The sequence below is a fragment of the Strix aluco genome, chromosome 1, assembly GCF_031877795.1.
Source record: "Strix aluco isolate bStrAlu1 chromosome 1, bStrAlu1.hap1, whole genome shotgun sequence".
Taxonomy (NCBI): domain Eukaryota; kingdom Metazoa; phylum Chordata; class Aves; order Strigiformes; family Strigidae; genus Strix; species Strix aluco.
Genome location: NC_133931.1, coordinates 139042216 through 139114304, shown reverse-complemented (window position 1 = coordinate 139114304; position 72089 = coordinate 139042216). Strand labels below are relative to the sequence as shown.

The 72089-nt window shown below is 39.1% G+C and overlaps 1 protein-coding gene across 8 annotated transcripts; it reads left to right on the top strand.

Moving 5' to 3' along the window:
• The first annotated feature begins 13435 nt into the window (after positions 1 to 13435).
• HYCC1 (hyccin PI4KA lipid kinase complex subunit 1) lies at positions 13436 to 64023 on the top strand. 8 transcript variants are annotated; one of them, XM_074837310.1, is made up of 12 exons: positions 13534 to 13614; positions 33781 to 33860; positions 34773 to 34874; positions 39388 to 39567; positions 42453 to 42533; positions 42935 to 43050; positions 43385 to 43480; positions 47964 to 48080; positions 48828 to 48915; positions 49415 to 49574; positions 58326 to 58540; positions 59489 to 59671. In XM_074837310.1, exons 2-12 carry the CDS (start codon positions 33810 to 33812, stop codon positions 59501 to 59503), a joined length of 1221 nt encoding a protein of 406 aa, XP_074693411.1. In that variant the 5' UTR covers positions 13534 to 13614; positions 33781 to 33809; the 3' UTR covers positions 59504 to 59671. The 8 variants fall into 8 exon arrangements, with proteins under 8 accessions (XP_074693357.1, XP_074693411.1, XP_074693400.1 ...); XM_074837299.1 differs by having other exon boundaries at positions 58326 to 58620; positions 59489 to 59627; XM_074837256.1 differs by lacking the exon at positions 58326 to 58540 and having other exon boundaries at positions 13436 to 13565; positions 59489 to 64023.
• Positions 64024 to 72089: the final 8066 nt, after the last annotated feature.

The window sequence follows — 72089 nt, the reverse complement described above, 5'->3', positions numbered from 1 at the left end:
AGCAGAGCTGTAACCACTTAGTAGAGCAGTGAGTCCAGCTCGTGGTGGTTTTTCAGAAGAATTTCAGTGAAGCAATTGCATTCTATCTATCCAAAATTCTCCTGAGTTTTTCTTTAGATGGACATGTTTTTTCCTGCCCTGTGTAGTGCTGAAGTGTGCTGTCAAGCAGCTACTCGTGCCATGTAAGTGATTCTTGCAGCTCTCTACCTTACAAAGCAGATTAGAGTCTGCCTGGATGAACTAGCTACATCATGGAAATGTATGAGATAGATTGTAAAAAGAGAAATAAAGCTTTGTATCTCAAGGGCCCAATAAACACGATATCCCACAATGCAGGAACTATGGAGCATACTAGAGAGGTGCAGGCACTGCATGTCCGGCAAGAAGCATGACTATAATGTTCAAAGGGCTGCTCAAAATAGGCTTAATCTTACGAGATGCAGTACACTCTGGCTTGGTCTTGAAAAGTGTCTAAAAACATTAGTCCCATTGACATAAACCTTGAGTTACACAGATCTAAGTGAAGCAGAGGACCAGCACTGTAGAACAAGCTTAAGAATGGTGGCTGTTGCAAGGACTTATTTTTTCTGTTGAGCTGAGAAAAAGGGAAACTCTAAATGGAAATGGAGGAAGTGCTGGCAGGGGATAATGATGTCTGGTGGCTTTAGCACCAGCTTCCAGACCAACAATGCTGTGCCTGAAGTACGGTGGAGCAAGTTGTTTGACCTTTGGTACAAGAAATTACTTCTGATAGACTATGTCTACATTAGGTTAGATTGTGCTGATCCTATTACCTAATCAGGGCAGCTGCATGGGAGTTGCACTCCAGTTCTTCCCACTGAAGTTGCACCTGTCTCAGGAGTTTGCATTCTCTGTGTTGAAATGGTAGATAACAGAATCTTTCAGGGGAAAAAAAAAGTATTTCTTCTTTTAATTTAGTCAAAACAGGTTTCCGTATGGACATTTGTATAAGTAAGAAATTCTGATAGTGTAAGAATGTTTACAGTTCTGATCTTCATTTAAGTTATACAATGAAGTTTTTACAGATTATTAAGGTGGACTTTCTAAGGCTGACATGAGCATAGTACAGCATCAGCAATCAGGGTCTATTGATGATGTTCTTTGTGCAGAGTCATGCTTATCTTTGATCCAAACAGTGTGAATGATGGTGGTTTTGGATGCTTACAATGGGTAACTGACAAAAATGAGATGTAATAAAATTCTTAGCACTGAGATGCAACAACTTGTTGAAAGATCACGTCTGAATCACTGAGGGAAAACGTTTATGTACAGGATGAATTCTGAGTGTCCCATCTTTGTCTTGCTTAGCCTGAGGCTGTGGGAAGAGCAAACAAAGAACATGTAATTGTTCCCACACAAGAACAGACAAGCCTACATTGAAAAGACAATGAGTGAAACTAGCAGGATTCAGGGACATTACATGCAGTCTCCAAGGAGAAACAAACTTCAGTCTGAGACCTTGAAGATCAAAAGGAGTCAAAACACTTATAAACCCTTTGAGAAGACACAGAAGGGGAAGATCACCTTTGAGAATCTCCCTGTGGAGACAAGCTGACAGAGACAGGAGAGAGATTGTGAAGAGAATTTAAATACATCCAGCGTTCCTAGACCAGGAGGATGGCAAGCCTAATAGTTGTATGTGTGGACAGTTTCACGGTTTTAGAGATATCTTTATCTTTCATATGCAAGTAACAGATAATAGGGTTTAAACTGGCCATTCATTACCTCTGTCATTGATACTAGAGAAGACAGAAGTACAGTTACATATGAAAGACTAGGGGAGTCATAATTAATAGTCTAGAAAGTGCAGACAGGGCCCCAGCAGAAAGCAAAAGCATCTCGATATTTCATCACACACACAAACAAGATGATAGCTAGAGGCTTGGGATGTGGGAATAAACCTGCTCAGACTGAGGTCAGAGGTATTTTTCAAGTATAGCAATGCTAATAAGTAGTTTTCCTCCTTTTTAGAAAAAAATGGAGTATGTTCTCCTCTTCATGTCTTCTTCCTACTTTGTATCTGTGGCTTTACCTTTTTCTGTCTCCTCCTCCTTTTTGATAAATATAATCCTCCTAAGGGTAGTATTTTATGTATGGGGATGTTAAATAGTTGCATGTACTAGTAGTTCTTGTAACTACTACTCCAGCTATGTGGGGAATGTCCTTCAATGACAAGGCACTAGTGTTACCTAAAAGTGTGATTTAACTTAATCGTTGGCCAAGTGGAATTGTTTGAAGAAGCCTTTTGTAAAATCCTTTTGAAGCGTCTTTTTAAATTTTTAATAGAGGTACGTTATTTACTGGGGGTGTGGTGGTTTTCTTTCAGCTGTGTGACTAGTACCTTTCAGCACGTTTCTAGTCTGCCAACCCTAATACCTTGGGCAGTAGATGGCTGCTTTTAGCAGCGGTCATCTACTGCCAAATTTGCCAATGCTCTTCTGATTTCTAGACAGCTTGAAATCCAGGACAGGCGTGCTCAGAAAGTTTGACAAAGGGCACATCAGGCTTCCTACCCATTTGTAGACTAAGCAACTGTTCAGCACGGGCACTTCCATGTTGGCTTCCCAGCCACAGACGTTGTTTCTGTCCAGCTTGTCCTGCATTATCTCCCATTGCTGTCAGTAGTGAGAGCTATTCTTGCAGTTTGAATCCTTCAGTGTATCTTTGCCTGTTGCCAAATTTAAGATCCAGGGCCTTGCTGTCAAAGCCCCCTGTGATACCTACACTAGTCTTATTTCCTCTCCTCTTGCTTTCCACCACATTTCTCTTACCACTGATGCCAGCTGCAATGATTCCTTCCTGTTGTTCTTCTGTCCTTACCTCTCTCCATTATTCCAGAGAATTTTCTTCATGTGGAAAAATTTCCTGACTTTGTATATTGTGATTTTTCTGAAGAATTCATTAATTTCAGACCACCTGCTTATCTGCAGGCACCTGTTAGTGTTTTGCTTCCTTCACGTGAAGGAAAGGAGGACTCCAGGAGGCAAACAACCTTCTTTTGTTAAATTAAAACCTTTTTTTTGTTAGGTTTTTCCAGTGAGTCTGGGTTTGTGCAGTGTTAGGCTGCTAGTTTATTTGACCGGGACTGGTTTTCTTTGGTTTGGTTTCATGGCAAAATCTGGCCCGGTTGTGAGAGACGACTTGTAATTTCCCGAAACAGGGCCTGAGAGAAACAGGCCTATGAGAAAAAACAGTCTGAGAAAGAGATAAGGGATGGGGGGGAGCAGAGGCCCTCTGAGCCAAGGAATGTCTCAAACACTTGCAAGTAATGGAGCTATAGTCATGGGGTGGATAGTGTGGAGGTTGAAGCTGGTAAGGCTGCCTGGGTAGCATGGGATGCAGCTGGAGGAGGGAGTCCTGTGGAGACAGGATGGTTCTGCATTGGTGCATCTTGTAAAATTTCAAGGGCCATCTGTCTGGTGAATGACCTTGCTTCGTTATCCATGAAATGCATATTAAAGTTGACACCCCTGAATATGCTAATAAAGATTAACAAGATCATGCTAATTACATCATTCCATGAAGCACCTTACCCCTTCCCATACATGGGATACATAGGTACGTGGGTCAACCTAGGGGATGGACCCAAGGAAAGTGTGTATAAATTGAGGGAGGGGCTGAGGAGTGAAATACAGAACGAAAAAAGAAGTGAAATGAAGAGAAGAAGACAAATGCATCCTTGAACCCTCGTTGGCAGGAGCAATGCAGGAACCTGAACTGGTGATTTCTATTTCTATCTCTTTCTCACTCTTCTTTTTTTTCCCCCTCTTTCATTATTTTCATTAGGTAACACAAGGCATACCATATCTCTTGCCATACATAATCCGTTATATACTTAGTCAATTATCATGTATCCAATTAGTATATTGTAGGAAATTAATAATGTCTGGACTTTGAGACTTGTCTTACTGTTGTCCAATCCGTTGGGGATTTCTGAATCTAAGCCACTTGTCACCATCGTTTGAGTGGGACATGACATCGGTGTGTGCACTTCTTTCCCGGGAAATTCTTCTATAAACTTATTCAGGAGCAACAGCCAGAATCCACATGTGCCCTCTTCCTCCCAGACACAGACTGAGCCTGCAGATATCACCTGCTAGCACACAGCATCATTATTTTCTGCTCCTTCTCTGAGTGATCAAGAGGACAATAAACTTGGCACTTGTGGACCTTCTCAGGCTGGGAGGAGGCTGCCGAGGTGCAGCCATAATCTAGCAGTGATGAATAGGCTTAAAGGAAAACACATGTACTTCCTTGCAAAATTTTATTTTAAGAAATAATTTTGAAGGGTTGGCAACTCCAGTTTCATTTGAACAAATTGCAGAAACTCATTTCCAACAAAAGAAATTAGATGTGATGCTTCAGAAAACATATTCATACTCAATTATTCTTTTCAGTTATTGGGAAAATCTATTTGCATTTGCAATACGAAGCAAAAATGTAGCAAGAATATACATTACTTCTTCATGCAAACATATGGTATTTTTATTGCGGAGAAAATTAAAAACCTTACATGTAAAGCATTGTATATATTTTCTTTCCAATTTATACTGTTTTGCATAACTGATTTCTAATATCTGTTTTAACAAACCTATGTTTCAGATTTACATATATTTGGAGGTCCACAATAATGCATATTCTTCTAAAGTTAATACCTATTTGTATCTTTCAAGAGATATTTACCAAGCTTATTTCCTTTTCATGTAATAATTTAAAATTATCTGGCTGGGCCATTTTTATTTACACATATTAGATGAGGTTTGAATAATTTCCTCTAATCCTTTTTTATCATGTATCTCTTGAGAGAGTTGCAATTTAAAATATCTAGAACATTAACATTGTCGTGTTGCTTTCCACACATTTCAATACTGTAGTAGTTCTCAGTGTGTGAATTTGCACCAACCCTGCCGATGTTTAGAAGCATTAACACTTGGACAGAGAAATCTGTGTTCAAACCTATCCCCTCCAGTAGATGTCATCGTGACAATGGAGAATACTGCTGGGGATACTGGTGATGAGACCTCCTGTGCCAAGGCAGGAAAAAAAGATTTGCTGTAATACACTTTGTTTCTGTCAAAACGAGGTAGTTCTCTCAATGCTTAGCATTTATAGAGAGCTTTTAATTTCTATAATGCTTTGAAAAACATGGTGACTATTAAAACACAGTTGCCAGTCAGGTCACACAGGGCTGTGGTCCATGGCAATGGTGTCTATGTGCTCTGAGGGTGGTCATAAATATAGATATATTTATGGGGACACATGCATGTGCAATACTCAGTTTGTCAACTGCTTTTTTTTTTTTTCCCCTCAACTATATAGTTTCATTTATATGACACCCCTTGCGCAAAGCCATCACATCCTTTCTGTTATACTTTCCCTCCACACCCCAAGCCTCTTTACAAGTAATTTCTCCAAAGGAAAACCCAAATCCTCCTACTTCATTTTTACCAAGAATTAATCTCTCCACACCCATCAGCACTTGAGCTGCTGGGCATCCAGTCACTTTTAAGGTTCATAGCTGCCTGAGTGAGCGATGGTTATTGAGTGATGAGTAAATCCACAACCTTATGTTATTACTAGGTATGCTTTTAATCTCTCAAACAGAGAACAAATCTCCAGAAAAGGCAAGAGACAAGTCAGTCACTGGCAGTTTTACATGCACAAGGGCTGCAAGGTTGTAACATACACATCTACAAAAGAATTTGGAAAACATGTTGAAAATATGTTTAGCTATTGTTAAGCAACTGAGTTTCTCAGGCAAGATCATGAAATTCTGGCTTAGAAAAAAAATATCAGACACCTTTTCCCACCTTGGAATTCCCGACAGTTTTGATTGAATATGTGATACGTATCTAGTGTGTATGTCCCTTTTTAGTTTCAGTCAATGCTACACCTGTGTTCTTCATGACAGAATGCTAGCATGTTAAGATGTCATCAAAGTAGACCACAAGTTGAGCCAAGTAAAGCAAGAAAGCTGCTGAACTGAAATGTGACTTTGTGAAAATCAACAGGGTGCAGCTATATCAAATAATAAGTCCATAATTTGAATGTTCTCTTCTGTCTAGGTAATAGCCCTATGAATAATAACGCTTTTTTTCTTTAAAATGTCAGGCTTTGGGGCAGTAGACAGCAAGAAAGCAGAGCACTAATGGCACTAAAGAGTCTGCTTCTCCTCCTTAGTCCAGTCTTTGAGACTGAAGCAAGTCTCTGCAATCAGCATTATAAATTCTACGGAAAAGGGCCAAATGATTGTACCAAATTTGTGACCTCCCACACTAAGAGGAAAGCAAGTCTTATTGGCAAGATTTTTTGTATTGTTCACATTCTTAAAAAAACCTGTTGGCTGCAATTTTGTCCTTGACCAAGTGGAAAGGCTCTCTGCTGGCAGGAAAACAAAGTATTTAATCAAAACAAAGCAGCTGTTGCTCTTGACAGAGCAAGAACAGATATCTGTCTGGCTGTTCCGAGTATGCAAAACCATCTAAGATAAAATAGCCCCATAAAATTCTATTAAAATAAATGGGGTAATGAGAGGGGTGTGAAGAATGTACTTGATTATAAGTTATCATCTCATTTGGGCACTGTCAAAGCAGTATAGACCTGGAGATAAAAAGCATGTCTATCCTCAGGAAATTTAGTGTGCTTTATTATCAAAGTTAATAATAAAAACAAGCTGTAAAAAAACCTACAGTAACATTTTAAGAACTAGGAAGAAATAGCTACCAACTATAAAAGCAAGAGACAAACTTAGCTATAATCTGTCAGAAAAGGTAACAAAGATAACTACCTACCTCATGTTTGCTTCGGATTTTGCTTCAAATACGTGAGGTTTTTGTTACACATATATTCCTATTTAAGAATATCTATGTTCCCATTAATACTGTTCCCATACTTATTCTAAAAGCATTTCATAACACTGTAATTTAGCACTCTGCATTTCACTTAAGTCTTAAAATATTCAGTCTGTAACCCGTTACTTTGAGAGGAGAGTAAGCATGGCTGGTAAAAGCCCAGAAGACCAGAAGATAATCACGAAGAGATATCACTCAGTTCTCTATACCTGTCTTAAAGCAGGGTCAAACATACCTAAACTGTTCTTAAAAACCTGAGCTGATGGTAATTCCACAATTTCTTCCAGTGATCTGCTCCAGTTGCAGTGCTATCTGTACAGTTAGAGCAAGACTTCCTAATGCCTACCTTCTGTTTCCCTTGCAGCTTAGCCCTGTAATTTGTCACTCTATCTGCTTTAAAATAAACATTATCCTCTCTCAGATTTATGAAACTTAGTAATGTAGCTGAAACCTTAACTTTCCCTGGGGGAATTGCCTGAAATGTGGAGTCTTCAGACCAGTGCTGGTTCTTGTACGCTGGAAGAACTACAGCTGGGAGTCGGACGAGGCCATGGCAGTTGAATTGGGTCAGACCAAAAAGATGTTGCTGTACAGACACACTTGATGCTGCTTTTCAGGGCTGCTTCCACTGGTTCTGTATGGAGCCAAGCACAGTATATGTGCTAAGGGCTTACTAACACAGGCCGAGGTCAGTGTGTCCAAGCAGGACATCAAGCTTCTTCTCTGGGCTAGCAGAAGACACAAGCACTTTGTAGACTTGGATCTAGACTTGGGTTTTGGGGCTAATGGGATTACATCAGAAGGGAGGGCTTCCATTATAAAAGTGTTTGCATGTTCTTCTAGCTCTTGTGACTCAAAGGAAAAGCTGACAAGCATGACCCAAGAGTAAGCAGTAATGAAATGTCAGCTGGGAGCTCTGAGCCCAACCGCACCCTCTTCATCAGCTAATCACATGCCAAGGGAGGAAGTGGTGAGCACGGTTGTGCAGCCTCATACACACTGAGCACCATTCGGGCTGCAGAGCGGCCCCTGCTGCAGGGGGACAGGGCTTCTCATGGGGGAGACAGGGGTTGGTTTGCTCACTGGGAGACAACTCATGACTGTAAGCATCTCCTGAGAAGAATACGCAGCTCTTTGGCTGGTCAGAGTGTCTGATAGCCCTTGTAAACTGAGCTCTTCATTTTCTGTAGTCCAGCAGCAAGACAATAAATACACACGCTCAAAATACTGTCAACATGCCCAGGCACATGTGGGCTGAGAGAGGAATTTTCAGTAGGAATAACAATTTGTGAGCATCTGAAGAACCATGAAAATGTAAAAATCCTTGGATTGCCTTGCATCATTTTTTCCTCATCTTTCTCCCTTTTACTTTCACAGCATCCCCCCCCAGCCCTCCCTACTCTTCCTTGTTTATACTGCAAGGAGGAAGCCCTAGTCAGGCACCACAAACAGTTGTGGTTAGGGAGAGGAAATCCAGCTCAGCTGTGATAATTAAAATAGCTCTGATACTTTAACTGAGCTGCTAATACCAATGTAGGGATGTTGCATAAAGGCCTGTTAATTAGCAGCATTTGTTTTGGTACTTCACTAAGCAGGGAGGACTGTAGAGGTGCAGGGGGAAGGTGCTGTAGGACTCCCAGGATGTGCTGTGGTGGATCTTTATCACCTTCTTCCAGCTTCCCCCTCCTAAATACAGCCTCTTCAGCTCTCATTTCTGTCACGTGGTTGTGTATTTGGTTGTACTTATTATAAGAGCAATCTCCACATAGTCCTCTGCCCTCCTTTACCTCGAGGGCTTGTTTCTCAGATTCTGGATGACATGGGCTTTGATGCAATGCTTGTGTCTGTCCACTGAAACAATTAATCTTGTGAACTGCTGCACTTACCAACCTACATACATGCTTTTAACCTCTGCTTTTAAAGTGTGAGGAGGAAGTAATGGATTTCCTATATCTTGTGTAGTAAGGATAGTTTATACATTATTTATGTTTATTATGACTTGGTTGCTGTGTTTTTTAAATTTTGCCTTACATTAGTGGTACAGTAAGAAAAAGCTTCTTCTGCTATCAAATCCTCATAGTAGCTTCACCTTAAAATTTAATCAAAATCAGGAGCTATTACCTTTTTATTTCCTAGTGTTGTAAGCATCATCCCTTAGTGCAAAAAAATGACTTTAGAGAACTGGGCTTCAACAGCAAGTCAAACTTGGTTTTAGATTTGAGTTACATGAATTTAAACTTTTGGAAAGCCTTTGACTAGTAGAATAAATCAACTATTTTGTTTTTAGTTCTAATGCAGTGTTTTTGTAATAAATATTTCTTTGCAATATTAGCAAATCAAGGCTTAGTAGTGTTATGCTAGTGTGTAAGTTTTGCAAAGAAAAACTAAGAAAGGAGACCTAAGGAGAATGCCAGGTTGCCAGGAGAACTCCAGGTCAGTAAAAAGCATAAGATAACAGCTATCTTTATTTAGAGTAAATAAAACATATCATAAATTGTGAAGTAAATGAAATGGGGTTTTTATAGTTCTATGCCAATGTATGGGTTTTTAATTTGAAGTTCTATTAAAAGGACTTTATTCAATTAATTGACCGACAAAATGTTTATAGACGCCTTCTTTCTTGAATATTTTCCTTTTAAGCATTTTGTGATAAGAAATTTGAGACTGAGATCTTCAGTGTTTCAGAGTCAAACAGATGTAAGTGATTTTTCACTTTGCTGGAAGATCTGGTAAAGAGATTTCAGCTGGAGCCATTTTTTGTCAAAACATGGATTTGATAAAATGTAACTTTCTGTAGGAAGATATCAGTTTCATTTATGTTTTCAAGAGAAAGCTATCAAAATATCTTATTCATAGTTGAAACTAGAATATTAAAAGGAAAACCATAAGTCAAAACTGAACATCTGACACTGTCAAAATATTCTATTTGTCTTTTGTTTCAGAGCTCCCAAAATAAAAATTGCAGAATTTGTGTTTTTGCACGAAGTGCAAAACTTCTTATTTCTATTTGAAAGGAAATTTCAGAATATCCTTTTTTTGTTCCTACGTCAGCATGATTTTTCCCTGACTTTTTACATGCTTTGGTTACTGAAAGGGTTTTGATGGAGGCTGTCAGACCAGGAATCTCCAGAGCCCTCTGGATTTGATACAAAGCTCTTGGAACTCTGCTGACTTGAAGGACGACTCGACGCTTCATCGTAGTTCCAATTAGTGGAGTTATCAAAGGCTCTGTGGGAGACCAATGTGAGTTCTGGGCATCTTTGAAAATGTTAGCTGAATTTCTAATCAAGACTACGGACCACTCTCAATTCTGCAGTGAGCATTACTCCATCCTAACTGAAACAGAAGGCCTGCTCCACAACAGTGCTGCCATCCATTTAGCAGCCTGTGCAGTTGTTATGGTCACAACCAGCCTGGCCTAGGCTGGCACTGGGACAGAGGACCAGCAAAATGTCACTTCTGGAATTCTGTCTCTTTCCCTAAACAGTGCCCTTCTCGGTGTAGATTTGGTATGAGATCAGATGACTAGAAATAACTGCTATTTTTTTCCCAGGCTCCAGATGTACTACTATCTTTTAAAAATGGACTGTTGAATTGAGCTTTAAGAACGTGGTCATATGACAGAGATTACAGTTGTTAAGTATTTATTTATCAAGGATTTCTATTTTTAAAGAAGCTTACGACTCCATTATAGTTCCCAATCTAAATATAACAACTTAAAATGAAAAGTCACAGACCAAAAATAATGAAGCAGGCAGAAGCTGTAGGTTCTAAATTGTGTTCCTGAGCAATGAGAACGCTTTATGAAATCCAAAGGAAACTTCTTCCTGGAATACTGTTTCTGAAACAGCACTGAGCAGCCCTGAGTGCTGGGGAAGTAGAACAAAAGTTCTGATTCTTTGTAGCCCTTCTCTTAGAGGGCAATTTGAAATGGATTGCTAATGGCAAAAAAATCCGTCATAAACACAAGACTAAAAGGCAGTAAGTGATGAGCAGATCTACGCACAGAAATATAAACACAGTCAAAAGAAAACGTATTGTGTATGGTTTAGTGCATTTAGAATATTTAAGGCTAATGTGGTGAGAATGCCCTAAACACGAAAATAATCCAGGAGTTATTAAAATTTGTGGAAGTAATATAAGGTGAACTATTTTCTTTTGATAATGTGACCTGACATTGCAGAACTATTAATGTATGTCATGTGCTTCATGGGAAGAATTTGCCTGCCTGTTGTTTGTGGATGATTCATTACTTTTACTAATTGTTAGAGTCATAACACATCAATAACAGTAAAATTAATGACAGTGTGATCTCAGGACATCTCTTTGCAATTATCAGGGTCACTTAGCATGTCATCTGTGCCACAAGCCACATCAGTACCCAGTCTCCCTCCTGACACTATGTGTACATCGGGTCTGAGGATCAGGCTAACAAACTTCTCCCGCACTGCTGTATCTTTGCTGCTGTTGCTTGTCCTTTGGTCCATGCTGCTCTCAGAACTGTAGGACTGAGCGGTAAACCAGCTCAGGGAACAGAATCCTGTTTAAAAAACTTGTTTTTTCTGCTTGGTTCTCTTCAAACTGAATTGATTTGGTGTTTTGTGTAACTGTTGGGTCACAAAAACCAGAAGGGTCTCAGGAATACATACAGACAACAGGTGGGAAAGACATTGTGATGGGAGCTGCTTATGCCTGTACTGTTGTTGGTAGGGTGGTGGAAATGCAGAGAAACTCAGATAAAGAGCTTAAAACCCAAAACCATTAAGTATTCTGGCTGTGATTCAGATGTATATTCTTTCTAAGGTAGAAATTTATTATCTCACTCATAAAGTTCCATTTGGTTGTTCCTAAGATTATGGCATTTAATTGTCTCTCTTCATCTTAGTAAAATAATGAAGCTCTTTTACACCTTTGTTGGAACTAATATCATCTTTCTTTTCAGGAAAACAGACCTCTTTTATCCAGTGTCATAGAAACTGATGCCAGAATGAATTTAGACCATGACACAGTGGGAGTATTCTAAAGACAAATGACTTAGTAAGAAAGACATTTATATTCTAAAAGCAGGTTTTATGTATTATGATTTGTATTATGAAAGATAGTTGAAGATAACACAGATATTTTATTGTCAATAAATTAAAGTGTTATACTAGATACCTATGGAAATGAATGCACAAGTCTAGATACAGCTCAGACAGAAAGATACTGACGTACATAGAGAGGATGGCCAGGAAATCTTGAAGAAATACACGGAACCTGCACTTTTCTCAGGTTCTAGGCTCCAAGGAAGTCAATAAACTTTTGTGTGAACACATTATCTACCTGTACACAGTCATTTAGAGAATTAAGACTGGTGAGGCATAGAAGAGCATGGCTTTTAAATGAATAATTGTATAGGACAACGCTTTGTGACACTAAGTGTTGGTGGAGCTAATTCGGGCTCTGTCATGACATGGTATTTGACACTGACCACCAAATCACAGTCTCTTCGCCTCGGTTTCACCACACAGCAATTAGATTACTGATTAATTTAATCTTAATCCTGAAGATTACTATAAGCATGTGCTTCTGAGTATTAAAACTTAATCCTCAAAGCATACTTGCAGAGAAACTCTGGTTGTCACAAAAAACATAAACTTTAATTAAAACAATGACCTTTAATTAAAACAAAAAGTGGCTAATAATGCAGTATTCAGTTTTATTTCAAGATCATTCTTCAGCGCAATCCAAGGATGAAGTCAGTAGAAAAAAAACCTGCAAAAAAGAGTACTTGTAATTGAAAAAGGCCTTAGATTGCTGTGGAATGAGACTTGCCCACATTTGCTCCACTTTGGGAAGGCTGATAAGAATCCAGTATCTAAAGAATAATAAAGACACGCCTGATAAAAATTAAGAGGCATTCAATTATTCTCACTCAGGTGCCTGGAAACGTCTCTTGCGGAGCTGTCGGCCAGTATAATCGTCTCTTTGTTAGGGCTGGGGAAGTTGAAGACTATTTTGCTTTACAGTCTCATTAGTGAGCGTATCGCCAGCTCTATTTTTATTTCTAAGCGACGGTAGCCGGGGGGGTGGGTGGGGTGGGAGTGCGTGTGTTTTCGGACAGCGGTGTAACACACGCATCTGGTGCCGGCTCCCTCAAAGCCAGCCCAAGCGCTGCCGCTGCGTGTTTTGTTCCGTGTGACAGCTCCCACCAGCGCTCGCAGGGCAGTTTCGAGAGCGGGCGCTTCCCGCTGCCCCGGAGGCAGCATCTCCCACCGGGGCACGACCCCCCCCGGGCCCCGCCTCAGCTTCCCCGCGGCCCGGCCGGCTGCTGCCCGGCGCTGGAGTCACGCTCCCGATTCAGCCCCGGCGGGGGAACAATGACTTCTTTTCCGCCCACCCCCGGGGCTGCCGCCGCCTCTCACGTTCCCCGGCCTGCGGCGGCGGGACGCGGCGGTGACCCCTCGCCCCCCTTCCCTCCTCCCGGGGCGCCCTCACGGACCGGTGGCCGCCGCCCGCCCTCGGAGCGGGGCAGCACCACCCATTGGGGGAGAGGAGGGCGCGGGCGCCCGCACGGTCCGCTCTGCCGTTCTATTGGCTGGCGTGACCGCGCTTCGCCTTCCCATTGGTTGCGGCCGCCGCCAGGCAGCGGCGGGGTCGGGCGGTGCCAGCCCGTCGCTGCCCGCCCTCGCCGCTGTCGCTCCCGGCGGGCGAGTAAGTCCGCGGGCGGCCGGGGCGGCGGAGGAGCCGCCGGGCGGGAGGGGTGAGTCTGAGGAGCGGCCGCTCCCCGCGGAGCTAACTTTTTCCCGCGTGGGGCTGGGGTAGCCCTCCGCGCCGGCGGGACGGTTGCGGCCGTTGGGCAACTAACGGCTGGCTGAAGAGAGCCCCTCAGGCGCCGGGTCCCGCGCGCCGACTCGGCGGCGGACTCCCCCGCCCCTCCCTGGGGCAACCGTGGGCGCCCGGCGGGAGCGGCCGTTGCCCGGCGGGCTCGCGCATGGGGAGGGGAGGGGGCGGCGGTGGCGGTGGGCGACGGGCGCGTGGCGGGGGGGGAAGGGGGCGGCGGAGTTGCCGTGGCGGGGCTGGTGCCCGGGGGCGGCGGGGGGCGGTGGAGGGGCAGGGCGGAGGGGGGCCCGTGACGGGCTCGGCCGACCCACTCCCGCCTTGCCGGGGGAGCTGGTCTCAGCCCCCGGTGCGGGGCCGGGCGGCGCTCCAGGGAGCGGCTTCAGCCTCCCCGCTTTCGGCGGGTCCCCCCTTGGGGCGCTGCCGGCATCCCGGCCGCCTCTGGCCGCCTGCCGGGGTCCTCCCGCGCCCAGCCTCTCGCTCGGCTCCCGGGCGGCGGTCGGGGCGGGCGGAGCGGCGGGAAGCGGCGGCCTGGCCGGGGCTGGCGGGGCAGCCGTTACTTGTGTCGCCTGGAGAAGGCGGCCGGGGGTGCGGGCAGCCGGCTGCGGGCGAGACAAAGGAGCTGCTCCCGCTCGTCTCCCGGAGCAGGGGCAGGCAGCGCGGTGCCTAGCAGCAGACTTCCCGTTCCTTGGGCGCGTGTGCCTGCTCGCGGGAGGATTTGGGACATAGTTTAGTGGCGTGCTGAGAAATACATTCATTCTAACCCATCTCTAGGTCTTTTTTTTTTTTCCTGCCGCGTTGACTTCGGTGTCCGCGGGTAGGGATGCGAGAGGTGGCAGCAACAGTTATAATTGCCGAGAGTTTGTGGTTGAGGTTTGCAAGTAGGAAGTGCCGCAGACTGCAGGGGGGTGTGCCGGTGTATAGGCTTCGTTATTTAACTTCACGCACGTTAAAGTGAAGGAACGTCCCATGTGCTTTGTGTTTTAAAGGTAGTGGTAACAGCAGAGGTAATGCTCGTGGACTTGTCTTGTTCCCTCTAATCCTGAAAGCCATCACGTCTGTTTCCTGTCCAATTGAATTCTAATTCCGTCCCGAAAAAGTCTTTTGTTCACAAAGAAAAGATTTGTATACTCGAAGATTATTAAGTCTTGTTAGCGTTGATCTTTCGTAATGTTTAATATACACTGCTAGTGCGTGAGAGGATCACTACAGAAGAAGAAAATATGAAAGTTTTAAAGTTTGTTTTTTTTTTTTTAAGTGATTGCTGTTAGATTTGTTAGCTGCAAATTCAGGTTTGGTGATTAGGTTTTCTTTTTAAAGGCAAATTGAATAAATGACACTGCAAAGAAGCAAAAAGCAGTTCTCTTTAGCAAAGTGTAGAGTGACGATGGTGATTGCTTTTCATTGCATCTGAAAGGCTTTTCTGCAGTTTTTCCCTCCAATAATGTAGCTAGATGCTATAGTGTCTTTTCAGAAGTTTGTGCTTTCCACAGAATGCCTTCCTCTATGACAGTGCCTTGCTTTTGTTGCCCTCTCCACCTTGCAACAAGTTCTTTTATGTTGTGAAAAGTAAGTGGTGTTGTAAAGCTTGGTCAAATTAGCTTCCAATCTATTTTACTTTCATTGGTGAAATACTTTTGGTAAGAGTAATGTACTTTGAAGTTGAGTTTTAGATCCATCTGGCACTGTTCTTGGACATATTTTTTTCTTCCAGAGTAAGAAGACAGTATGAAAATACTACTTTTGAAATGCAAAACTCGGCTGCTTCTCTTCTGTGATAATCTCTTTGTGAGATAAGGTACTTTTAACAGGCCTTTTATCAGAGGGGTGACAGTTTTGAGGAAGTTCAGTATTGCTTTGGATGATTTATTAACTGTAGCAATTCACTTTCAGTGTTGAGCTGTTCTAAAGGTACAAGTTAAATCTATTCAGAATGCTTCTTACAAGGAAAAAGGCTTTCACAGGCAGAATCGCATTGAACTTCTGCCATAGTCTCCTGAATTGGGAGGGTTTTCTTTCACTTGAGAGAGTGGTAGACATGTTCACAGGCATAGCTGGGTAGTTAAGTCACTTGGAGTCTAATTTTGCAAGGACTTGTATCACAAACAAGCATGTGCGTGAGATATTGCAAGGCTAGGCACTACAAATGGTATGTGTCATCTATATTTTACTTAGCACAATAGAGCTGGCTCGAAGCTGGGAGAAGAGCCCATTTACTGCCGCATAAGTTATGACTGAATCAAACCTAATAGTAAGTCACTGAGTTAAAGTCTAAATTCTTTGTATGTGTTAGTGTAAAACCCCACTGTCTTGAATCTTCTCTGTATGTTCACGTGAGGAAATATATTTTCGTTAAATTCTGCCTTAAGGTAAATATTAGGTTCTCTCTTAACTTGTCACTGACTTTCGCACATGCAATGTGAAAATCACCTTCTTCATTCTGGAGACTTATATTGTTAGTTATCAAATGTTAGCTAATGTCTGGCTATTTGGATTAGAAAGTAAACATACATTTTATGGCCTGATGTGAAACCATTTTGTTTCAGGTTGTGTGGAAGATGCATAGTTTGAGAAATCTGCATGATTTGTAAGAGAAAAGTTACAGTTCCCAGGCTTCCCTTTGGGACTAAGAGCCTGTGGAGTACTCTTTATGTTTGAGGCTTTCAAATGAAACTTTCATGAGGCTCAAATGTTCATGTTGATGACAATATTAAAATGCAGTAGCACTTGGATTCTAAACAAAGATCGCCTGGGCATTCCGCAAGCATACAAAGCCTATATTGGGAACAGCTTAGACTTAAATCCGTTAGGTGGATCACCAGGTCAGGTTTCATTCCCAAGCTTTCACTTAGGCAAATGCGCTCTCTGCGTAACCTGGCATGCTTCCTCCCTCGCAAACGCAAGGTTGGATATGAAGCTTACATTTAAGTCTGACATAGGGTTTGTGCTGGTAGTTTTGTTAGTGTAACTGGAGATCATGCCTATGAATCACTGCACTTGTGTGTTACTTGCAGTGTCACCAGTTACCAAGCACTCAAGTCTTCCAGGTGCAATATGCATGAAGTTTAAGCAGGATATCCTATCATGCTGTGTAAGAAATGAGAAGCCTGATGATATGACCTTCACTGTGTGTATGCTCTGTCTTCTTTGAAGTTAGGAGAACTAGAGTCTGAACCTCTTACACTTTGGAAAAACCAAAGTCTGCAAATTTCTATTTATTTTCTGAGGTGTAATAGCTCGGTGACTGGAGTGCCTCTGTGTAATCTCTAAGACTTCTTCCATGGTATTATGAAAATACAATGTGCTTAAAACCTGCATTTTGTATGCAGCGTTTTTCAGTGTGTTGGTTTTTACTTGGTAGGATGTGCTTGAAAATATTTGTTGTTTTACTGGAATCTGATAGTTTTCCTGCTCAACAAAATGACAGTTTTTGATTTGTCAATGCTGTGCTGTTTAATTATGCAAGTATAAAAAACCCCCACCTTAATTAGAGTTGCAGGCATGATATCTTTTCTTTAAATCTATATTTTCTTTCTTTTCCAGAAAAAATGTCCCCTTTGGCAGTTCACTGCCCTCAGTTGCCAGAGTTGAAATGGTGGCATATTGAATACACATTTAAGAATGGAGAACGTATTGGAATTAAAACATTTTTATGTTAGCATCAGTTAATTAGGAACTTAAACTGGATTAATTTATTTGAAATGCTTCTTGAGATAATCTTGGAAGGCAATAACAAAGTGGTGTCAGGATAAGGACTGAAATTTGTGTCAGATCAGTGACATTAAAGACAAGGAGCACTAAAGTATGAAAATGTTTTGAATGTGTAGCAATTGCTGCAAGGCTATGTAAAGTTTCCAGGCTGCTCAAGCTCTGCATGCCATTAAAATGTTTTATTAGAGCTTCTGCATTGGCCAGAATCTTCTGTATACTCTATAATGTATAAGTGTGTGCACACACTTTTAAGGTGAAGAACCTCTGTATGCTCTCAAGATTTTCTTTATAAATGACTGACATTTAAAAATATTTGAAGTTATTTGAATATGGTGGTGAAAGTTAAAAAGTTTTCCATGAGGCTAAGGGGTGAAATGCTTCTGCATTTGTTTTTAATGCAAATCATGAGATTTCTATCAGAATTTGTGCTGGAACTTTGTTAGCGTGAAAACTCAAATACTCATGGATTAGATTTAAAAAAAAAAAAAAAACACAACAACAGCATCTGAAAGATACAACAGCTGTAAATAGTTCTCAATTTATAGCACATCTAAAATAATGCAGGATATAATGTGTTTCCTTGTACTTCTGGTGAAACTGTTGTGAAGCCTTTGTCCTAATTAGGACCATGTTCAATAGCAGCAGAATAAAAATAGAATGTCGCCTTAGTCTGGGAGGGCAACTGTTATTTACAGTGATTTCTTTAGACTCATCCCCACATGAACTTACATGCTTTGGGAACAACTGGAAAGGTAGTGAATGAAAGCAGTATAACTTACAGCCCAAGTGAGTACTGAAGTTGTTTGAATGTGATCCTTTCTTGTCATTGCCGTGCCAGAAATGGGAGGATGTCGGTGTATTTGTTTGTGTGATGAATTAAGGGCTCTGTTTATAAGGCTGCAGTGTATCTTCTAAATAGTCTACAAATGTAATGCAAGTGGGTTCGATAAACAGTTGTTACTAGGAGTATTATTTACTAGAACTGGAATCAATAATGCATGTGGAATTTAGATATTTAATCATCATCACTCTTCTGTGTGGAGGACGCAATGAAAAGTGCGGGTGTGCATGAAACCATTTCTTAGTTTATTTTAAATGGCCAGCATTGCTGAAGAATCACCTGATTATTGAGAGGAAGACTGGAAACGGATTATCTCTCCAAAACAGATGTATGTGTTCTTCCATCTCTAACCTCTGATGATATGAAATGCTGTGCAGCAATCAAAGCATAACAAAGAAATTTAGGTAAAAGCAATACCAGCTGAGTAGTAAAACACACTTATTGTTGATGCAAAAGTCGCTAAGTATTTGTATTCCATCCTGATTGACATAAGAGCTCTCATTCTGACTTAGTGACAGAAACTGCATATTTTGGGCACTTTTGATAGCTATTAAAGATGGCTCTCCTGGGTAAGAGATAAGATATCCTTTACAATTTTGTTACTTTTTTCTATTTGGAGGCTAACCTTTAATTAAAAATAGCATAATATGCTCTGAAACTGCACTGGATACTAATTAACTCACTTTGGTGCTTAAAGCCATGCTGTCTCCTAAGGTTTCCTGCTGTTTGCACTGGATAAATATTTATGCTTCAGCAAGACATTAACTTCAGCCTGATGAATAGTGCATACAACTTTAGTATTTTTGTTAATACTAAACACCATGATTCAGTACTGTTACTGTATTTTATTGCAATTCTTTTTTTTAGAAAGGGGGGGGAAGAAGCCTGTTACACTTTAAATAGGTGATAGAATTAAATCTAATACTTAATAATTAAACTGTCTAGCAGTCGTGAGTATTGTACAGAAGCTAGTGCTGGATAATATAAGGTCTTCATGAGTGTCTGGTTAATGGACAAGGCTGTACTATATCATTGTGGGTTGTCTTCAGGTACTTAAATCCTGATCTCATACGTAAAGACAATTGTTTCCTATTTTTAATTCTTTTTAATCTTACAGTATTTGCAGTATTAAAAGAAATTACTCCAATATGTGTAAAAGCATTAAGTTGGACCTATTAAATCTTAAAAAAATGCATTTAACAGGTTTTTAATACCAGCCACCATCTCTGAAAATTAGGATACGGTGGATATTTTCAAACAGTCTATCATGTAAGACATGCTGGATATATTACAGTAGCATCTCTCTCTGAGGAAGCAGGTTATAGGATCTTCAGGTACAAAAATGAAAACTTTTTTCCCCAGTAACACTCCTTCTCAGTGTTTGCTGACTGAAGAAAATTGTGTTACTCTTTCAGAGTTGAAGTCGGTTGCAAAATCAGACTGCAACATCATATATTTTGTGTTAGGCTGATGAAGAGAAACGTTTTTGAAAACGTGGGGAGGAGTGATATTAGGGAATTCCTTGGCTCTTGGTACTTAGTGCTAAAGCAACAATTTTATGTTCCTTGCAGTAACTTTACACTGGATTTTGCCGTTGAAATTCTGGGTATTCTCCTATGGTTTGTAGTTAGTAGCACATATGGCTGAACCTATTACTGTCTTCTCAGTTAAAATAATATCTTACTGACTTGCTTTAGGTGCCAGAATACCTACCTGCTTCATGTCACGTGCTGTGGACATGCTACTGCTTTTCCTCGGTTAGAGCTTTTAGGCTCAGTAAGCTGTAGTCTTTCCACTCACATCTCATGCTCCTAATTATATTGACTCCATAGGTCATATCTAGAAAGACTAGCAGGCTCCTGCATTTTTTTTTCCTGCTTTGAACTAAATTCCCAGTGCAGCAGCGAGAGGAGCAGGCGAGAGGCTTTTGACAGTAATTCTGCACACCCGCTTACACATGCATTCTGTAGCTTTGCCAGTGCTGGTATAATACTTACCGATTCCTGCCTGTCTTGAATGAATGTGATTTACATTTAATTGTAAAGCTGAGGAAAAAAAATTCAAGTTTTTTTCCCCCCCTCCCTGTTTTCTCAGCAGCATTTTGTGTCAGTGCTGTAAATGATGGGTATTTTCACCACAGCGGTGTGATGAGACACTATACTTCAGACAATCAAATTTGTCATGTTACTTAGTGAAACACAACAAAGGAAACATCTGTTTTGCGGAGTACTTGATGATACTGCTTGATGGATCAGGATTCTGTTGTTTCAGCTAGAAGTGGTTGAAGTTATGTTGAATTTTCAGCAATGTGTGCAAATATAGTAGAACTACTCTTCCAGCACTTTTGCGTCACGTTAGAGATTGGCTGAGTAGATTTGCAATCTCAGCTACTTTTAATTTTTTTGCTGCCTTAGTAACTTTTGTTTGGCATACATATTTTCAATATCATTCCTTTTGTCTTATGCTAAAATTTAAGTGTCTGAAGCATATACACTTGCACTGGTTACCAAGAGTTCTTACTAGAATGTAATGGTTATTTGTGCAGTGATGTTTTATGCCAAACTGTTGTTGTTGGCAAGCTGTAGCTGTACAGGGAAAACTGGTAAGGATTTTTCCACCTGAAACTTAACACAAGCAGAAAAGATCTCTAAACTGTGCAGTTCCTTTGCATACATTCATTCATTCTTTAAGGGAGTAATGAAAATCTTTGATTTGTTCCCATTTTACTGGTATTTAAAAGAATCTTAGATGTTTAGTCCTATTCTGGCAAAAAAGTGGATGATAGTTCACCTGTGTTCACAAAGTTGCAGCGATCCAGTGAAACAGTGACAAGAACTAACTTAACTATTGACAACTGCTTTTTGGTGTGGTAAAATAAAAGTCCTGTATAAATTCGGTAGCAGCAGTTGGATGTGGGTATATTGAAGTCAAGGGAAGAAGGATCACCTGGAAGGTCTCTGCTTGTACAGTAAAACATAGGAACTGACAAAAGTGTGAATAGGAAGATAACTGAGTGATGAAACAGGAACCGAATGATGCCACATTGACCCTTCAACAGGTTTGTTACATGTGTCTACTGATTTTAAATGACAGCTGTATGATCTTTTTGTGTTGTGGAATTAATCCTCACCCCTCCCCCAAATGTCATACTGTTTGTAAAGTGGCTGTTCAATGAGATTGTATTTTTTTTCCTCTCATGTGATACAGCTTGCTTTGTTCTTGGTTCATTGCAACTCTGCTTTCCTATGGATATGACAGTTTTTACAAACATAACATGTTGCTTCCTGGGCTTGTTAAGCTGTATTGATTTCATTCAGCTCTGGTTCATTTGAGTCCACTGTGTCCCAAATACATGTATAGTCAGGGACCAATTTCCGTGTATTGTTATAACTGCATCTGCCATTCAAGTGACTTTTCAGTTGTCACTTGTAAGCAGAATACACTAAATCAAGTTCTAAGTTCATAGACTTCAGCTTATTATAGAAACAAACTTTGACTATTTTGTTGTTAGGCTACAGAAATACTTGTCAGGCTTTAAATAGTGAAGTCTGTGCTCCAAACCAGGGCTCTAAATTTGTAACTGAGTATTGAAGTACCCCTTGCTTGGTCTGGAAATGCTAGATATCTAGGTCTTGAAGAATGCACTTAGAAATCAGGCCTGTCTTGAGCAGAAGACATCTTGGGGTTTAATGAGAATGCAAATAAACAGGAAAAGAAAATGAATGCATGCTCTGCTATTTTTAATCTTAAACTGTTTTGTGCTACCTAAGTGATATTGATATAAATTCTTTAGAAACTTTCTGTTGTTATGGCTTTGGAACAACAGCAGATTACTTGGTGATACCATTTACCCTGAAAATCTGTATGTGAGTTCCTCAAACAAGAGTCCCTCTAGAACCTGTGTAACTTGAGTTTTATTAGATTTATATTTCTTTCTTGGAATAATTAATATTCTGAGCTTTAGATGCTTTCATGAAGTAGGAACTTTGTACTTGAGGTTTTTCATCGAATATGAATTCAACCTAAATTAATATACCCTACGATGTAAGACAATTAACACCTTTTTTCTGCTTTGTCACTATTATGCTTTTGGGATTGGACTTTTTTTAAAATTACAATACAGAGCAAGACATAAAGAGTAGTAAATTGTCTGAGACTTCAAGTTGCACACATTTTATACTACAGCATTGAAATTATATGTGGCAAGAGAGTATTTTATGTGTTGTTTTTATCTTTTCTGAATGAGACAGAAGTGTGGGTCCTGCAGTTACTTTTTTAAAGTTTCAGTTAAAGAAGTCATGTTTTTCTGTTGCTTATAAAGTATGTAAAATACACAAAGTTGTTCTTAGGTGCTCTGAAATGTTTTTCAAATTAATATGTCCAGTCTTGTATAACAGGCTTGGGGGAGCGACAGGCAGGGATGAGGAAGAATGAGAAAACTGCTATGGAGAGATAGGATGGAGCATATTTTTCCTGAAGCTGTTTAACACAGCATTATGTGCATGTATTGATGAGTCATTTCAATTCTGTAACTTAACAGGGAGCAATTGCCAACCACTCAAAGCAAACTAAATCCTGAGATTTTCAGTATTGATGTACCCCTCCTCTGAAAAATGCACCTTCATTTATCTTTTTTCTGTTAAAATGAGCTACTAAAACATATATTGATAGACCACCATAAACCTCTCTTTGCTATAAAATCTGTGGTGTATTCCTAATAACAAGGTTCCTGCTTTTCTCTCATGATCTTTGGGGAAATGATAGAATGGTGTGCTGGAGACAATATATAGCAAATACTAAGTTATGCTAATGGTCCTGCATTGGTAGAATTAGGGTGATGGGATGTATCATAGCACTCATTTAAAATAAATGCTCTGGAGTAAAAGTAAAATCAGACCCTTCCGTTGCCGTCGTATTTGATCACATCTGATGTTATTACACTATATTGTATATCTAACCTGGGTAAACACACCATAATGGTTATTCTTGAAGTGTACTAAGTTCTTTAGAGTCTGTTTCTGGGACATCCAAATCATTGACCTGTCGTAGGATTTATGCCAAAAGCATGATTTCATGCTTGTTTCAAGTATAATGTGTTGGACTTCCTTAGCTACAAGCGAAAATGCTTTGAAAGGATTGTTCATATTTGTGGGTACATGAAAACATGAATGCTTGCAGAGTAGGAGTCTGGGTTGTAGAGGGAAGTTTTAATTGGACATATGTGACTGCCTGGTGAAGGAGGGTATGATTTCAAAGCAGACAATTATCTTTAAATGGCTTTCATGCTAGTAATACTATTTTTAAAAAGTTTTTAGAACTTTTAACTTCACTATTTTTTGGCAAATAAGTCACTTCTGAAGCACCTGCAACTTCTGCAATCTAATTCTCAGTCTGTGGAGCTCAGAGCATTTTGTGGAGGCAAGAAGGAAGATTAGGTTGAAATGAAGTCCCAAGAGCTGCTACAAAGTTTCTTCTTCATTGGGCTTGTGTTAGTATCTTCTAAAGTCAGTTTCTGGCACGCAGGTAGGCATCTCTGCCTTTCAGATTATATGAGGTGCAGATACTTCGAATGGGGTTAGAAATAGGCAGAATCTCCCGAAATCTCATTCTCAGCCAGTGGAGTTGGGAAATTTTGTCCAAAAGTGTTACATTCTTAATGTTGCTACTAGAAAGTAGAAGGTGAAGAGTACTAAAAATGGAAGGTGAAGAGCCTGCTCAGACTCCTGTCCCTACTTTGTGAGCTGAGTCTTTTTCATACTAAGTCACTGCTAAACTACTTGTCAGATGAATGCTTCTCCGCTTGCTCTAGCTGAAACTACATGCTGTAATGGTAGAAGGTGTTGGAATTGGGCCTTTAACAGTTGATGCTCAGAGGTGAAGTACAGCCTCTGCTCAATTCTCCACATGCTTTTTAGGTCATACTCAAGCTATTGTGCAGCATCTGCTTATGCATGCTTTACACTGAGAGTCTTTCCAACAGCTGAATTACCTGACACCTTTCTTTTTGATATGTGGCTGAAAATTCTGAACAACCTCTTAACTTGACTTGAATTTTCACTTAGAAAGGAAAACTCGTTTTTAAAATAAGCTCGCAGCAAACAGACTTCACAAACAGCTAGATTAAATGAATAACTGCTAGTACAGGTATACTATAGTAGCACTGAAGTTTGAGGAGGCAAGGAACTAGATGTTGCGGTGCTGCTAGCAAAATAATGCTCTGTGCTCTTGAAGAGACCATTGGCTGGTTCAGGACTTGCGTGCAACACTGAAATGAGAACTACAACATAATTATTCTCTCTGCATAGTTTATTCTATTTCACCATTTCAAATTTGTCTTTGGGTTTCAGGGAAACTGCCTGACTTCATAGGGGTGTAGCGCACTTTGGGCTTAGGGAAACTAGGGTGCATGAGAACGATAGGTTTGCCTTGTTTAGAGTTCTGTAGAGAATATTTCTTGTAGGTGGATAACTTCTGCAGCACTTCTGCCTTACAGAAGTGGTAAGAGCACTGTCATGTACTGCAGTATTGCCTGCTTGTAGATGCTCTTGACAGAAGTTACAGGAGTGCTGATGCATAGAAAACACAAAATTTCTAAAGCTTTCTAGTTTGTTCTTATCAGAGCATAAAGAAGATACCTTTATTTTAATACTATGGTATTTTGTGGCTAAAGAAAAACTGGAAAACCTGTGTGAATTAGGTCGCTTTTGTAGTATTAGCACGCTGTTCCCTTTTACACATTTCTTTTTGTCATTTCAGTTATGTCTGTTCAAGCTTGTGGTTGTACTCACTTTAATGTTACTTTAATTTAAATTCTATTTCCTTATGATGCATATAGTTATTACCTTGATTTTTCTTTGTGTATGTTAAACTGTTAGCTATATTAATCCAGAGTAACTAAGAACATACTTTAAGACAAGATTTTTCAACTACATTTATTTTATCTAAGGCTAGGCTGTTTATATCTGTTCGCTCTTAAAAATTTAATAAGATGCTTGCGTGGAGTAAAACAAAAGCGGAAGCGAGTATATTTCACCTGCTAAGAAAAACTGTTTTGAAAGTAATAGTTCTTTTTTTTTTTTCCTATAATGAATGTAACTATTGGTGTAGAAAAGCTAACACTTGAGGTTATACTGCAAATGAAATATCTTGAAAGAGAGTAGGGCTTCTGCAAGCTGGATTATGGGATGTAGCCAGAGTAAGTTGGCTTACAAGTGGTCAGTTTTGACTGACTGTGGTTACCAGCATGGCAGTTGTGCTATCAGTGTGCTTTTGTGCAGAAGGCAGCAAGAAAGAAATAGTAAAGTAGGATTAAAAAAAAAAAAAATCAAGCTGTGGAAGTTACTTCATCTTACTTCAGTTTTGCACTGTACTGCTAGGGCTGCTTTTGTACTACTTTAACAGTATAAATCTGACGTACTATGGCTCGTACAAATTCAAGTGGATATAGCAACGTGTAATCTCCTATTTCTATCTTGGTGAGTTGTTTACCTGGCATGAGTCAATTCATTGTCTTGAAAGAGTTATCCCCTTGCTAGTAAAGGGCAAGTACAAGGTTAGTTGCGTACAAAGGTGGTTTGTAATTGTTGTTTGCCAATCTTAAGTTGAGCAAATTAATTGCCAGGAGTCAAAGATCAGGATTAAAATATTCAAAAGCCTATGCTTATAGGGATCCTACTTTCCACTCAAGACTTTTTAGAAAACTTTTATCATGAATATTCTGGGTTGTGTATACACATGACTATTTGCCAGCATTGTAAATGGCATTATGATCTCAACTGTAGGTGTGTGTGGGTTTTGTTTTGTTTTTCCCTATTGACAGAATTTAAAGGTTGTAGAATGCTGAGTTATAGTTCAATATATGTCAAGTATTTATGTGTAGGTTTCTGGGCTGCAAAGCTTCAGTGTTCTGTGGCGCTGGATCCTTTGCACAAGAAACAACTGCATATAAGACAGTCATTTATAGTTTCTTTACAGTCTAGTTAATGTACTCTTTTGTTCTTTAGAGTAACTATAATTTTTTTTCCTTATTTGGTGTCATCAAAACTGAATTGAGGACTGTTGCCTGTGGCTGAATATCATTAAACCTATGATTTAAAATATTTGTAATGGATAGCGTTCAGGAGGACTTTTCCATTTGATGGGCAAATATCTATCACCTTGTCATATCCCAGGTGTAAACTGTTCAATAAGCATACGTGCACATGATCAGGAAATCTTATTTAAATCTATATTATGGAAGAGTCCATTGACCCCTGACTCTTCAAGACTGACATTCCACATTGTGATTTAAAGTGTAAGCTGTAAATAAGGTGGTTTCTTCTAGCACTCATGGGGGGTGGGGGGGAAGAGGGAGCGAGGGAAGCAGCAAAACTGAAAAACGCCCTTGGCAATATGAATTTAGAATTGACTGCAGTTTCAGTTCCCAAGGTTTAGTAACCTTTACAAACCGCTGGGAACAAACATGTTCAAAACAGTTATCTTTGTGTGGGTACACTAGGTATTGTGAAGAAGACTGCAGTAATGACCGTACTGAATCAGACCAGAATTTCTGAAACCTCATTGTCTAACAGTGGCTGTTAATAGAGGCCTAAAAAGGAACTGATAGGGGAAGCTGGAGGTGTGTTCTGGAGGAGCAACATCTGACTTGAACTGTCTGAACTGGAAGAAGTGCCTTATATATTTAGTGGCTGTGGATGGATTCTTCCAGGAATGTGTCCAGGCTTCTTCTTTTTCTGTGTGTTTATGTAAAGTTCTTGTACTTGGACTTGGGACTCAATGCATACTTTCTTTGCATTGTTTTTGGTAACTCTTCCTGTTTGTTTTAACCTGGCCCCTATAGTTTCACTTAATGCTTGTTAGTTCTCTTGTTAGAAGACTCTAAACAGCCATCTCTTGTCACTTTAGGAATTTACTTGTGCCCTAGTCGGTGATGCTTGGTGCACTGTAGCTATCTTGTTGACACTGCTGGATTTTACACTGAAGATAGCAATTATCAGAGAATATTTGATGTTGCGTCTTTGAGCACTGCTTGCATTGTGTATTTGAATAGAGCATGTGACTGTTTCAGGCTTAGCACACTGGGGTTTTTGTTTCTTTGTGCAAGTTTGAAAAATGTCAAGAAATCAGACCTGGCTTTTGTGGTTTCTGAAACTTGCCAGAGTGTTTTTTGGAGTCCGCAGTAGCATGGGTTTCTTTTCACAAGGGACTTCAAATGATTTGCTATCCATTACTGCACCTACAACTATCCGTTTGTACAAGATATTTGACCGTATTAAAAATTGTGTAGTAAATGAACAGATCACTGTATCACTCAAATGAATTTTGCATTTGCATCAGGAGAACACATTCTCTTATTTGGCAATTCATTCAAGAATACACTTGCCTGAATGCTGTTTCCTGTTCTGAGGCTTACCAAGGATTGTGCCTTTCTCTGAAACAAGTGGGGAGATAAAAGGGTTCAGCAATGTGAATTTTAAGTATAGATTAGTCCTTAAGTGAACTTGATGTATGATGTAGAGCTGACTAAAAAGTTTTTAATACCACTTCTACCACTTCAAATGGTAAGAAAAGTTCAGTCCTAACTGGCACTTCCCTACTTTTGTATACAAACTACTACAGAATACAAGATCAACATGTACCAGGAACTTGATCTCTTGTGGGTCTGGTACATCTGAACAGAATGCTTACAAGTTTACTTTGTTCCTCTTCTGGGATGATTTGACAGATTTGGCTGATGGTTCATAAAAATCTTAACTTCCTGGTCCATGTCTCCCATAGACAAAAAAAAAATAATAATCTTACCAAATAGTACAAACTTCCAAGCGGATACTTTTCAGATTAGGTAAGGACACAGTATATGCTTTCCCTCTTCTTGCAGCAGTTCCCAGAGGATGGGACTTCAGCAGTTTTTGGCTCCTGGTTTTGTTTTTTCCAGCTCTGACTTCCGCTAGCAAATGCCTGATACTGTGGTTCCAGAAGGTCAGTTCTGCAGAACTCAAGAGTTCATTCTTCATCCAAGTCCAGCCTCCTTGTACTTAATCCAGATTTCATTTACACACATGCATTCTGTGGATGACTTCTACAAAGGCTGGGTAGCTGTAAAGAATAGGAAAGCCACCTATCATGAGAATTTCTTTTTAAAGAACAACCTGCGCATGTGTTGTCTGTGATTTCATTCAAGACCATGATTTAATATTATTGTATTAAAGTCTTGAGTGACAGGTATGAAAAACTGAAGGCATTAAAGTAGATGGATCCATTACTAAGTTTGCCAGAGAATACATCTTAATTCATCTTGTCTTGCTCATCACCAGCTCAGTGCATAGCAACTTTCTTCCCCCTCTATTAAAAACAGCAAGTTTGGTAAGTTCCTGTTATATTTGTGCTGTAATGGAAACAGGAATAGTCTTCATAGAGACTTTGTAGAAGTCTCTTCTGAGCAAGACTTGCTTTTGTCAGATAAACTTGCTTCATATCTTATTCCAGTTGTACTACTCATCTTGAAACAAAGCAAAAATTGGTATTTCCTATGTAAGGAGAGTTTTATTATAGTGTTAGAATAGAGCAAGATCAATTTACAGCTCTCGGAGGCTGCTTATTACTTGGGAACAAATCCAGAGAACAGTCTTACCACAAGCTGTATCAAAACGGATTGCAGACTTGGAGTGGAATGTAAGTTAGACTTTTTCTCCTCTTGTTGATACTAGAGTACAAGTTGCATATGTCCTAGGGTTCCAGTGTTAGAGATTAGTAAGGGCTGTATGGCTTGAGGTACGCTTACTTTAAATAGATGTTCTATTAAGAAAGCTAGTTTGTTAATTATTGTTTAGTATAAATTGTATTTTTTGCTGCTAATCCAAGTTGAGATTCTTGTGGAAAATACTCCAAAGTGCTTTAAACTCCCAAAGCATAAACACACAGATAAATTTGCCATGTGTTAGTTGGGCTGCAGTATCTATGCATGCTTGTATCATGTGGCAAATGTGAACTAATGTGATAAGACCTGCAATGAGGGAGTGTCACCTGAAGTTCCTTTACTTCATCTATGATATAAGCTCAGAAGATATCTGTGTCTAATAAAAGTACAACGGAGATCCAACAACCTGACTGTTACTGAGATGCGTCACACAGAATTTCATGCTATCATTTGAATCTTTGAGACTTCTTTACTGCAACTGTTTTCTACCAGGACATCCAAATGACTCTGCCTCTTAATCTCTTGCAATGAGAGGAGCATGGGGATGTTCAAAGCTGCTCTTCAGTTTTAGTCAAAGTATTGTTTGATTTTTGGGGACAAAAGCAATTTGTTTTTAAAGAAATTCTCAAACTCCACTCATCTGAACTCTTTGCAGGGACTTAAGAGGAAGACACCAAGGAAAAAAGTCTATTCAAAGGAAATTACATGCTGATGTACCTTAAAAGAAGACTTTTTTTGGGAAGTGTGTAGTGCTAGCTGTATTGTTTGAATTTTCATTATTGTTTTTATTGTATTTATAAAGTACATTCTCAATATAATTTTACAGCTTTTTTTCAAAGTAGCATGTATTTATCCATTTAATGTTGCTTTAACTCCGTAGCGACTGGGGCATCTAATGCTTACAGTGGCCTATATTTTGCAGTTGAATCCAAACAGAGCTGTAATTAAGGCATTCTTTTTAATCCTTTTGGGATTTTTTTTCTGTAAAAGGTTAACAGATCCTATAAATTAGGCCTTATTTTGGCCTACTTTGTGTAAAAAAAAAAAAAAAAAAATCAATTTTAGAGTTACTTGTGTAAACTTTCTATGGGCTTCAGAAAAAATGGTGATATTAACTGAAATTTGTTAATCCTTCCTTTAGAACAGTTTTGGATTTGTTGATTCTGTCCATACATTGTTGCAGCCCAACTTGATCTATTATTTAACTAGCACAAAATGTGGCAATCCTCAGCAAAACAGTAGATTATCTGCCTGTTTTAGTAGACCCCACACACGTGATGTGTGGAATTGAGGCTGCTTTTTTCTTCTAGGGAGAGACCAGTCTAACAGATAATCTTTGTCTTCAAGGAAAGTATACGATTAGATTCATTTGTGACACTCAAATGTGTGTTGCTGTGGATGCATATGTGCTTGAGGTTAAACAGTGTATTCAGAAGGGTATATGCATTTTTTAATGCATGAAGGTAAAATAAGGACAGTCTATATTCTGTTCATCTCGGCTGCCTTAACTCTCAATAGAATGCCTCTGCTACTTTAAAAATCAAAGACCTGATCAGGAAAAACTTTGTCCTGTTTCTTTTAGTTCAGCTTTTTATAGATTTCATTTCAAAAGGTCATGCTTTTGCCAAAAAAAGATTTGCCTTCAAATACACAGTCATAAAAGCTTGAAGTATTGTCCTTAGTCCAATGGATAATGCCAGCCAAGGATGCTCTTACTGTTTTTACTGGTCAAACGACTCCTGTGTTCTCTGTAAGCCTTTAATCTGAAAATAATGCTCAATGGATCAGTAGAAATAAGTGGAAAAAATGCATCTCTTGGATAAATGTGGTGTCAACTGTGGACTTGGAGTGTCCAGGACTTCTCTGGACAGTTAAATCGTGTGTTCCTTGCTTTGAACAATCAATATTAGCACAGGCATTTGTGCTATTAATGGGACTCAGTAGGGAATGGTTACTATTATCAACCCTGCTGAAGCATGAGACATTGCAAAAGCCTTTGTCTGCCTTCACAGGAATGAAAGACAGACTAGTAGATGGTGTGATTCTGTAGGAACTGATGAGGTTGTTGCTTCAGTAATTGTAGTAGGACTAACCTTTGTGTGTGTTAGCACACAATATTATCTGTAAAAGCCTCACTTCACAGCAGGGTTTGACACACAATCTGTACCATTCAGAGGCCACTAATCCGTGTTGTCATCATTATACCTTTAGAGACCATCAGTGCTGGTCAGAAAGACTTGGTATTTAGCTGGATGAGTTTCCTCCATGACAATCCTTCCTATTTCTTTGTTGATACAGGATGACAGAATGGATGAGGTTTCAATGGACTTCTGGAGATCGAGTCCAACCTCACTTGCTCAAAGTAGTGAAAATTGGAACAGGTTGCTCAGGACCATCACATCACTGCCCAGTTTTTCCATGTTTGTAATAATAATGTTCAGCAGTGTGACTGCCCTTGTTAGCTCCTCAGTAACCTCTTTCAGGAAGTCATAGTGCACTCCTAAAACCTTCTGGGTTGCTTGTTCTGTGTTGAATTGCCCTTCTGGGAGATAACAGGGTAGTTCGTGTTCCACATGAGGACCAGGTGCCTGTCAATGTGAGGCTGTTTCAGTTGTGTAAACAAGGTCTCATATATTTTGTCTTGGTCAGGTGATGAGTAGCAGACACCTGCCCCAATGTCACCTGTGTTGGTCTTCCCTCTCATCCGTGACCCATAAACTCTCAGCTGTTTCATCGTCCATTGCAGGGTAGAGCTCCATGCATCCCTGATGGTCTCCCAAATAAAGGGCAGCTTTCCTTCCTCGCCATCCCAGACTGTCCTTAAAAGAGCCCATATCCAGCCATGGTCATGTGAGCTGTGCTGCTGTGTCTCAGTGATCCCACTGAGATCGTAGCCATGCAACCTCACGCAGACCACTAATTCCTCCTGCTTGATTGCCATGCTGTGTGTGTGTTGGTGTATGGGCACTCCACAGAGGCACCCAGTGATGCTGATTTGCTAGAAGAGGTATTAGAGCTTCCACAGTCATGCAAACAGCACTTTATATATGTGGTTACATTTGAAGTGGGGCCCTGGTTAGCTCTGGGGTTTTTTTTGTTTATGAGGTCTCTCTTCCCTTACATCGCTCTTTACCCTATGCTTGCCAACCCAGTCTGCCACTTCCTCACTTGGCTGTGGGTTGTCATCTACCTCCTGTGATGTTGCTGGTGTCCCTCAAGGATCTGCCCCAACCCTCTACCTTCCAGGAGAAGCCTTTTAGTGGAGCTGCTGCTGCATTGTACCTCCTAGGTGTTTACAGCTACTACTGCTGTTTTCTCCAAAAATTAAATCTAGCCCTGGGCATCTTGTAATTCCTTAGCCTTTCCTTATTCCCCTTTCATCCTCAGAAAGCACTGTTGTTGTATGCTTTGTGCAGACTTGCATATCTTTCTGGGGTTGTAAGAGGAGAATTTCCTTACCTGGTTCCCCATGGTTTCACCTGAGCAGGTCCGTTATTTAATGATAGTGCTAGTGAGGGGGGCCAGAAATCTCTAGCTGCTTACGCTATTATTGTGTTTTGAAATGATTTAAGAAGTTGCTGGACAGCCTGTTCAATTTTGTTTGTTTTGCTGTGCATGTCTGAATAGTCATTTCCTCACAACCAGTTCTATGCTTTGAAAGATTTTAGTTGCTTTCTCTTAAGTAAAGCCTTAATTTTTTTTTTTTTTTTTTTGCCTTGCTCTGGAGGGTTATAGTGAGCTCTTGCTATTATCACGTCTGGGTCTTCTCCTTTTAGGCGTCTTAAAATTCTCTGGATATATTCCACTACAGTCTGGATTTCAGAACAAATATTTGTATTGTGTTATACAAGGCAGTTCTTCCCTTCCACTCTTTTCCTTGCTTGTCATTCATGAACAAGGCCATACCTGGGTTTCAGTACTTCATAACTAATTTTAAGCAGACAAAGCAAAACTTGGGATATCTCACATGACTGTATATTTCACCAAGTAAGTGTTAATTTTTTCCTCAGATGAGTATTTAATTTTGTCGTTGTTTGAAATCCATGGTTGCGCTTTGGGTAGGCTAATGTGTATTGTTGAATAGTTTACCTACACCTAGGATATCCCACAGAGCATGTCCTTTTAACTTTCATATCTTAATGATATGTTGCTCTTTGTTTCAGAATAAGCCATTCCAAAGGACAGTTGTTTTTAAGTGTTTTCTCAAAAACAAAGAGAACTCAGAAATGAGTTCCAAAAGGCACTTTGCATCTCTTGTGTTCAAGTCTTAGTACTGATGATCTTGCTCTGTCTGAGATTGTGTGGGATGTTGGACAGAGGAGTCCATCTTAGGCTACATGCTGAGGCAGCAGGCTTGTTGTCTTGCAGTTGCCATGGGTGGGGGAGGATTGAAAGGTTTTCCATCAGTCTTTATTTCAGTGACCTTTTCCAAGTTAGGAATAGCAGTTGACTAGGAAAAACCTAAACAGTCATTTCTCTTCAGTGAGTCCATTCAGTTTTCTCTCAAGTTCTGTAAGCTGAAAAATAAATTGAAATTGAGAAGGTAATATTTTCTGTTTTCAAAATGCCATTTCTGCAAATCTCTGACTTATTGAGCTTCCCACGCAATGCATACTTGGAATTTATTAAACTGCTGCATGTGAAGACTCCCATGCTTAATGCTTCCAGCAGCTTGTGTAAGTGAGGTAGAATAAAAGTTCAAAGTAATGTCAGGATGTGAAATGTTAACAAGTAAAAGCATGATAAGATTCTTTAAATATTCACATGGACTTAATTTTCATCATCTGCTTAATGCAGTGACTACATAGTTTTCACAAACTGTGTTTTGTTTATTCTTTCAGGCTGAAGGTTTTAGAACGGATGTTGGAAGATGTTAGCTGTGGATACTGGGGTTGTGGAGGAATGGTTATCAGAGTTCAAGGTAATATACTCTCAGATATTTAGCCAGTAGTGTTTGAACTGCTGCTGGAGCGGTATGCGAGTGCTTGATTGATGCAGAAAATGAAGAAAAATAGTAACCTTGGATTTTGCTGAGATAATGATATATGCAAATGTCTGCTTGAAAGGATTTTTTTCCTTGTCCTCTTTGGGATTACATACTTCCTGATACAGAGCAGTGAAAATGTGTATCACAGAATGGTCTTGTTGGTTTGAGTATGAACTAGACTTGACTATAGGTTTTGCTCCTGATCTGCTGAGATACACTGGGAATGTGTTTTCCTATCTGTATGGTGGAGTATGATCTCCTTTGAAGGACTGCAGGTAAGAAGTACTGTAAGAGCTATGAATAGGAAGTTTAAATGTACAGCTTCTGAAGGGTTGTTAAAAAGATTAGATTTTTAACCTCTTAAGTACTGGCAGAAAATCCTGCTTAGTGTTAGAGGAGAGCTGTTCATGTCAGTTGGAATTTGTGTTCTTCTAGAGTTATACTGTGTCCTGTAATAATGTTCACTAGCTGTGTACAGTCAGTCTTGAGAAAACTCTTTAAAGTATGCATCTGAAAACTGTTAAGTTTCACAGTACTGAAATTTCACAGTGAAATTTCACTGGGATTGTGCCTGTGAAACTCTAGGGTTTTATCTATTTTCCATCCACTGTCATTATGTTCTGTATGAAACTCTGCAAAACGATAAAATGCAGTGTGTCTTCTGGCAATTTTTTTGTTCTGAAAACACGGTGATTTCCATAGTAAGGATTTCTTTGTGAAACAAATTTTAGTTTATAGTGAGCTCTGATAAGCAGTAACTTGTAATGGAAAGTTGTTGTTGAAATAGCTATTATATTTTAATGATAAAAATATTATAACTACTAGAAAAAGCAATTTCTATTTCAGACACTGCCAGAAGCATCCATATCCAGCTATGCTACAAACTTGAAGGACAAAAGTGCTTTGATTTCATCTCTTTACAAAGTGATTCAGGAGCCACAGAGTGAAGTGAGTATATTGAATCTTTCACATAAAATGTCTGCCATAACACCAGCAGAATAAAATAAGAACTTGTGTACCACTTAATTGTGCTCTAACTATGTGGACTACAGAACTACATGAAGAGTCTCTGTCACAATGTTTGTTCTTAGCAATGACATACTACCATGGAAACAATTCATAAGTTTGGTAACCTAGTGATCATAGGTAAGCTTGTAGATTATACTCATGGGCTTCAGGACTTGGGTATAGAATTGAGAAAATGTTAAGGAGTTGAAAAGATATTTGAGACTGACAGAATTCTTTCTGTAATTCAGTATCACTTGAATGTGAATCTAGCTGTCAGAAGCTTGTCTATTACAACCCAAGAGAACAATGTTAGATAGGTTTGCAATTATTTTAAGTTATTTCTTAGGTTTTAGGGGTTTTGTTGTTTTAAATACATGCAATCTAAATATATGCATTTATACAGTGGATGTACCCTTGCTGAAATGATGGCAAAAAAAGAAAAAAAACTGGGGGGAAGTGGGCAGGTTTGCTCTCTACTTGTGCCAGGTATGGTTCCATACCCCATGACTGCACTTGTTTTAGTGTCCAGGTGAGTTCAGAACATACTGACCTGGTTATAGTTGTGTCTTGTTAACTGTATTGTGTTGCTTTCTACCATCCAGCAAACCTTCGTGTGTTATTTTAAAATTGCACCAAGTCCTTAATTCTCTTCTGAAAAAACGCAGCATAAGGAACCTTTCCAAAGTTTGAGATGATGCCAGTAGTCATCACAGGATAAAATGCTTTCAGAATATGCATTTTCAGTGAGAATACTGGTAGAGAAACTCCCAGGTTGTCCAGCAAAGAAGAAATGTAATTTTACTTTGCTCAGAAAGGCATTTTGAGTCATTCCAACTACTGAGTCAAGCATGTCTGGTCTTCAGAATATGTATCAACGTGTAAATTAATCTGATGAGTCTCCCTGTTGATAGCTAAATTGATACTGTCATATGTTCTTTGATTTCTTACTACTTCTGACTGTCACTGGGTTTCTCAGGGACCTTAGTAGCAGGGTTGTCAAGGCCCTGCAAATTCTGTTCAAAAAGTTGTTGGGATAATTCAGGGGACAAGATATCAAAGATTTCCCTGTTAGTGAAACTTTGAATAGAAATGGTAAGCCAGTGGTGACCCTGAGTGGTGTGTGATGCCTTGGGAGAACAGTCCTAAAATCTATTTGGATTGTTCTCCAAGTACCTGTCACTTTGGGGAAAGGGCTACTTGGAGCTTTCTGCACTGTGAAAATACTTACAAACTAGCAGTTAAAGACAAATAATTTCTCTCAACTGTTATTTGAGATCTATTAGCTGCACTGTGTAATGACAACTTGCTTTACAGTGTAGAGCATGTGCTGTCCTTTCTTATCATGTATGTAATGCAAAGGGCAAGGATTAATGCGCAAATGCTACAAATACTGTTGAGATTAAAAACAGGCAAACAACCCCATCTGTATACATTTGAATATTTGTACTTGTAATATAATAATTATCAATACCTTAAAATTGTGCTTTTGAAAAGTAATCATGTGTATCTGCATCTCTGACTAAATTTTCCTGCTGGTTCATGTTTGCTTTTCATATTTTGTTTTTTGATTGCTTTTCTGAAAATTTAATACTCAATTTGTGAGATAAATGAACTACTTCTTTGCTATAGCAAAGAAATACCCAAAGTAAAGACTTTGTTAGTTACTTTTGACGTTCCTAGGCCACTGATAAGTGAAAAATGTAATTCAATACAAGGAGAGTCTTCAGTAGATGTGCACATTTAAAGGACTTTTAACTGAGTCGGGAGTCCAACAGTGAATAAATAAATAAATACTTTTCTGAATTTTGTATCTTCAGAGGTTGTTTGCTTTCTACCTAAAACACTGTTGCTGTCCTTTTAGACAGTTGCCATGCAGGCATTACGTTAGGAAAGTGTTTGGAGTGTCTAATACATTTGGATGCAGCTTAAAAGGAAGGGGGATGAAATTGCTTGGACATTCTTCTGTTCCAGCATTAAAAATTTTTTCAGTCTAGATATCTTTTACAACTGTTTTAGTGTAAAACAGTATCTTGAAACAGCAGCAATCATTAGTGCATTTTGATGTTAGGTTGTAGCATGTGGTGGCATTTTGAGGAAGAAAATCTGGTTTTGTACTGATTACACATTTAAATGTACTGATATAAAGCTGTCTCAACTAAGATAACGATGTAAATGTGGATACCTGTCATAGTTATTTATGTGCCTTTTAAAGTTCAAGCACATCTTTCTGAACTGATACTTCATTAAAGGAAGCATGCAAATTCTATGAAATATGTAATGTGAAGATGGAAAGCACTTGTGCTGGTAAAGTTTTCTAGAAGGAACTTTGATATTCTGCTCTTCAAACTGACTAGTTTAGCTTGGTGAGATTTTTTTTTAATTTATTTTTTATTTTTTTGCCTTTGCTGTAGATTTTTCACAAATGTTTTTTCCAAAGAGAAGCTGTATCTGTCAGAAGCTGAAAGTTTCTCTTTTATTTTTTTTTTAATGGATCAGATTGTCCCAAATTACTTTGTAAAAAGAACTAAAACTTGGTAAAATCCTTTGGGTTTGGAAGTAACTTTGGGAGGTGAGAAATGTTGACTCAGCTTCCTTTGTAGTCAGGAGGAAAAACTTAGGAAAGCAAACACATTTTTTTTTTCTAGCATGCTCATCTGGTGGTGGTGCCTCCTTTGCTGCAATAAAGGGAGGAAAATATGGAAGAATGGGTTTCTTACCTTTTTGAAAGCTTGCTTCATTGAAAAAAATGAAGATGTGACCTAGACAAATAGCAGAAGAACTGAGTGTTGTAGTTAGAACAAAATGGAAAACGTGATCTGCGTGTTACTAGCAGTAAAGTACATATTCTAGTTTTTAAGGATTTTCAGAAAGGTTTTGAGTAATATTTTGCTTTCTGAAGTGCAGTGGCAATTCTAATGATTATGGTACCTTTTCTCAGTGCAATCTCTAAAATACTCTAAAATGCATGTCTGGTTTGAATTCCATCATTTTCAGGTTGAAACTTTTGGGATTTTGTGCAGGAATACACTTCAGTGAAGGTCTGTTACTAGCCTGAACATTCCTGGTTTTGAAATGAATTTAGAGTCTATTTTTGTGAGTCATGTAGATGAACTGTTAAGACCTTAAATCTTTGTGGTAAGAAACAAGGTAGCAAAACTAGTCCTTTATGTGTGTTACATTTGAATCCTGTCTTTTGGAGATTTGCAGTCAGAGAATGTTGCATTCTATGTTATGCTTTTTTAATATATACTAGCTGGAACTGATAAAATGAGTTCTAAATAGCTGGCATCTCAGATTTCATTTTGTGAAGTTCACTAATATAAATGCTTCAACTGCCTAGATTCTTTTTCAGGGAGTAGTTTCTTAGATGTTAGGGTCCTCCTAATTGTTATTACTTGCAAATAAGCGATTTGGAAGATTTAATTGAAAATCCCCTTTTTCCCTTCCCTAACCTGCTTTTTTTTTTTTTTAGAAGAAATCAGTTTACAGTTCCAAACTCTTATTGATGGTTTGCTGTGTTTGCGGTCAAAAAGTATTTTTGAGTATGTACTTTTGAGTTTTTGCTTGAGAGTTCAGTGTCCAGTTCAGCTGGCTTTGCAAGTGTCTGCTGGTTTTGACAGTATTTTCCACTTGGGTTAGGAAATCTCCTATCTAGGTGACAAAATAAAAATATAACTTCCATACATTGACACGTGATGGTTAACACTACATTTCGACCTCTAGCAGAGGTAGGTGATAGCACAAGAATGCACATTAAATCCAGAAACACAGTGCAGCTGATTGCTTAATTGGTTTTAAGTCTTTTTTTTAACTTGTTCTAGCTCAGTGTATTACTTCCAGTCAATGTATTACTTCCACTTGTTTCAGCTTAACGAATTTGATTGTAAAATTACTCTTGAGGCTTCTTACTTCTGTCTCAAACCTGTAAATACACTGAAGTTTCTAGAAGATTTTGAGTGGAAAAGTGAACTAATTCTACTGTATACTAAGGTACTGTAATACTTTGAATTTGAGTGTTATGCAGCTCTTCTGGCTTCGTGAGTAAAAGCTTCTAGCAATTTATGTGTACACTGGTGGAATGCTGGAATAGCAAGACCTTTTGTTCAGGTAATTCCCTGCATATTAGTGATATTGGGGGCATGGTATGAGATGTGGTGATAACAAGTATCTTCTATTTATGCCTTTGAGGCTGGAGGAAGTGATCCAAAAATGAGAGAAAGAAGCCATTGGAATTCTTTCTTGACATGGGATGGAAGGTCTATTTTTATCATCTGAAAGTATGTTATAAGGGATGAAAAGTGTATAAGATGACCTGGGCAGTTATTTCATCAGTCACTCCCTAATAGCTAAAATGTAACATTTATCAGTTTACAGTTTTGTCCAAAGGACTGATCCACACAAAGTTGCATTTTTGTAATGTTTTATTCACTCACAATTGTAACTTATATTTCAGCTTCTGGAGCCAGTTTGCCATCAGCTCTTTGAGTTCTATCGCAGTGGTGAGGAACAATTGCTACGATTTACTCTGCAGTTTCTTCCAGAATTGATATGGTGCTATCTTGCTGTCTCAGCCAGCAGAGATTTGCAGAGCAGTGGATGCATAGAGGCTCTTCTCCTAGGAGTCTATAACTTGGTTTGTATTTGCATGTAATTATTCAGGGCTAAAAATGTTAGTGAGATTTTGGGGGATAATATAGAGTATTTCACTGGGGAGTAATTAACAATTTTGTTTCCGAATTAAAATGGAATGATTGAGTATCTCAGTTTTGTCTCTTCAAATTGGTGTCCTTGTCAGAAATCTGCAACGTGAACTTTTATTTTGGTCAATTTTTTCTCTGCTTTTTTTGTGGTTCCTGAAAAGTGTTAATGCACTAATAGTTGAAGGAGACAGAGGAGTCCCCTTAATTTTTTTTGTTACTTAATTACATTCTGCTCAAGAGCTTTTGGAGACACTACTTTTGAAGTGGTTGCCCATATTTTCTGGGATATTTTTACTATCTTGACCAGAAAACACAAAAATATCACTTTCAACAAATACTTAGTACTTGACTGCTGAACAGATTGCTTAGCTTTGAGAAATTAAAGGTCTCCTTTCATTTTGTAATAATGTTGACATTTTTTTCGTATTTTATATGAAAAGATACTGTTTGTTACTGAATTACTGCTTTGGAGAACAGAATTATGAAGGAACCTTGAAGAGCACTATATTTTAGTTAGCATTTAGTCTTTTTATGGCTATTGTAAAAAAACATAATGTTGTTACGGCCATTGGGATTCTCTTCAGTGTAGTTTGTATGTTCTGGATGTTTTAGGAAGGTGCTTTGGGAAGTGAAACAGTGATGAACTTCAAGTTCCCATTTTGAAAATCTGGAGAAGGCAGCTCCCATCCTTCTTCTAAAAATAATCTCACTCATGCCAAGCAAGTGAAAATATTTCTTCACCCAGGATTCTACTTAAAAAGACCTGAGGCCTTATATTCAACTCTTCTTTAGGCAGAGTACAGGCTTCACGTGCTTTCTGTGTGCTTCGTTGTATCTGAGAAGAAAAACACTCCTGGAACGCATTTGGTATATCTTATGCCGTAAATCAATTCACTCCTTTATTTTCTTGATGAATTCCCCTAAAATGGTTGCTGGATGTGGCTATAATCACTTGTCTTTCTGCTAGAAGAGATTACATTTACAGTTAAGCTTGAAAGCATTCCAGTAACATCTTATCCTAGCTATGAACATTTTCTTCCTCAATTAGTAACATAACCGTCCATCTCCAGCTTCTTGGGATCATAAGAATTTTACAGCAAGCCTCTGTAGGAAGCTCTAGATCCACCTGATTTTTGGAAACATATTCTGCTCCCCGCCCTTCTGCTTTAAGACGTAATGAATGCTTATGCTGAAGTAGCGCAGTGTTACTGATGCTGACTTCTTCCCCTGTCGATGTTGTATCAAATTTGTAACTTAATCAAAATGGTACTGTTCTTCAGTATGCAAGGTTGAAAAGGTAGTAGGTGACCTGCTTAGATCCTTATTTTTTCTTTAACCAGCTACTTTATCTTTTCAAAAGCAAGAGGAAAAATGTAGCCTAATACAAATAGTAACCCTTCTGCAAATATGCGCAGTAGTCTCCTGGAATTTGAGGGGCATAATGTGCTTAACAGTCCTGCAGTTTCTATCTGAAAGAAATTGAAAAATTAAGTATTGCTCAGAATAATTTTAAATTTGCTATGTTGTCAGAGGTATGGAATTATTGCGGCTGAACCTTGAGATCATGAACTGTTTTGTTCTACCTTCAGCTTGGAGACATTCAGTGGTAGTGCATGCAGTTGATATTTTTGGCTTTTCTGGCTGTAGGTATCATTTTTTTTTCTAATGGAGATCTTGAAATGCGGTCCTGAAACTTAATTACAAGTCTGAATAGAATGAATAGTCAAAATATTGATATTTTTAGATTTTAAAAGTTTGGATGTAACCAGTTTCTCTTCCCTTCCCCCCCAATATATCGAGGAAACTGTTTTCCACATGGATGTGGAAGCAATATTGAAAATTAACAATGGCTTGTGGAGAGTGGAGGAGCTGTATAACTCTTCAGACAGAACAATTCTGTATGCCTTTTTGATACTTACCAGTCTTACTTTACCACTTCATAGTCTACTTGAAGACATGGGTTTTAATAATTACTATGTGAGGTTAAACCTTCAGCCTTCCAAGCCGTCGGTCTTAGGAGACACTGAAGGTCCTCTCTGATCTCTACCTTTGATATATGAAATCTGCTGCTGAAATTTAGAAAGAAAAAGTTCTTGTGTGTGTGGTGTTGGTTATTGGTCAGTTCTGCTTCGTAACCTCTAAGTTTTTTTTTTTATTTCGAAGTACTTCAGTGCTCTTCTGCGATACACAGGCACATCTTTTTTTTTGCCTTATCTATTAGTCTTGCGCTAATTTACAGGAGTGAGAAGTCTGCCAACATACTGCCATGTGGTATCTTGCAGGAAAGTTGCTTCTCTGAAGCTTTGCATCCGTGCTTCTTTTAACTCTATAAGTATAGAGTTACCGAACTTGGGCTTTTGCAAATACTATGATGTCAAACCATATGAGGCTGCACATTGCAGAGCTATAATATTTCAAAATAAATTACTTGTAGAATCATTACTTAATGGCTAAATAGTTTTCAGAACAGAATTATTGAGCATTAACCTTCACAATTAGCAAATAGTGTATAATTATTGAAAGATAATACTGTTATCTTTTACAGTTAGTGTATTTAAAGTAGACTGTGTATGCAAATGCATGTGCCCTTTGCTAAGTCATTTGAATACTTTTCAGAAACAAAGCAAATGCACTGTGATAGAAAGCAAATACAGAGATAACTTCTAGCTTGTAGCTTGGATTGTTATAGTATCCCTATCTGTCCCTATAATGATTTGTTGGCTTTCTTTATCCATTCACCCCCATCCAGCATTTAACGTTTTTGCATGTCTGGTTTCTGTAGTACAGTGTAACCATTGGTATCTCCTGTCTTTTTCAGGAGATAGTTGACAAAGAGGGACATAGCAAAGTGCTGAGTTTCACAATTCCGTCTTTGTCCAAACCTTCAGTCTATCATGAAGTAAGTGACGTCTACAACGTAAAGTTGTTGCTGATCGAGAAAGGCAGTATGCTTTGGAGACCTGTTCATTAAGAATAAAAGTGAAAAGTAGTTTTAATGTGTTGCATGATATAGGAAAATATTTCTCGGTCTTCTGAGTGCTATTAACTGGTCTCTGAGGCTTCATCAGGAGTCCATAGTCATAACTCCATAATATCCATGCACCAACTATGTCTTTCTATTCTGAAGTCATGTGCCTTATCTGGAGTAAAATAACTTCTCAAATCTAAGACAGTGGTCAGATAACCTTAGCCTGTTGAGAATTTATGTACAAATGTAGTGATGCTGATTGCTGTCTGTTTTCACTTGCATTGTAGCAAGACTTCAGGCAGACATGTTTTGAATGACCCTTTTTCCTTTAGCCTTCCAGCATTGGCTCCATGGCTCTCACTGAAGGAGCTTTATCGCAGCATGGCTTGTCCAGGGTTGTATACAGTGGACCTCATCCTCAGAGGGAGATGTTAACAGCACAGAACAGGTGAAATTGTGTAGTAGGATTTTGCTTGAGAATCACTAATGAATCTTAGCTTTTTATAATCTTTAATATAGCTATAGAGTGAAGGTGGATAGGTGAATGTTGTAGTTTGTGGTGGGTTTTTTTGTTCTTAAATGTAAATGTAGATGAAGAAAGATTAGCAGCATGTATTACTACATGAAGAGGAAAAGCTCGCAGAACTAAACTACGCAATTGTCAACTTTATTGAAGTGAAATATCAAATCTGTTCAAATAACTCTTGCAAATTTCTGTGTAAACTTGTTTTTTTCAAAAACAAAATTGGTAATGTAATTCTAATGTTTCTTGTAAATCCTAGGTTTGAAGTGCTGACTTTCCTTCTGCTCTGTTACAATGCTGCCTTAAGCTACATGCCTGCAGTTTCTCTTCAGTCGTTGTGTCAGATTTGTTCAAGGTAACTTCTGTAGGTTGATTTACACTTAAAATAGCATTTTAAACTTGACTTTTTTTCAGAAATGTTTACAGCTGCATTGTTTGTAAAAGCTTATATAACTTTGGGTTAAGATCTCAAAATGGGGAAGCTTTATATGCAGTGCTGTTAAGAGAAGTCAAATCAAGGGAACTGTTTTGTTTTTAACCAAAGTAGTTGTAGGTGTGTTAAGTAAATAAAATCAGAAATGTCTTCTAAAATCTTGGTAAATTTTGCATTGCAAGCTTACTAAATATATTTGAATGCTGTGCAAGTTGAAACTTTCTTGAAATTCTAGTAGATTTTGAAACTAGAAATACATCTGTTCTTACAGATACTTTAGGTATTTCCAAAAACTGCTGTTACTTCAAAAAACAAACAAAAAACCCCCCTATATCAGCTTTAATTACAATGTCTATTTTTGATCCATTTCTTTTTTCAGAGAGGAAGAGCTGGTAGTAAACATGTCTATCTCTACATTTTTGAAAGTGGACTTTGGGTTAAGGAAAAGAATTAGAATGCTTTTGTTAACCCAGGAAACCCAAGAGAGACCTAGAAGTCAACTACATCAACTTTTTACCAGTCATAAGATTCCAGGTTCCTCACACAAGCAAAGCATGGTAGTGGATGCCTGTAAGATTCTCTCCTCTTTAGAAGAAGTGAGAGAGCATTGGAGCACTTGGCAATATTTACAAGACTCTTTAGAAGATCTTTGTTAGGTATGCTGGCCTAAAATTTAAGGTAGAAAATGCTTAGAAGCTAAAGATTATGGGCAGGAGACCGGTGTTACTTATTCTACTTGATTAGGTTTTGATTGTATTTGGGATAAATAATTTTTAAAAAGCCTCTAAAAAACCCTAAACAAATTACCAGTAGATGCAAGCAAGTCTTTCTACTTTAAAATCTTGAATGTTTGGATACTGAATTATTTGATATTATGCAATTTGACTTTTATCTTAGTTCTTCATTCGCTACTGGTTTTGGCATCCATGTTTCTCTGCTTACTGAAAATATCGCCCTGACAGCATTTTAGGGATTCAAGGAAATATGTGTCAGAAGACCAGAATATCTTTCAATATCCTGTTTGGATGTGGTGCTGACAAAATTCTTGGAAGAATCTGTAGAATAACTCCTTTAGTTGGTTTGAGCAGTGTTGAATTTAGGTTTCTTTTGGATGATCTATATGAAAGCAATCAACAATGAATGTGCTTTTTCCTAGTAAGTCTAATTCAATTTTTATGGCTTTTCTAAAGAAGCTAAAGCTTCTAGTACTACTTACTTACAAACATGAACTGTAAATGTGGCAATTGCAGCACAAAATATTTTGTGCTGATCTCAAGTGTTGTAAATCCAGATTTTTTGCATTTGGGTATCTTCAGTTACTAAGTCTCTTTCCATAAGAATATTATCTTACTCTGATGTAGAGCGAAGCAGTTCCCCTGATGTTATTCTAGCCTTTTTAGAGGAAGTAACTCAGGTTAGAGTAGGACTACTTAAAACTAATCAATACTGGCATTAATGGAGTGTCTATATTAAGGTCTTTTCTATGTAACTGTCAGTGTTAACTGATCATGTTCCTACTGTGACTTCACTATTTTCCCCCCAAAATACCTACTGTATACCTGTAGAGTATCATCTGATGTATAAATAGATACATCAGCATAAAAATGACCTGGTTAGATGATTTTTATGTAAACTAGTCTTTTCGTTTGAAGTGGACACTTACTTGCTGCTGCCTCCACTCCTTAGGCTTTACACAGCACTGAAATGTTTATTTAATGGATTGTAAGTGTCATCTTTGAGCCAAACCATTGGTAGAAATTATGGACTATCTGGAACTAAAATGTTGCCCAAGTTGCATAATAATAGCCTCTTCCGGGGATAAAGAAGAGGAAAATGGGATGGGATTTTTGTGGGTTTGTTACTCAACCTAGTTAATTTCAGTAACTGGCTCATGTGGTATAGGACTAGGTAAGAGTCAGAAAAACAGCTTTCATGCTTTAACTTTTACCATGTATGGACAAAATTAAATGGGAGAGGATGAACTCATTTAGTTCTAACATCCTAAGCATATTTAGTAGAAGAGTCAATTTGGTTCACTTAACTGGAAGTAAGATTTTTGGTTTAGCTAGCTGTGCATATACTTTGCAGGTGAACTCTATGTATTTTAAGATACAAATTTATTTACTTTCTGGTTTCTAAAAATTTAGAGTTTTAAGCCATTTGAATAGTGAATGAATAAGCAAGGAGTACTTAAATAGTCTGTGCTTCTGGCCAACAGCAATATCAAATTTAGGGGAAAACCTGTGGTTAGGTACAAATTCATATGTTTGGCTACTCTTGAAAATCAAAATTCAAAGCTAAGCAAAATTTTTTTTTTTTTGTTTTAGAAATAGGAATTTGAATTGTTGAATTCAGTCACTTAAATCTTGGTTTAGGCCAGTCCGAGAGGTTTGTATTTAGGGTTGTAAATTTCAGTGAGAATTATGACTAAATACTGATGGTCAGAGCAGCAGTTGATCAACTCTGTAAAGTGGCAACACAAGCCTAGGGTTTATGGAATTACCTTCAATACCACATGAGTGCACAGAGGGCTGGTATCCTATACCTACAGCTCCCTTAACCTCATGAAGTTCATCAAGGCCAAGTGCAAGGTCCTGCACTTGTGTTGGGGCAATCCCTGATACCAGTACAGACTGAGGGATGAATGAGTTGAGAGCAGCCCTGTGGAGAAGGGCTTGGGGATACAGTGCAATATACACTCGTATCCCAGAAAGCCAACCGTATCCTGGGCTGCATCAAGAGAAGCGAGGCCAGCAGGTCGAGGGAGGTGATTGTCTCCATCTACTCCACTCTCATGAGACCCCTCCTGCAGTGCTGTGTTCAGTAAAAGACAGACATGGACCTGTTTTGTGGACCTCTGGGTCCAGCGGAGGGCGATAAAAAAGGCCAGAGGGCTGGAACACTGCTCCTATAAAGAAAGGCTGAGAGAGCTGGGGTTCAGCCTTTTGAAGAGAAGACTCCAGGAAGACCTTCTTGCAGCCCTTCAGTATATATAAGGGAGGCTTTAGGAAAGATGAGAGAGGCTTTTTACCAAGACCTGTAGTGACAGGATGAGGGACGGCCACAACTAAAAGAGGGTCAGTTTAGATTGGACATAAAGAAGAAATTCTTTCCTGTGAGGGTGGTGAGACACTGGAACAGGTTGCCCAGAGAAGCTGTGGCTGCCCCCTCCCTGGCGATGTTCAAGGCCAGGTTGGATGGGGCTTTGAGCAACCTGGTCTAGTGGAAGGTGTCCCTGCCCATGGCAGGAGGTGTGGAAATTGATGATCTCTAAAGGTCCCTTCTGACCCAAACCATTCTGTGTTTCTTCCTTTATAAACATCTTATAATGTTTTCATTTCCTTGCATGTTGTCACTAGCATGGCTTCCTGTCTTTCCTGAGGTGTTTAAAATCTTTTTTGTTTCTATTTGGAGATATGGTGATATGAGCATGAAGAATCAAATTTAGATCATACTAGGTACAAAGTACATACTGGGAGAGTTGCTGAGCCACAGAGATCCTGGGGGTGCTGTCTGTGTGGTTGTTTGTTTTTTTTTTTTAAGTAGCCAAGGCAGAAGATAAGGTGAGGGATAGAGAAGGAGAGGAAAAACGTGCAGAAGTGGAGTAGATTAGTGGCAAAGTTAGGATTAATTAAAAAGTAATTTGAAAGGTATTACAATACAATTTTAACTCAATTTTTTTCCAGAAAAAGTAGATTTAAGAGGAGTTTTACAAGCTCTCTGGTATTGATGCTGAAGAATTGAAGCTTACTGAGACTAAACCTTTTAGTTTATGCTTTGGAGAAGGAAATACTTCAATTAATGTCATTAAAGGGCATTCCAGAAGTCCAGTAATTGAATAATTAACTACCCAATATCTTTGATTTCCAAAATGTTTTTGGACTACAGAACTTGGTGTGGAATTTAGTTTGAAACTAAATTCTAAAGCTGACTTACTGGATTTTAGAATAACTTTATGAATGTGATGCTTCTGGTCTCTTTGCTTGAGAACTTGTATGCAGCTTCCCTGTTACATGCAATGATGCTTATGTTTCTATCTGTAGTATTAATATTTGAGGAAATAAAGCAACATAGCAACTACCTTTAACTTATTTTTTGTCTGTTCCGCAGCGAATTCGTGGATTCAGAATGGCTTTTATTGGCAGCTTTCTGTCATATTCCACTGTAGTATAAATGTAACAGGAGTGTCTAGGATGTCTCTGTTTTGAAGGATTTGAACTGTACCGGTAGAGGGCATACCCTTCTTCCATAATAAGAAACAGTCTGCTTCAGCACAGGGTTGTTGATGGATGCCTTCCTGTGGGTCTATTGTAATTAAAATGCATACTAAATACCTCGTGTTGTAGTGTTCTGTACAAAGGTGGCTCTACATTATTTGCTAATGACAGATGCATGATTTCTTTAGAATTTGTGTCTGTGGATATCCTCGCCAACAAGTGAGAAAGTACAAGGGAGTCAACTGTAGGATTCCAGTTTCATCTGAATTCATGGTGCAAATGCTAACAGGGATTTATTATGCCTTGTAAGTTGTTTTTTTTGAAATACGCATACAAAATAAAGAAATGTCAGCTTAATTTCTACACTTGTTTAGGTGTGCTACCTTTGAAATGTTTTATTTTTCTAGTGGACAGATGCTGTGTCTAGCCATAAGGTCCTCAGGAAGAGAACATAGTTCTCCAATTAATTGGCTGAAGTTACCTATGTCCTATTGGGGAGGAGGTCTAGAACAGCATTTCATAGATATAACTGCTGATGGGGGAAAAAAGAAAATCTTTAAAAAAACCCACTTCTAACCATTGTCTGCTGTCCGCATTTTTGCATGCTTAGTTTTGACATCAGTTTAGTTAAGGAAAAAAGGTCTTATCATTTTTTCTTTGAAATGCTGATGTCATCTCCCCTTTAATAGTCATGTTAATGTGTGAAGCTCTCTTATTAACTGAAATAATTAGAGACTAGTAACACAGGAATACTCAAAAGGTGGAGTAATATTAGAACAGTCCTGTTTGAATTTCAGAATAAGTCATGATCAATAACTAATTATGTAATTTTAAAATTGCTCAGGGTGACCAACAAAAATAAAACTTTGTCTCCATAGACACTACTTCAGAACAAGTTCCCTAAGTAGCAGGCTTACTGCTAATGAACACAAGTAGTTCAACTCCTCTAGATTGAGCTCTCAAGGAACACTTAATCTGTGAAGGTTATGTGACTAAGAAGGTTTGTCTGTTGATATAGATGCTTATTATTATGTATGTATTTACCTTTGTAGTTATAATGGAGAATGGGATCTGGCTCGTAAAGCTATGGATGACGTTTTGTATAGAGCACAGCTGGAACTGTATCCAGAACCTCTGCTGGTAGGTATTGTATTCCAACATTTTTTGGGGTAGAATTTTAGTCTAGGAAATCTTTCCTGTGAACGCACATGATGCAACATTGCACCAGGAACCTAAATATCACAAGATCTGTGTGGCTGTGTTTGTGTGAATAGCTAGATCTGTAAGTACACACACACACAGGTATTTTAATGTACTTAGTTATTTTGTCATCTTCCCTAGTGAACAAGCTATTTTCAGCAAAACACTTCTAAGTCTTGAAAGCTTAGATGATAGTGCAGAAGCATTCTGAAGTAGTAGCCACATCTTTAAACTGGAAGCTTTGTTTTAAAAAATGGCAAGTATTAGTTCTGAGAGGTAATTGTAAACAGCATTCTTTGTAACCTGTGCAAAAAGGTGTGCTTTTTGACCTTAAACTGGAGTTGTACACAGTATTCTTCTTGGAGTAATAAGAATCCCCTGACAGAGTTCTAAGATTTGGATTCATGTTAAGAACTTAACTGTGTGTTTTCTGTTCTAGGTTGCTAATGCAATAAAAGCTTCACTGCCTAAGGGTGCCATGAAATCTAGTAAAGAAGGTACAAGATGCATTCAGGTTGAAATTACACCTACTTCATCCAGAATATCAAGAAACGCTGTGACTAGCATGTCTATCCGAGGGCATAGATGGAAAAGGCATGGTAAGAAACACATTTTGCAGTGAATTCTCAACTTTTTACACGTGTTTAAAATAACGTTGAGAATTTTGTTATTGCACATCTTCATTGCTAATAAACAAGCAGCAGTTTGGAGGTTTTTATTTTCTTGACTGGTGAATGGGAGTCTTAATGCAGTTCAGATGATGTGTATTCTTTATTTCCTTGTTTATTTCCATGTTTAAAAAAACCCAAACCAACACAGAGAAACCCTTTTTGTTAAAGCTGTACAAAATTACTGTTTTTTTTAGAGAAGCCAATGTTCCTGTTTTCTTCTGAAAAGCAGTTTGTAGTACCTGAAACAAAGCAAATATTTAACAACTTTACTGCGAAACCTCATCTGTCTTAAATTACTTAAATAAAAATTGGATTTATGGATAGGGGGATAAATTACTATGTTTTGCTGTTGGGGTTTAACACTGGCCAGTAACAAAGCACCACACAGCCACTTACTCCCTCTGCAGTGGGATGGGGAAGAGAATTGGAAGGTTAAAAGTGAGAAAACTCCTGGGTTGAGATGAAGACATTTTAATAGGTAAAGCAAAAGCTGTGCATGCAAGCAAAGCAAAACAAGGAATTCATTCACCACTTCCTGTCAGCAGGCAGGTGCTCAGCCATCTCCAGGAGAGCAGGGCTCCATCATGTGTAACAGTGACTTGGGAAGACAAACGCCATCACTCTGAACATCTCCCCCTTCCTCCTTCTTCCCCTAGCTTTTAATTGCTGAGCATGAAACCATACGGTATGGGATATCCCTTTGGTCATTTGGGGTCAGCTGTCCTGCCTGTGTCCCCTCCCAACTTCTTGTGCCCCCCCCAGCCTCCTCGCTGGTGGGGTGGTGTGAGGAGCAGAAAAGGCCGTGACTCTGTGTGAGCGCTGCTCAGCAATAACTGAAACAGACCTGTATTATCAACGCTGTTTCCAGCACAAATCCAAAAGACAGACCCGTACTAGCTACTATGAAGAAAATTAACTATCCCAGCCAAAAATAAGCACATTTGAGCAAACTAATATAAGGGCTTCCACAAAGTAGAACACAGGTCTGGGCTGAAAAGTAGAAAAAGTGATGCTAAATGTACTGCAAAAGGAGAAACATTATATTCCATTTCTACCATCTTCAGATGAGGAAAGAGCCAGTGGACCAGAGATCAAAATTGGCAATGGCTTGTTCTGCTAGGCTTGTAATTCTGATGACAGGCTAAGTGAGTGAGATAAGAGTGCTCTTCTAATAGGTTCAATAAAGATTTTGAAGTAGTATCATAAAAATTTCTGTGTGATATGTACTGTGTGAGCTTTTGTAGTATATGGACAGTTCAGTTAAAAAACTGTTCCCAAGTTACTTGTCATAAAGGACCAAAAGGTAGTTCAGGTAAGTGTTGAGAAAAGTATAAAAAAGCTGGTAGAAGATGACTTTAAAATAATGACAGAGCTTTCTGGGCAGTAGTAGTACACATTGGTAGTGGTAGTACCAATAGTAAGCTGTCAGAGGGAGTGAGGGACAAAGAAAGGTAAAATAACCAAACTTCTTTTCAGTTGATTAAAAACTGTTTAAAACTGTCAAAGCTGAGGAGCAAAACATTAGTGTCTTTAACTTGAGTGAGGTCCAGTAGCAAGTCGTTACTGAAATGTCAAGACTGCTAAGGACCATTTTAGTCTTTATTATTTATTTTCCTTTCTTCAGGTTTACAGTTGTTAAGCAGGGATTATTGACCAGGTGCAAGAAAACTGTATGATAGCTCACCTTTTAAACGGACAAATGACCTCTGAAGCTTGGCAATTTTGTTAGCTATTACTTTTGAGTAGTTCTGATGCTTGTTCAAATGAGGTGGTGGAGGGGAACACAGATTAAGGATACCAAGTGCTGGTTCATTCAGAGGAATTGAAAGTGTATTAAAATAAACATTCCATTTGTCTCTGCATTTACAGCAAAAAAGTAGTAAAAAGGTTTCAGAATCAGTATTGGAACCATCCTTGTAAGAAGGCAATTTTTTCAGCAAATGTAGAAGTCTAGAAGTTTTTTAAATTATTGCCTTCTTGCAGGGGGTGATGCTTGGTGAAGTTCAAGGAAAAATGGGTGGGACAAGTGTGCTGTGCAGCAGATAGCAGTAAGGTGAAAGGGAAATGAGAGTAATAGTAGGACTCATAGAAATGGGCTGAATGCTGTCGTTTTATGGGAGTCTTATAAAGCAGGACAACTTGAGAGAAGCAGTGATAATCTAGTATGACTCAAGTGAGGAGCAGTCAGTGTTTAGAGATGAGAATTGAAAGATTAAGGACTTTTACAAAAAAGCTGTTGTCAACATTTTGTTTGGGTTATTGGGAAAACTTTGGATTTGCCTTGATGGTACAGGATTTAATGAAGAAGAAGAAAATCACTTGGTGTAGGATGGGGGTGGAGGGAAACTTGTATGGCAGGTTGTGGGAATAGTTGTAAATTTGAAGGCTGCGTAAACATTACGCTAATTTAAAGGCTAAAATTGAGTCTGTGATATCGTTGACTGTGATTGTTTTGGTTTAAATGGTAAATGTTTCATGCATAGATCGCTTCAGCTAATATCCTCAAAATTTTCATTATAAAATAGTAACAAAATTTTTGTTTGTGACTTGAAAAGCCTTTTTAAAGTCAGAGTGGATGGTCTCCTGATTTCAAAATTCCTAATAACATAATTCAGTGCCCCACAATTCCTGATGAAAGAAGGATATGGAATAGATCTTCAGGGTCAGCATGCAGAAAGAATAATGAGGCTTGTGCTTACAGATGCTTGTTTGAATTAAAATAAATACTGGAGTTGGTAGAAATCAGATGACAAAACTTGTACCTCCTGACCATTATTTTCTCTCCCACAGTGTAAGGGGAAGAAATATATTTGGGTGTTTTCTTTTTGTGCTTCAATATAATAAAAATGAGTTGTACAAATGGATTAGGAAGCTAGAGACAGCTGAGAGGTAGTTTGATCTTACACATTACATGAACCAGAAGACCTGGTGAAGCAATGTATCCCTTGGGGAAGGAAGGACAGCTTGTTCTTTGTGTGAAGTAAATAAAAGAATTACAGCCAATCACATTTCCAGCTGAGAAGCACAGGCTTTTTTTATCTTTTAAAAAATTCAGTTTACTATAAATGTTTTCAGACATTAGATCTTGCTAGCCTTTGCTAGATTTCTAGATAGAAATCAATTTTGAAAAAAGGTCGATTCAACATTTAATCTTGTGGTGCTGAACCTTGTATCTTGTTCATTAGAGCTGTTACTTAGACTTTTTTAAAAATCAGATTGTGAATTTGGACTTCTAAGGTAGGTACTCTGGAGGTACTAAAGGTGAAGGTTATTTGCAAAATGGATCCTTTTAATCACGAATAGATGGTATTTATAGAGTCAGTTGATACTAGCCACCACTTACCAACAACTTATTTAGTGCTATTGAACTGGATTGCCTATAAATCATAAAACTTAAAAAAGCATTAGTTTTTTTTTAGTGTTTGTGTTTTAAAAACAAGCCTTGAGTGTCATCTTCATTTCCATTCACAAATAGAGGAAAGCCAGAAAAATCGTACAGCGTGTAAGGGACATAAACAACTAAATGAATGGTTATTTATGGAAGCTAGGAAAACAAAACAAAGCAAGCCCTAGGAGCGCTTCCCTTATCAATGTAAAAATCTGCCAACTGCCCTATAAAAGTGTTGGTCAGGAAAAACTGTGTGTAGAGGTAATGCATGTAGAGAAATACTCTGATGTAACAGACTGAGTAAGAAGAGCTGAACAGATGTTGGTAAGATACATAACACAAAAACAAAGACATCAACTAGAGCAGGACAAGATATTATTTTTTTTCCCTATTTCAGAAGTAGATTTTCATGTAGTACACAAGGTTTAGAAAGAATAATATTTAATTATCTGTGGAGAAAATATTCTTACTTTTTTGAAACAGCATTAATTCCTGAAATAGTTATAACTTTTAGGAATCTGGAATGAATGTTAATTTTGGGATATAAACTTGATGTTTTGTGAGTAATTCAAAATGCTACCGTTGTGCAGGAAATGCGGCTTGAGTTTGTGGTGGTTAAAGTTGAATTACAATCCCAGGTGGGCAGTTTGCCTGTGCAATCCGAGGTAGATGATGTAGGCAACTGTAATAGGAACATAAACTATGATTGAATTATCTTCTGAATTAATTCTTAGCAGCTAGTAATCATGAAATGCATTTATCAAGGTTGGTTGTACTACTCAAAGAATTCAGAAATGTGCCTCCAAATGCATTTTCCTTCAACTGCTACGGGCATATTTATATTAACTTTCAAACTGACAATTATTCCGTTTTGTCTCTACACCGTTTAGCAGTGTCCTTTGTGTTCTCATTTGCTGCATTGCCTTCTGCACTGGGTATTAATATCTCTTTCTCAAAGTATAGACCCCCAGAGTTGTCCAGCTTGAAGTAGTGTTATCTTCAAAACCAAGCACTATGAAGCTGAAGGTTTATTTTAGGTGTTCTTAAAAGTTTTAAAATAAGGAGGGGATGCTACCATGGAAGACATTGATTATGTAGTCTTATCCCTGCCACAAGACTGTAGATGGTATGGTAGACAGTGTTAATAGGACTTGAGATAACCCGGTATACCACTTTTTCATTTTCGTCCTGTACTTCAATGTTAAACTCGGAGAAAGGTATATTCTCTTTCATTACAAGCCATTAATAGCACTTAACTAGAAGATTAGACATAATTATGCTGAGTAAAACTCAAGTTGCTTCTTGGTTTTTTTTCTCCAGTTCACTGTGGTAATGGGTACACAGCTGTGGGAATGCAGCAATGATGGGTAAAATGCTAATATCACAGTAGGATATTACATTTAGAAAGGCACACCATCAAACAGCAATAACCAAGTGTTGCTATTATACAAAATCTGTAACAAAAAAGTTCTTCTCCTGTTCCTCTGATTTCTGCTGTGCACTCTGAGTCTCCTTTCTTTGGAGCTGGATGCTGTTAATTACTGCTTTTCTGCCCTTGGTGGGAAAGGGGTTGACAGTAAGCTCTGTTCTGCCCTCTCCTCTCCCTGGTGTCCTGGCTCTAAATGAAGTTTCTAGCAGAATTGACTTGTGCATATGGAGATCAGTGGATCCTGGGAAGAAGTTCTGCTGAAATAGGTGCCTGTAGCTGCACTGATGGAGTAGCAGGAAGGAGTTTGAAGATTGCTGTAGGAGAGGCACAGGTCCCTCACTCTAGTGAAATAAGAGTAATGAAGCCAATCAGAGCATTGATCTTCTCACTAACCTTTCTGCTGCTATGTTTTTAGAAGAAAGGCTATATTTGATTGTGGTATTATTACCATTATTGTTATTTGTTATTTTTATTACTATTGCAGTTCACAACGCTTGGTTGTTACTTTTCTTACTGACAATAGAATACTTTTGTAGAAAGTGCTGTTAGAAGGAATAACACTTGGAAACAGTTCTAACTTGAGTTTCCTGCTAAATATCAGGAAGTTAGTGGCTAATAGCAGCAGTTATTAGTGACATTTCCTTTAGATAGTACAACTTGTTAAATAAGATACTTTCATTGACTAGTTAGAAAAAACCGTGATACTTGGCATTTGCAGGTAAAATGAGGGTTAGTTCTTACACCGGGAGACAATGATGTCCATCCCTGCCAGAATAACCTTCTAACTCTGAGACTTATTTTATTGTTGTGATAATTGCAGACAGCACAAATGCTAATCAAAAGCGAAGCACTGTAGCCTGCTTGAGCTAGAAGTACACTGTGTCTGCACAAAGTCCTCAGTGAGGGGACAGAGGGAAGAGAGGATCCCCTCTAGCTAAAAATCATGAGAGCTGCTGCTGTAAAAAATCATCTCATCATAAATTCCTCTGGTTTTGGACTTCATACTGTCAGTTAAATGTCTGTACTGCTAACTTCAGTCATGTGCAGTAGCAAACTGGCAGTATAGTCTGGGCGGTCCTTACTTAATCCTCAGGTCTGAAAGAGCTGCACTATGAATAAAACACGGGGATTCATAGAATCATAGAATGGTTTGGGTTGGAAGGGACCTTAAAGATCATCTAGTTCCAACCCCCCCTGCCATGGACAGGGACACCTTCCACTAGACCAGGTTGCTCAAAGCCCCGTCCAACCTGGCCTTGAACACTGCCAGGGAGGGGGCAGCCATAACAGAATCACAGAATCATTTTGGTTGGAAAAGACCTTGAAGATCACCTAGTCCAATCCTTAACCTAACATTGACAGTTCTCAACTACACCATATCCCTAAGTACTGTGTCAGCCTCTCTGGGCAACCTGTTCCGGTGCCTCACCATCCTCTCAGTAAAGAATTTCTTCCTTATATCTAATCTAAATCTATTCTCTTTCAGTTTAAAACTGTTACCCCTCGTCCTATCCCTACACTCCCTGATACAGAGTCCCTCCCCATCTTTCCTGTAGCCCCCTTTAAGTACTGGAAGGCTGCTATAAGGTCTCCCCGGAGCCTTCTCTTCTCCAGGCTGAACAACCCCAACTCTTCTCAGCCTGTCCTCATAAGGGAGGTGCTCCAGCCCCACAATCATCTGGATAGAGTGGTTCATTTTTCAAATCCATGTCTCTCCAACTTAGAGAGAAGGATGTCATGTGGGACAGTGTCAAATGCTTTGCACAAGTCCAGGTAGATGATATCACTTGCTCTTCCTTTATCCACCAATGCTCTAACCCTGTTGTAGAAGGCCATGAAATTCATCAGGCATTATTTTCCCTTAGTGAAGCCACGTGGGCTGTCACCAGTCCTTATTTTTCATGTGCCCTAGCATAGTTTCCAGGAAGATCTGCTCCATGATCTTGCTGGGCACAAAGGTGAGATCTATTGGCCTGTAGTTCCCCAGGTCTTCCTTTTTTCCCTTCTTAAAAATGGGAGTTATGTTTTTCTTTTTCCAGACAGCAGGAACTTCACCAGACTTCTGTGATTTCTCAAATGTGATGGATAGTGGTTTAGCACCTTCAACTGCCAGTTCCCTTAGGACTCACAGATGCATCTCATCAGGTCCCATGGACTTGTGTACCTTCAGGTTCCTTAGATGGTCTCAAACCTGGTCTTCTCCTACAGTGGGTGATTCTTCATTCTCCCAGTCCCCGCCTTTACCTTCTGCGTTTTGGGCGCTGTGGCTGGAGCCCTTGCTGGTGAAGACCGAGGCAGAAAAGTTGAGCTGTGCTTTTTAGAGCATTTTTAGTCTTTGTCAAGTTTGTGGCTGTAGTGTTTGCATATAGTATACATATAACACATATACAGAAAATATAACAATGTAGCATATTGTGCAGTTCTTGCTCTTCACTTATATTTCTGTGGTATACATCTTCATGAAGGATGTACCATGACTATCCGTAACTGATGGCTTCTCTTTCTCTTCTCCAGGTCATCTAAATGCATTTTTGTGTTTGTAGAGCTAGTGCTGATAAAGCAGTTCTGAATACTTTTAAAAAGACCTTCAGATACTGAGAATACTTCAAACACTGAAGCTGACAGTTCACTAGGATTGTAACTTGTTAATTTCATATACTTATAATTTCCATAAAGTTTCAACTCCCATTTTTCTTCTCACTTTTTTGCCTCTCGAGTTCATACTTCTGAAACCTGTCTTCATCTAATGTAGACAGGCATCTTTTGAGTTGGGATTTGTTTTACCAGGACCTTGTAGGAACTATTGCTTTCTTATCACTAAATATTATTAAATTTCTTGTGCTTACACCAACCATCATTCTCACATTTTGAGTAGCAGTGGAGTATTCTGTTTGCTTGGGAATTTTTAGCTATGTCTGCAGAAAACTTTGTCTGTTTTGAAATAATTGTTTGGCCAGCACTTGTATATCTGTTGTTGATGACTTACCTTGCTGATGAAAAGAAGTAGTCTTAGAACCAAGCTGCATTGATTTTTGCCTTAATTTCTTTTTTTTTTCCCAGTGCTGCAGAAAGTTGTGGTGCTTTCTCTCCCCCAGCTTAATCCCTGTTTTCTCAACTGTACTTATTTGTCACACAAATCAGTTACTAAGTTTATTGCAAACTAACTTACTTGTAAGCTCATATAAAAAGCTTAAAAAGACTGAGGAGATCAACATTTATATTATTAGTAGGTGGCAAAAACTGCAGTAAAACTCCATAGGTTTTATCTGAATAAGTTGGTTTTAGTAACTGGAGAATTTTCCTACTTGTAAGCATCTTTCTGGTTGAAAATAGTTTTTTGAAATGAGGAAAGAAAATAGAAGTCAAAGTGTGCTTGAGTTGGCTTCATTGTTTCACTGTTAGTTCTGAGGCTGACCACTGTGCAGCATCATGACATTGTATATGTAGAGTTTCTAGTCTTATGTGATAACACATGAAGTTGATATGCCATTTCATTATAAAAATAACTTTCACTTTAGCATGGTGATATAGAGAATCTAGTCATAGAAGTGAATTATGAAGAGTTCTTTGATTTTTGATTATCTCTGAATGTTTGTTTCATGATCCTTGGAAATTTCAATTGTGAAAGATCAAGCGTGGGGCTTTTCAGTATGTGGATGCAGGCCAATAATTGGAAGATTGAAGCCTGCAATGTAGAAAAGGCAAAATTCCATACTCTCTGATGTTGCTAGTTAACAACAGGTTAATATGTGAACATCTGATTTAATTTATAATGCTTTAGTCATCTGTATCTGTTGGCTTTTGTTTCATGTTTTGTTTCAGACTTTTGTTTTTTTTTTTTCTTATCCATCTTTAATTCTAGAACAACCAGAGAATGGTAATGATGCTACTGAATTGGGCAACTTTGTCATACCTGAGATTAGTGTCACAAGTGTGGCTGGAGAGAGGACCGGGAATGGGGAAAAGAGCAGAGCACTAGCAGAGAATGATGTTCAGCATTTACAGGGAGTACAGGAAACAGCTACAGATCCTAGAACTGACAGCAAAGGCATGCCAGAAATCAGGAGGCAAAAATCTGTAAGAAAAATGATGGAGGATGGAATAAACTCATCTGGCAGAGTGCAGTTTTAGCAGAGCACTTGTAGCTGCACTCTAAGGTACCACTGTTGATTGAAAGGGTCACTGCTGCATGTTTGGAGAATTAAAAGTATGCAGTTAATATATTTGCATGTGTAATAACACAAATGCATGTATTGCACACAGCTTCGTCTGTGCCACAGACAATGATGACACAAAAGTAGATATGTTTAATCTGGAGAAAATACATTGTGAGACTCAATATACCTTTGAGTTTATTAAGCATATTTATTGAGTTTACAAAATCCAGTGATCAATGGTGTGAAGAATCCATCAAAACGGATGAGAAAAGTATCTCACTGTGTACCTCAGATTTCCCAAATTCCACCTTTCACGGTATACAGGAGATCTCCTGTTGTGCTTGAGTTTCCAACTCATGCCACCAGACCTATGATGCAGAAGGTGACCTTTCAGTCCTGAAGCATTCTTGGGATGCTAAAAGTGCAGGTGCCATATTGGGTGTCCTGGGGCATTGATCACATACCTTTATAATTAACAAGCTTTGCAAAATCATATATTGGAGCACTTGCTCAAAATAAGATTTAGATTTTTTTTTTTGTTCTGTGTGGTATCTTCTAATCTGTAAATTTCTAATCTCCTGCATGAATTAACAAGACTGCTTTTTTTTTCCCCTTCCCAAAATCACTACAAAATGAGATTGTGGGCATGCTTTTTGATCTAGTTAATGCAGCATTACTTGCTGTAACTTTATATCCTAATGAACCTTAATTCCAAAATGTAACGGAATAGGTAAGTGTTTTGTCTTCTGTTTTCTGTTCTGTTGCTGTATGGCTTCATGCTCATATATATCGAAATCTAGCAATACATAAAATCAATAAATGTGATGAAAGTAATTGCTAATTCTTTATTTCTCTTTCTACCGTGCAGGTAATACTGATTTAGCAATTCAAGAAGAACTGATGGAAGTATCTGAAACTGATGAAGGGTTTTACTCTAGGGCTACTTCTAGTACAAGTCAGTCTGCTCTATCTAACAGCAGCAACACGAGCAGTAAGAACCTTTTAGGGAAGAGCCAACGAAGGTCTGGAGGAAGCAAAGCTGGAGGAAAAGAAAAAGAAGGAGAAACCTGCAGAGAACACTTGTCACGAAAACAAACTCAGAGAGCCATGAGTGAGAATCTGGAGCTTGTCTCTCTGAAGAGACTGACACTGACAACTAGCCAGTCCCTGCCTAAGCCTGGCAGCCATAGTCTGGCCAGAACGACCACTACTGTGTTTAGTAAATCATTTGAACAGGTCAGTGGTGTCACAGTTCCAAATAATCGTGGTGGTGTATCTGGTACAGAGGCAAACAGGTTTTCAGCTTGCAGTCTCCAGGAGGAAAAACTGATGTATGGAACAGAAAGAACAGATCTTCCGATTTTAAGCAAACAACCTAATCAGCAGCGACCTCCCAGTATTAGCATAACTTTGTCAACAGATTGATATTGAAATGGCAAGTATAAAAAATAAGATATTGAGGGTTTATGCTGATATTGGTACATTATGCTCCTTAATATACTGTATGTTGCTTTCTTAAACCTCAAGCCCATAAATTCTTATTTGGCTCACATTTGATGGCAATAGTGGATAGGCAACAGTTGTAATTATTTTGCATCAACTTCTAGTAGCTTGGAAAGTTCCTCTTTGACTTGCTGTATTTATACACCTAATTGATTGTGAAGTTTACAGCTTCACCAGTCTAACATGCATTGATTCGGTTGGTTAGCCACTGACCAAGATGCGTGGCTTTTTACAGATGCACAGTATGGGAGCAAATAGAGCCACTGTCCCAGATTCTGCTTTTTCACTACCAGTTGATATAGGCAAAACTGCAAGTACTTGTTTTATTTAACAGGAGTCTCGCAGTATAGTATGGGCATGAAATTTTGGAACGGCATTGTAGGAAGAACCATTCTCTTATGTTCACCTTACATGTAAGCACAGCTTTATCATGGCTAAAACTAGAAGCATCAGTTCAGTGTTTGATGCTATGGCAGGTTTTGTAATGGTAGTTAGTACACGTTGCGATGTTCGTACCTCTTTATGCCTACATGAGTCTGAATTATAGATGCTTTTTGGTTTTTCTGTACGTCTTTGAACCAGGGCCAAAAGTCATACAGAAGCAGTACTTGTGGATGGGAGTTCTTACCAGTTGCTATAGTAGTCACTCTTTAGACTTATAAATTGTGTGACAGAATCTGTCTGTCTTTCAGATTCTTAAATATCAGGCACAAAACTTCTCACTGAAAAGTCACTGTCATCAGTATTTTTATTATTTGTGGGGAAGAGATGTGCTTATGTCATGATGTTATGTAGGAAATAAGGTATGAACCTCTTGCACTGACTCAAGCAAATCAGGAATGTGTTTAACGTGAACTTGTTACTTGAGACTAAGAATATTACCAAAGGATGTGTACTTTCAGTAACTTGCAAGCACAAAGGGAAATCATAATGTAAATATAACTAGCACTGTAATTCCTAGTCTTTTATATCTGTTATTTTTCTAGTTTGAAATTCTAAAACAGCAGTGTGTTCAAGGTTACCTAACCTTTAACTTTCAGTTAGTTTGGTGACCTTGTTTAATACCAACTTTTAAAACATTAAGATTTTAATTAAAAATGGACATTAAAACTTATTATGCAGAAATTTGGAGAAGCAATAGCTGACACAACCACTCCAGTAGCAGCAATTAGCTGATAAACAGATAATATGTTGTTATGAGTGGAGACGTAGGATGAAGGCCTAAGGCAGTCATTCCCAACTGTCCAGGTTTCTGCAGCTTGTGATCCCTTATTGTGAAGAACCCTGTAACAGAACAAACACTAAAATTCTGGTAGACTTTCCTATTTGCCTGGACATAAGTTTAGATATCCTTCTTTGACCTAAACTGAAGCACAAGTAACTTTTAAGCAGATAATGTTATTCAGGTTTATAGCAATTAATAAGCTGGTTAATTAACGTAAAGAGATCAGGAGACGTAGTTGATAGGGACAAGTAAGTTGTATAATTCTACTTATAAGACTGCAGACTAGGTGTGTACATTTCTTAATATTCACCAAAGTATGTGGAATAGCTGCATCAGTCTGTAGATGTCTGTCTTCACCTAAGAGCCTGAGTTTAAATGGATGTGCCACACTTTTTTTATTCTTCAGTTTGTTGCGTGAAACTGTTCTAGTAATGCAGTATTTCACCTTTTTATAGTAAAGTGTTTTCTTATTTGTACATGAAAACTTACATTCCTATTGTATAAACTACAAGTTTGTCCTGTTTAGTGTTTAATACTTTGGCCAGTGAAATAAACTAGTTCTTTGAAGTTGTATGGTTTTGTAAATACCTTGTACAGCTGAAAATTTTGCCTCTTTTTTACAGGTTTTTCTGCAGTACACATTAGACAATACATATGTTTCACATTGACTAATACACATGGGTGTTGGAGCATGCATAACCACAAGCAATAGAAGGGTTTTAGGCAGGTGATAGCAGATGTTGGCTAGCCCTACACATACTGAATGTAGAGCTTTTCCTTTGCTTCAAATTTGTTCTAGGTGTCACAAAGAAATAACTTGCAGAACTTAGAGCTGCTTCCTGATCTGCTCTGCAGTGCAGCATTTAATACTTTGGAAATATTTTACATTAATTTACATTGAAACATAAACTAGAATAGATAAAATGCAGTTGACAAACATTTGTTGTGATGGCATTAGTTGTGAGTTAGTGTTAAGGGACTAGATTTTTTAAGTAATTCTACTGGTTTTGTTTTGTTTCATTTAGTTCATGATTGTTTATCTCCGCAGTAGACACTCTTTCAAGCTGGGTGTTGGTATAAAAGATGTTTATTATACTGGGAAGATTTAGTCACTTTAGTTATAAATAATTAGAATTTCAAAGGATCTAAAATGCCATAAAATGTAGATATGTAACATAATGTTTACAGTACTGTTGGCTACAAGTCAAACAGTGTTAAATTGAAGTTAGTTTATCCTTTTATTTTATCCAGCTAATTATTCTAACTGGTCTGGCTTGAACCCAAGATATAGGCTCATATTGATACAACTGAAACTACATAAATACGTTTTTGAGAAAATGATAAAAGGAAAGCTGCTTGGTTGTAAAGGCTGCTGTTTCTGTATGTATATGGCTTCATATAAATATGTATGTATTGGTCTCTGGAACAACTTACACAATGAGCATGTTTTTGTGAACTGACATCACACCTTGATACTGATCAAGTCTAAAGAATTTCTTTCCTGATTTGAGTAGTAAAGCTTCCAGTTGTGCTTCTTTCTTTTCTTAAAAATGGAAAAGAAAACCCCCCACAACCCAAAAAACAGGGTAAGTGAGAGGCAGGGCAGAATTATTTGTTGTCCAAATATTCATGGTGCAGGATTGGGGAGGAGGAGAAGGAAGGGGGGAAGGAAACAGTTATTAATTCTTTCACAATATTTCTAAAATTATAAAGCTTTTGGGTTTTCAGCATTATCTGATCGCTTTAGACTGATGAATGAAAAATGTGTAGTAAAGAAGTAGAGGTCTTCTAACAGCTTAAGGAAAATCTATTAAGACATCCCATATTGTAGATACCTGGGAGTGGGTAGTTCTGGTGAATATACTCCAAACATCATACATGGGTGCAGCATTCTGCAGGAAAAATGTTATGTAGTGTAGGAGTGAATCATCTCAAATTACATGAAGAGAAGTTTTAATGCTGACACTTATAACTGACCTTACTGTTTTAAATCAAAGGGCACTGTTTCCAGTGATGGCTTTGAACAGCAACACTTTCAAAACTCTGAAGCTGAGAAGCATTATTTTTGTTGTGAGAATCTGTATCGTTTGTGCAAAAAGCATATGGCCTCTAACCGCTTGCTGTAAAGCTGTAATGACTTTTCTGAAGGGAGTGAAATGGCCTTGAATTGCCTTGAATACCTGACAGGTTTGACAGGTACAGAAATATATAGCTATTTTAGCTACACTTCTCTCTAAGGGGGTCTCTTCTAATTTCTATAATGATTCTAGAAATTTCTGAATTATTATGTCTTGATATCTTTTGTCAGTGTTTGAGGCTTACAGTGCTGTATATAGGTGAGTAATATATTGCCTTTTGTATTTGTATAATTCTTTTAAGACTAGGTGTGTACATTTCTTAATATTCACCAAAGTCTGTGGAATAACTGCATCAGTCTATAGATATCTGTCTTCACCTGAGAACCTGAGTTGAAATGAATGTGCCACGCTTTCTCATATTCCTCAGTTTCTTGTGTGACACTGTTCTGTGTTTTAGTAATGCAGTATTTTGCTTTTTTTACAGTGAAGTGTTCTCGTAATTGTACATGAAAACTTACATTCCTAGTGTATAAACGACAAGGTTGTCTTGTTTAATGTTTAATAATTTGGGCAGTAAAATAAACTTTTTTGAAGTTATATGCTTTTGTAAATACTTTCTACAGCAGAAAATTTTGCCTCTTCTTTACAGGCTTTGTTGAAATACGCATTAGATAGTAATGTATTTGTTCAGTTTTCATGATACACATCTAGAAGTCTCAGTAAGGTTGACCATATTACTTAAAATATGCTGAATGCCCATTTTACAGAGTGTAGGCTCTGCAGTCAGGTAAGACACCATGCCTAAACTAGTTGGCTGAGAAACACTGATTGATAGGTGAAAGGTGAGTTCAAGCAGATGAGTTGTAAACTGGTTGTTGACAGAAGCAGATGGGTGTCCTGTCAGTAATGTAGCACTGCTGGGGCAACTTGGTAGTTTTGATGGTGCTGATGTAACAGTGGTCTGATACACAGCCATTATCTGCAATGTGTCATCATTAGTAGAACTTCTATCCAGCAATCTTCATTGTGTTTCTGTGACCTGCTGGTGACCTGGGGGCTGTTGGCCATCTTTGCCGCAAGGGCATGTGTGGCTGGCTCATGTTCCCCTTGTTCATGAAGACCCCCAGGGCTTTTTCTGTAAAGCTGCTTCCCAGCTGCCTGGCCCCTGTGTGTGCTGGTGCCTGGGGTGGTTTGTCCCCAGGGGCAGGACTTGGTGTTACCCTTTAAACTTCCTGAGATTCATGTGTGGGCCCATGTCTCCTGCCTGTTGATGTCCCTGTGAATGGCAGCATCCCTCTGGGGTACCAGACTCTCCTCCTGGTTTTGTGTGGTCTTTAAACATGCCGAGGGTGAGCTCTGTACCATCACCCACCTTCATTAATGAAGATGTTAAACCATCCTGGCCTGGGTATTGACCCCTGGTGTACACCAGTGAGGCCAGGTCTCCAGCTGGGCTTTGTGCTACTGGTCACAGCTCTTTGAGCCTGACAGTTGAGGCAGTTTTCTGCTCTGGAGGCTGCTCTTGCTGGTAACAACAGAAGCAACGGCGGCACTGAGTACAATGGCCTTTTCCATATCTCCTGTCAGGAGGTCCTCTGCCCCACTCAGCTGTGGAGCCCTATTTTTCCCTAGTCTTCCTGTCACTGATGATATCTTTACTAAAGTTTTTCTTGTTGCCCTTCACCTCACTTGCCAGACTGCTTCATTTGGGCTTTGGCTTTCTTAACCCTATCTGCACATGCTTGGATAGTGCATCTATAGTCCCCCAAAGTCCACTGCTCTTGCTTCCACCTCTTGTATGCTTCTCTTTCATGTCTAAGTGTAGTCAAGAGCTCCTCACTCATGCATCCAGGCCTCCTGCCACCTCTGCTTGATTTTCTGTGTGTTGGGATGGACTGTTCTTGAGCCTGGAGGAGATGGTTCTTGAACATCAACCAGCTCTCCGGCCCTTTTCTCTAGGGTGGTCTCCTGTGGGCATCTACTGAGCAGATTCCCTGCACAAGGCAAGTCCTGTTCTTTTGTAGGTCCAGGGTTGTGATCCTGCATTTTGTTCAATGTTTCTTTCCTTTCCCCTTACAAATATAGTCTCTGGTGCAATGCTGTAGAGAAACCTTGATGAATGGAAGAACTGTACCAGATGGCAGCAGTGGGAGATCTCACTGTGCATTTTTTTCATCTCTTTCAAATGTCAGTCTTTAACCTGTTCTTTTGAATGGGCAAAACTCAAATTTCCCTTCGTGTGAATTTGAATACCACCACCTCTTCACAAAATGTGGTACAGAGTACAAAAGAAAGTAATGGTACCCCAAACCAGCCCTTAATGGAGGATGGGAGTACCTGAGAGCCTGCTGGCCAATTCACAGTGAGAGGAATGTTTGAAGGTAATACAACAGATTAGTAACCAGTTTACAGAAATTACATTTGTTTCTACAGACTTTACAGCTAGTTGCCTGCACTGAGCTTGTAATAATTTTTCATGTTTTATGTTAATCTAGCTCTGTATTAAAGTTGATTTCAGTATGGGGGTTTTCTCCCAACCCCCAGCTGCCAGGTAATAAATACATCTGTTAATTTAGGATAGTGGGAAAAATGTCACTGACTCCAGAAACCTCTGTGAAACAAACCTTTACATTGCACGGTGCTCGCTTCATTAACTTGATTCCTAAAATGAGGTTGTGTTTAATCATCTGTTACTCTAAATGTGCTGGGACAATACTGAAATTTAATGGTGCAGAAAGACTTGTGTAAGTTGGTCTGAGTCATACCGTACTGACAAGCTGCCTAGTTGTTGTTCTCATTGTTAATGCTGACTAATACTGGCAGTCCTCTATGTAGAATTTCTTGGTCTGGACTACAATGGTAGATTTTTCTAGTGAGAGAGGATAGATTTCAGAGGAGGTGAGAAGAAATACTGGCTTTTACCTCCACAACGTACAGCAAAGTAAGTGAAGGAGTGTTCGGTATTGGCACAGGAAGTCCTCAGTGTGGATATATGATTTTCTGATGTGTGTGCAATACAAATAGTGAACCAAAATAAAGAACAAACATTCAGTGTTTTCTCTGAAAAGATGCTTTGCTCATGCATACAACTTGAGTAGCATCTTTGATTCCTGTCAAAGTAGGAACAGAACAGTGACTCATTTAAAACATACATATAAAAACATATCTGTTACATACATGTGTGTATACACATTTATACATATACATGGTTTTGTCTTCAGCTGGTCAAGTTATGGAGGTTGTAGAACTGCTGGGGAGACTATTGGAGCTGGCAAAGACTTGTACCAGCATTGCTGTCAATGACCTATGATACCATCAAAAATAAATGGAGCTAGGCAATAAAAGCTGTAGTGTCACTGGTGTATTTTCCTTGTGGCATTATGTGCCAAGAGTAAATTGATTTGAATACAAATGGTAAAGGATCTTGCACTTATGCCCTAAATATGTCTTTAAAAAATTACAATATTTTTGGTTTGATTTTTTTGTTGTTGTTAAGATGCATTGTGGTTTCATTATTGTTAATAACCTGCAGTTCAGACTTTGCTAATAATTCAGATTGAATAATTGAATTGGGATAACATCATATACAATAACACTTTAGAATCAAGTGCGAGCCAACTGTCATTCCAAATGTCAGCTTTCGGCAGACTGTCCTGCCCCTAAAATGTTGGTGTTTGATAAATCTGCTATAATAAATCACAAAAGGGAAAGACTTTTGCAAGGTAACAGCATTGATGTTCCCCAGAACATTGTTTACTTTTTAGTTCATTGGGATTTATATTCCTCATTTCAGCCATTAAAGAAAACCCATCCAACTGCTGTTTAGCGAAGCTATTTCAGCTCTCCCTGTACTGACTGGAGAGAAGACACAGGCACTGTCACACTGATTCAGCACATCTTGAGAGAGGGAGACCCTCTCTGACACCCAAAAAGTGTTCATCCCATCTCCTTTCCTTCTCATCCTGAACCACTGGCTTAGTATTGCTGCCTCGTTACTGCTTCCTACTGAACTGAATCCGTACATCCGCCTGCTTGCTGCATAAAGCCAAAATAAGCTTTAGCATAGCATCAGTCACTTCAGCATAGCTCCAAATGTCAGCAGCTGTCCTATTTTAACTGAAGGCCTTACAAGCAGGCAGATGTCTAAGAAGCATAGATCTGGTTTAGTAATACTGCTGGCCAGGATATAAGGATCAGCTTGAAATAATGTGGACAGATGCTGGGAGTTAAGATTCAGACTGCCTCTGTTTGGATTATTTGAGTAATCATGAAGTAGTTGCATTTCTAAATGTCTAAAGCAAGGAAGAAGGAAAGAACTGGAGCACAAATCTTTCTATAGCAGTCCTGTTTCTGCCATTCTTGTTTCAGGATCCCACTTAAAAGTGTGTAATAGCTTTATCAGCTTCTGCATTTAAACATAGAATAGCAGGAAGGCTGTTAAAGCTTCCTTACAACTGAATGATAACTGTTTGGCTCTAGCTGAATCCTCTGACAAATCTGAGGCTTGGTTCTTAACTGTTCAGCCTGGGAAGGAGCTTCTCGACTGTCTCGCGTGGCGCATCAAATTCCTAACTTTAAGCTGCTTTGGTGATCTGCCAGAACTTATTCTTTCCTGCCACCAGTGTAGGAAGCCATGCTACAAAAGCATTGCCCTTGTTTCAGGTGTTCAAGTCTTCCCAAGCTCAGAGAAGGGCTGAGGAGAGATTTTCATCACTTCTTTACTCTTTGCCCAAGACAGCCTTCCTGACCAACACCACATTTGTTATAAGGCTGCCAGCCTTGTGCTGAGGCATTCGCACGGCAGCCAGTCCTATGTGAGGCCGTAGGAGCAAGGACAGAGGCCAGCGCCAACTGGAGATCTTTTCAAATACTCAGCCTTTGTGTGGGTAGACTCCTGTGCTGTGGAATGGCAGGAGGCTGGATGCACCTCTCAAACGGCCAGCGGGAGAGACAGTTTCAGAAGTCTCGACTGGACACTGCATTGAGCCCACAGAGCGCTTCAGCTGCCACTCTCCTGAACTGCTGTGATCCAGCTTTTTAACGGATTAATTCTCTGCTTTGGCATCATTACCCAAAATAAAATGTGCTTATGGACAAATAAGAAAGAAGAAGAAACTACTGAGCAGTTGTTTTCTCCAAGATTCCACGCTGCATTGTTCATCTTTTGTAAAGCCTGGCATGCATGATCCATACTGCAGCATGATCTGTGTGCTCCGTTCTTGATGACTGACAGAGTGTTTTTGTACCTTAGGAACAGTATGGGATGCTTGCGAGCATGAAGAGTTTTGACGCATTCTGGTAATGGTGAGATGAGTAACTTGTTAAATATGCCAACAAAATTAGTTACTAGGTAGATCCACTTACAAGGTATTTGATGCCATAATTTAATTTCAGGCAGAAAAGCAGTGCCTTGGAAGAATCTGTGTTCAATCTTGAGATACTGAGCAGCTTTAATGTGCCTTGACATTCAGTACCGCATTCATAATCCCTGTAATTATTCCTTCCTACTCTAATAAGAGCAGGCACTGTACAGCACAAGTACTGAGGGTTAGTTTTGTTTCATGCTTGAAAGGAGGAACACATCATATAAAGCACACTTTGTACTGAGCTGTGGGAAAAGAGGTGAATGGGAGGCTAAACCAGAAGCTTGAAAAGCAGTTCAAAATGTCTAGTACGCTTCCTCTCTGCCTGTCTCTGTAGGCAGTTTTGAATGAATGAAGAAGCTGCACAAAATGAGAGAAGCACAAAAGCTGAGAGCTTACTGGAGGGGGGACAGCTTTTGGAGGAAACCTCTTCTCCCATGGCTCCCACCTGACTGCAAGGGCAGGCATCTTCCCATCAGGCAGGGCTTGTGCTACGGTGTTCTGTTGCTTCCCTCCCTCTGCCAAAAATTTCTGCCTCTGTCTCCTTCTCAGAGAGAAACCTGAGCACTGGTACTGCCACAGTAACAAATATGGGAATTTAACACTGAAGCAACCTAATGTGGCACTAGAGGAACAATTGTGAGCAGTACTGGTGGCTGTGCCCTGCTACAGAGGTTTAAGCACTGATGATTTTCTTGTCATGCATTGGTGTCAAACTGCTTAATGGGTACCTGAAGCCAAAATGTCAGGAACTTCTGGACTGTTTCTCATAGAGGGTTAAAGAAAAGAAGGAGACATATAATGAATGGGTGTAAAGAATATATTTTGTGCTCTTAAAGGAGGTGGCCACTAGGCTGGCTATCGAGGTGCCCCTTAAACTGAAAGAAACAAGGGAATTAAGAGGACTTGGTGAATGTACTAGCCATCAGCTGGATATCTGAGGGAGTTTATGGAAGAGACGGTGCAAAGGCTACAGCCTTTGGTCAGATGTGACTTTACAAGGTGTGAAGGAGGCATCAATAAGGATGGAGGGTTGGACAACTCAAGGTGTGCAGGTATCAACCAAAGAGGAGAATGGAGACCCTGCAGTTCACAAGGTACATAAAACCAGCAAATCTGGTGTGATGGAGGAGCAAAGCTGTCCGTGTGGCATGGCATAGCTGATCTGTCCACCCAGAGCAAGAACGGGGTGCAGATCTGACTCTATAAGAGATCCCAATTAAAAAAAATGTTGATTGTCTCACTGATTTGACCAGTGTGATGTGACTTGGAAGGGATTTTTTTAATAATGCAAGGAGTTTGCATAACAACTAACAGACCACTCATGCAGCAGTATGCAAAAATATTTACTATAGAAATAATACACTGGAATAGCTTTTGTAAGTGGAGTATGAGCACGGACTGATCCATGGGACTGACAAAAGGCACGGGCAAAGGTAAGGATGGTGGAGTAGTTCAGCACATGAATAATGTGGCAGATTTAAAAAAATAGGAAATTATGGTCTTCAAGCTAAAATCTCTTAGGAAAAGAGTAGTAAAAACATTTTAGTGGGATAGTGTTACGTGTCTGCTATAATCCTTTGGGGAGACATTTCTAATCTTCGCAGAGGAATGTTAACAGAAGCTGTCATTAGGAGAGACTTAAATTTTCTTGCTATAGATTGGAGGGCAAATTCTATCAATAATTACAGGTCTTTATTGTTTCTGGAAGTCATAACTGACACGCTTGTTCCACAAAATGTTCCTGAACCAGCAGCAGTGTGTGCTGCTTCAGGCTTTGAGCATCTTTATGTTGCATACTGCTTGCTGGGCAGTGGATTCCTGAAACTGCTGAAAGTAGTAAATCAGCCCTAGGTGGGAACTCTGCTGGTGAGAGCACCTTTCTGGTGTGTAAACCACCTTGTTCAGCTGGGGCTCTGGTACTTCTACACAAGGCTTCATTGCCACTGGGCAAGACTTACAGTGAAGTAAGAGAGAGTTATACAAAATAACTTTATTTTTTTATTGTTTGTCTAAAACAACAACAGGCCTTGAATGAAAGGACTTTTTATTTCAAAACAATGAACTTTGAGAAATGAAGACGGCTAAACAGTGAAATTTATTGGCCTGAGAGAAAGAGAAAAAAATCCCAAAAGCTCGAAGAAACTTTAGTCAAATGGCAGAGTCTCTAGCATTTGCACCTTAGGAAGGGAAGAAGTCGTGTATGGAAAGCTGTCATTGAAATGTTATCCCCTTTAAAAGTGTCCTCGAACATCTGTAAGGAACTGAAAGAAGGGGGAACAGAAGAAAGCATACAGTCTAATGGGATCAGAAAGTCATTGTGATGGACTGGATAACCAGAAGACAAAACTGAGTTTAACTTTTGCAAAGGAAGTTAAAATACATGTACAGATTCCTTAACTATAAAAACAGAATAAGAGAAAAAGCACAAAGGGGGAGTAGCAGAAACGGGACTGAGACCAGCAACTGTAAGAAAATGTTTTCAAGAAGATTGACATTGCCACCCCATGGCCAGTCAGTACAAGGACATAATGATGCACATCCCCAGGCTAAAGCAGGACCTACAGTGAGGTTATGTTCCTACAGTGTCACAACTGTTTCTCTGAATTGACAATGAAGGTCAGGTGTCCTGAGTAGCACACAGCCTGAGCTGTTGTTCATTCCCACTGCAGACACCAGGGTAACCCCCACAGGTTCATTTACATGCCACCATACGTGATCTGAATAGAGTGGGTGCTTTATGCCAAGAAGAACACCCCAGTGACTCACGAGGTCAGTGGCCTTTAAGCTGCTAAAGGTCTCCTTTAAGCTTTTAGTTATCACAGCAAATTACATTTCCTTGAGGCTTCGAGCAAATGTAGTAGAAGCCTCCATGTGGCTTGTTGTGCTGTGCTCTGTGGAAATACATGCATTAAATGTTTTCTTTGCAGCTTTCATTACCTGGACAGATGACGTGAAGCATGGCAGGTTTACAGTCCTGAAGTCATCCTGTGGGTCCTTCTAGCAGTCAGAAGGAAGATGTCCCGTAGTGATCTGACTTGACCACATTTGCTCAAATCTCTCAATATCTATTCAGTGGGTAAGTTATTATCTAGCGTAAACTCCCCTAGCCTTGCCAGTCACCTTTTCTAATCTCTGTGTTATTCTGACATGTCAAGTCAAATAAAAAACTGAGCACCTATGACAGCAGGCTGTTATATGGCAAACAAAAGAAAGTCAGAGAGGTTCAGGGTGCTCAGCTGGCCTTTTTCCTATGGACAAATGTACAGCAAATGCTCTTAGAAACAGCATGACGGAAAA

Bases quoted from the DNA above. Each gene is read 5' to 3' on its own strand.
- HYCC1 (XM_074837256.1), top strand. From the start codon at position 33,810: ATGTTAGCTGTGGATACTGGGGTTGTGGAGGAATGGTTATCAGAGTTC. The intron at 39,568-42,452 runs GTTTGTATTTGC...TGTCTTTTTCAG, and splicing joins TCCTAGGAGTCTATAACTTG to GAGATAGTTGACAAAGAGGG. The intron at 49,575-59,488 runs GTAAGAAACACA...TCTACCGTGCAG, and splicing joins GCATAGATGGAAAAGGCATG to GTAATACTGATTTAGCAATT.